General features: G+C 45.3%; 2 protein-coding genes and 1 pseudogene across 4 annotated transcripts in view; 1 reads left to right on the forward strand and 2 right to left on the reverse strand.

The window, feature by feature from the left end:
• The first annotated feature begins 43,633 nt into the window (after positions 1-43,633).
• Pomp (proteasome maturation protein) lies at positions 43,634-58,512 on the forward strand. Its single transcript, XM_028779829.1, has 6 exons — positions 43,634-43,728; positions 45,540-45,637; positions 51,435-51,495; positions 52,144-52,245; positions 55,231-55,324; positions 58,208-58,512. The coding sequence occupies exons 1-6, from the start codon at positions 43,726-43,728 to the stop codon at positions 58,273-58,275; spliced, it is 426 nt and encodes a 141-aa protein (XP_028635662.1). The 5' UTR covers positions 43,634-43,725; the 3' UTR covers positions 58,276-58,512.
• LOC114631392 lies at positions 50,671-51,332 on the reverse strand (annotated as a pseudogene).
• A 5,368-nt stretch (positions 58,513-63,880) lies between the features above and the next one.
• Positions 63,881-71,788, reverse strand: part of Slc46a3 (solute carrier family 46 member 3) — a 20,217-nt gene continuing 12,309 nt past the window's right edge. For all 3 annotated transcript variants that reach the window (XM_028779837.1, XM_028779836.1, XM_028779835.1), the window contains exons 3-6: positions 71,241-71,788; positions 69,543-69,626; positions 65,123-65,279; positions 63,881-64,617 (exon numbers count right to left, since the gene is read on the reverse strand). The exon at positions 71,241-71,788 is cut by the window's right edge and continues 323 nt beyond it. In XM_028779837.1, coding sequence (XP_028635670.1) covers positions 64,536-64,617; positions 65,123-65,279; positions 69,543-69,626; positions 71,241-71,788 — 871 coding nt within the window. In that variant the 3' untranslated portion in view covers positions 63,881-64,535. The remainder of the gene's footprint in view (positions 64,618-65,122; positions 65,280-69,542; positions 69,627-71,240) is intronic.

The following is a 71,788-nucleotide window of genomic DNA, read 5'->3' on the forward strand; positions in this document are numbered from 1 at the left end:
CAGAAGAGAGTCCTGGGACAGTGGGGCATACTCCCTCTTCTTGATTAATACCTATAGGTCTCTCTTGGCATTTATTGAGTGAATTAGTAAGTAATTTAAACTACTTACATGCAAAACATGGTTGGACAAAGCCTGCGTTTAAGCTGTAGCCAAATTCTTCAAACGGAAGATCTGAATTTCTAGTGATATATAGAATTGACAACAGATTTCTAATTTTGCTTTCAAAGGTTTTTTTTTTAATATGAGCATCTCTAATGCTCAATATTTCACTTTATTTGTGGGCCCTGTTTTACATACATAAGTGTTAGTGCTAAAGAATATAAGATTTGGAAGAATTCCACACAACGAAAGTGTTTCCAAGTACCAAACAGATGCCTATCAGGGAAGAGTCAATAGACATGGCCCAGAGACGTCAGGAAGACAATGACACCCGCGTCACAGCATAGACATGATGTCAAGTCCTCAAGGGTTACCAGCCATCCCTCATGGAAGGTGTTCCTTTTTCTATTTAGACACAGGCAACCAAAGATCAGAGAAATGGCTTAGTAAACAAAGGAGAAAGAACTCAAGTGTGGGGCTGGAGAGACGGCTCAGTGCTGTAAGAGCACTTGATGTTCTTCCAGAAGACCCAGGTCCAATTCTCAACACCTCCATGAGGCTCACAACTATCTGTAACTTCAGTTCCAGGGGTTCTGATGCCCTCTTCTGACCTCTGTGGGCACTGCATACATGTGGCGTGTATGCACACAGGCGAAAGACATAAACACATACAATGAAATAAAAAGAATTTCGAATTCAAGTCTTGTCCCATGGTTGAGTCGTGGGGCCTGGAATGTACTTTAATACTTGGTTCTCAGAGGCATCACCAAAAAAGAGTTGAGTTCTTAACCTCGATGTGTCGCCTACAATAAAACATCAGAAATCCCTTCCTGGTTCGGAGATAAAGTTATACATAGATGAACAAATATCTATAAAATAAGAGGAATGCAATATATCTCATTCCTTTCTAAATTGGCTGTGTTTCAAAAATAGTATTTTGAGCATAGTTCTTCAGATAAAAACAGCATTCAAATTGGCTTCATATCTTTTCTTTTCCCCTTAAAGTATGGCTCCCAGAAAATGTAAAATTACACGTGTCTCACACTAAGTCAGCTCCAGACCCTTCCTAGTTACAGTGACAACTCAACTCTGAACCTCTGCCAAGGTTCTGTGCCAAAACCTGTCTCAGAGAAGCAGGTGGAGCTGACGCTCTAGAACGCAGAGCTACCTTCCAAGTTCCACAGGTGCCCGCCCCCACACCCTCTCACACGTTCTAAAAACCCCCATTCAACTTCCTACTGTTTTCCTGCCAACACACACAACCAAGAGACTGCCTGAATCCACTCATGCTGACTATAAAACTTAATGGAAGATTAAATGTTTCACATATCATTTAAAAAAAAATAAGAGGTAGATCATTTTTTTTAAGTTGAAAATTCAAAGGTGGAAAAATCAGGGAGGCAAGAGAATGGTGACACCGGTTCCCTTCTCCTATCCCCCCCCCCCCATCAACTGCTAGATCAGTGGTTCTCAACCTGTGGGGTCACGGCCCCTTCAGGGTTTCCCATATGAGACAACCTGCACATCAGATAGCTACATTACTATTCACGTCAGTAGCAAAATTACAGTTGTGAGGTTGCAACACAATAATTTTATGATTGGGGACCACTACATGGGAACCATATATGAAAGGAGCATAGCTTTAGGAAGGTTGAGAGCCACTGCTGTGGATGGTAGCTGGGAGAGCTGAGAAAGAAAACTCAGCAGGTGATAAGAAATGGCCCCATAGGGGGAAAGCAACACTCTTTCTTCATGAACTGATTGTTTGTGTGGTTGTTAGGACAAGAAGCCTGCAGTCTTTCATTACAACTCCAGGGGGATGCTCTCCTCTGGCCTCCACCAGCACTGCATGCTTTCCACGTATCTGTCTACCTCTGGCTCACCGCTACTCGCTGCAAAAGAATACTACACACAGCAAGCAGTCTGGGGATGCTTAAGAGGGGTTTTGGCTGCCTCTTCCCTTGTGGGAGAGAACTTGGCCTCAGCTTTGTTCTTAAGATCCATGTCTTTTTCTTTATAAACTGTTTATATACTGTTCAGTCACACTGTGGAAAAAAATAAAACTATAGATGCTGGAGAAATAGCTCAGTGGTTAGAGCACTGACTGCTCTTCCAAAGGACCTGGCTCAATTCCCAGCACCCACGTGGTGACTCACAACCATCTAGAACTTCAGTCCTAGGGTGTCTGGCTTCCTCCTTTGGCCTCTACAGGCATTACATGCATTTAGTGCACAGACATACATTCAGGTAAACATAAAATAATTTTAAAATAAAAATGTGTAAACACATTTTATTGAACTTGCTGGTTTTCTCTTATATGAATGAATCAGCAGGGTCAGGAGGGCTTATGTACCAAGCTGTGTAATGCAAGAGACAGAGTCCCACTGTCAGCCCCTTTGGGCTTGTCACACACATTTAGAGACATGGCCGAGGCTATTTATTCTTGATGAGTGTGGAGTGGAGAAGGGGAATTCAGACAGCCATGAATTTGAGTGTTGTCTTCGGGACTCATGATTTAACTTTGGGTGAGTTACTCAACCTTTCTGAGCCTCACGTAAAACAAATGAGGAGACCATTCATCTCCTACAGGCCCGGAGAAGGCATGCTTGAACACAGGGCCTGACAAAGGATCTTAGTCAATGCTGGTCTAGCTCCCTGGGGTGGCCAGGCTGGGTCCTTTCCCTTTCCTTTCATTAACTTAGCCCAGTGGGAGCTGAGGGCGTGGCTTCAGCGCTGATGCTCCCCGTGACCACGGGCCAGAACCCAGAAGAACACAGAGGAGTATTTTCCCTGGCTGCGAAGGGAGATGGAACTCACAGATTCATACTGACAATCAGGGCTGGGCCCGCCAGACTGAGACAAATAACAAATGTGTTAATTAGTAAAACGGAATGATTAGAGGAATGTTGCAAGAGCTTTCAGCGTGGTAGCGTGACGGATGACCTGCGCAGGTCACAGCAGGATGGGTTTGTCAGGTGAGTGAGGTGGGAGCAAGGGGAATCACAATCTCAGCCTGGCTTATGGAATAATTTTGAATATCCTTGGTAGGAAGGGGGTCTTGAGGTGGGAAGAAGGGTGTGTGGTAGAGGCAGAGTGTGGTTTGAGATAGAGTTCAAGATGGAGACATATTATTCCTAGCTGGCTGTGCAGAAGTAAAACCACAGATGAGGTTGGAAGTAGAAGCTTCTGGAAATTTGACAAAAAGAGAGTTTTTTTTTAAATACACATCTATTAATTGGAGTTAGAGTAAGGTGCAAGGGGCTCCCCAAAAGGAACTAGCATTTTCGTCCCCATGAGGAAAAGTCAAAGCCATGAGATTAGAACTGAGGCAGTAGAGGGTTTAGGAGGGACCTGGTGTCTCTCCATCTCCTCCAGAACGGCTTCCAGAGCAATATGGTAGAACATAAGAAGGAGTTTGGATTCCATCAGAAGGGTAGAAATGGGGCCGGAGAGATGCCTCAGTGATTAAGAGCACCATCTGCTCTTCCAGTGGACCCAGGTTCAATTCCCAGCACCCGTACGGCATCTCATAGGATCAAACGCCCTCTTCTGGCCCCCTCAGGTACTCCATGCATGTGCCACACACACATGTGCCACACACACATATGCCACACACAAGTGCAGGAAAAACGCCTGTATACATAAAGTAAAAAAGAAATAAACCTTTTGGAAGGAAAAAGTAGAGTGGAGATAAGAAAAGTTAGTGAGTCGGGAGAACAGTCGGGAGGGCATGAGGTTCAATACCTCCAGGTTCTTGCTGGAGAGGAGAAATGGCCTTTGCCTCCAGCAGTCAAACTCCCAACTGTACCCTGAGTGTGCTCAGTGCCTAAAGATGTCCTCATGCAGTGTCAGGGTGTGAGGAGTCTCTGTTTCAGGGAACCGGCTCTCTTCCCTCCTTCCCTCTGACTCGCAGCGCTGTGTACCTTTGTCTTTAGACCTCTTCCCTCAGGGCCTCACTAGCAGAGTCTACTGGAGGTGGAGAATGGTCTTTCAGAAGGGGATTGGGGGCACAGCTCCTCCTACAGCCGCTAGCAGCCACAGATGTGTAAAGAAGTTCTCTGGTTCTCAGACACTTGTCTCCAGAGGATGTGGCAGACACAGCTGGACACTCTGTGTCCAGCTACACGTAGTCCTCTCCTCTCTGTCTCTTCCCTCTCGACCAGATCCTGACCCTTCAGTGTCTGTGTGAAACATCTCCTCTCCTCCAAGGAATCAGCCCTGTCACTGAGATGGGAGACAAATAAACTGTTGTTGTGCTGAGACATCAGGGATTGGTCTGTCCTAGTACAGGAAGATTGGAATGGCTCAGTCTACATATGTGCTTCTGCATGTATGTTAAGACAGGAAAGGTGGGTCTGAAGAGATGGCTCAGTGGTTAAAAAAACCTGTTGCTCTTGCAGAAGATGCCCAGCCCCCACTGGTGGATCACAACAGTCTGTAACCCCACTCCCAGGAGACTGAAAGCTGCCTTCTGATCTTCAAGGGTACCAGGCATGCACATGGTGCATATACATACACTCAGACAAAAAACTCATACACATAAAATAGTAAAGACAGGAAAGTCTAGTCACACACAGAACTATGGGGCTCAAAATACTAGAGGAAAATATCTAAGGATATCAGAGATAGTATCAGGAGAAAACATAAGATAATAGCTGGAAATCTAGTCCAAGCCAACACAATTCAATACCCAAAGGATATTCTCCCAATCGTTGATGTTGAATATCAACCAGAAATTAACATTCAAAACCATGAAACTGGGCCCCTTGTGTGTATTGCACAGGAAGACTAACTCCTAATAGGTTGCAGATCTAGACGAAAGAGCCCAAACTTCAACACTCTCAGAGAAACAAAATGAAACACAGACATAAGTCTCAGAGGTTGTAGAGACGGCTCAGTGGTTAACGACACTGGCTGCTGTTGCAGAGGACCCAAGTTCAGTCCCAGCACCCATGTGGCAACTCATGACCATTTGTAACTGTGGTTCCAGGGGAATCTGACACCCTCTTCTGGCCTCTGAAAGCACTGCATTCATGTGCATATTTAAAAATCCAGGTAAAACATCCAAACACATCAAATAATAAGATAAAAAAAAATAAAACAGAATAAGTCTTTATGGACTTGGGGTAGGCAAATCTTTCTTAGATAACATGTCATGGACAAAACAGCAAAGAAAAATAAGTTAGATGTAAAATAAAATGTTTTTGTGATCCACAAGATACTCATAAGAAAATGGAGATAAGCCAGGTAATGGGGAAAAGAGCTGGAATTCATATATTTTTCTTGAGATTTGTATAAAAAACTATTTTTAAAAAGTAATAAATGGCAAAAATGACAACAAACAGAATTGATTTAAAAGCAGTAAAATAGATATTTTTCCAAAAAAGATGTAATAAATAGATAGAAATGTGTTCCACCTTATTAGTCAATAGGGCAATGCAAATCAAAACCATAATGAGATTCCATTTGACACCCACTAGGATGACTAAGATTTTTAAAAATTCAGACAGTAACCAGCGTTGGGAAGGTTGTGGAGAGATTTCTTACCCCCACACACTGCTGGTGGGATATAAACACAGTGACCTTTTTGAAAGGCATTTTGCAGCTCTTCTCATCACTAAACACAGAGTTATCCTGATATCCGGGACAGGACATGACACTTGGCACAATTCAGGCAGTCCCTGGGCAGTGACTCCCACTCGCCATGGCCTCCTCAAGGCTGCTCAAAGCACTGGACTTCAGAGTCGTCAGACTCAGGTGTGGGTCACAGAGAGAGTGAAACGGCATCCTACTGATCTCTCTTATTTTGCAGGTGAGGAAACCGAGGCCTGCAAAAACCGGGGATGCTAAAATAACATGGGGTTCATGCCCATCTTCCAAGACTGACTCTGTTTGGCTCCTTGTGCCAGAGGCTAACCAGAAGCTACCTTAGTGCCTCTTGCTGTGTGGTCCCAAGACACCAAACACAACCATGACATTTACTCTCAAGACAAATTTACTTTTTTTCCCCCATATGTGGCATATCTTTTGTTTTGTTCTTTTGAGGCAGGATCTCACTTTATAGTCCTGGCTATCCTTGAACTCACTATGTAGACCAGGCTGGCCTCAAACTCACAGAGATCTGCCTGACTCTGCCTCCTGAGTGCTGGGATTAAAGGCAAACGCCACCATGCCTGGCCTAGATGGCTAGAGTTTCTCATCTGTCTCCACTCTCATTACTGATACAGGCCAGGTGGCAAGAGATTCAGCTTGTTCTCCATGGCCCTCGCCTGCCACACTATCTCTAACCTTGTCTCTTTTTTTCTGTCATTATGAGAAAGCATATGATTTTAAAATTATCAACTATTTCCCTCCTTTCTTTCTCTCCATCCTCTGATCTTTTTCCTTCTTTCTCCATTGAGGATGAAACCCAGGGACCCACAGAAGTCAGCTAAGTTTTTTACATCTGAGCTGCACCCCTGGTTCCCATGGTAACTATTTTCAGCTGTCCATTTCGTGGCTAGAGATCCAGTTCCCCAGGAGAGTATTTGCTTGGCTTATGTGAGGCCCTATGTTTGATCCTAGCACTACACAAAATCCACTCACACCATAGTACTCCCAGCCCACTCACAGAACTCAGGGCCCATTCACGAAACTCATAACCCACCTATGGAACTCACAGCCCACCCACGGAACTCCTTTTATCTTGCAAATGGAAGCTTTTACCTTCTAAATGATGAGTGCTCACTCTAGTCCACCTCTGCCCGGTTGCAATCATGGGTCTGTCTTCTGTTTCTAGAAACCCAATTATTCCAATACTTCACAGAATTAGACGCATAACGAACCTGCATTTCCAAAACTTGCCTGTTTCACTTAGCGTGACATTCTCAAGGTCCATCACAATGTGGCAGTTGTTGGAATGCCCTTCCTGTGAGCGTGAATGACAGTGTGCATAGATCATGGTTCCTTATCTGTTTATCCATCAACGGGGTCTCTGTCACTTCCGGGCTATTCTGAATACTTCTACTGTGAGAGCATGATATACAGACATCTCTCTGAGACCCTACCCCAAAGCACAAACGTCAGATCACGTGCTAAGTCTAGTTTTAATGCGCTGAGGATTCTCCATACAGGTTTCCAGACTGATGACATCATTTCCATTCACAGCTGTAAGGATTTGGATTTCTTCACTCCCTCCTGACATAGTCATTTCTATTAATAAGTAGTAGCCATCCTAATGGGTGAGAAATTACATTTAATTGTCTTCCTGGTTTTTTTTAAAAAAGCTATTTCCTCCTCTGAAAATGCCTACCCTATATGACTATTAAATATCTTCATAACTGAAATTAATCTCATCATTAATAATTTAGTACTTTTTAGAATCAAATATTTTATGTTAGAAATTTTATCTATCGTCATTTCTCTTGTGTTCAGCTTTAAAAAAAAATCTACCCTGCTCCTCAATTTGGATGTGGCTCCCTCAAGACAGATGACTTGATATAGCGCCCCCCAACCTCCCCTCAGATGCCTGCACACTGGAAAATTAAGTCTGGCCAAAGCCAGGCTCCAGGTCCCTCTCTCTAAAGCACCATACTCCTCATGAGGGCCAAAAGAAAGACACTTAAAAAAAAAAAAAAGGAGAGAAAACCAAATCATGGTGTTTGGAAATGAGATGTGGCCTCCGGGTTGCTTTCTTAATATAGTCATACATGTACACACACACACACACACACACACACACACACACACACACTGTGCTTCTTACAGTTGAGAGGATTTCTCTGTCATCAAGCAGGTCCACACAGATACTGTCAGTTTTCCTTCTGGGCTTTGTTCTTTGGGTGCTGTTTGCTCCTGATGTAACCTGGTGGGCTCTGGGGCCCCGGGGTTCCTATACCCTTTCCTGTTAAAGGCATCAGCATCTTCACAGGGAATCCGGAAGGCAGATACACAGGCAGGAAGGATATGTAGTCCCGGTGTGAAAGTTCTGTGTGATACTGTGAAGGCCTGGCCCCCCACCCTGCCCACACCCACCGATCTCCTTCCATGCGGTGGGGTGGGGGTCGTTTATTCATGGCTTGGGCCTTCATGTCAGCTTTTAGCTCCCTGAGATTATGATTCAGGTCCTGACCAAGCACTCAGCGTCCTGCTGACAAGAACGTCAGAAGCTCCCTTACCCTGCTCACATCTTTGAGAAGACACGTTTTCTTATCGCAGTGGGGAAGAGGCCTCCCTTTGGGCACCAAAGTGAGATCACAGGATAAGGACCACTTCCTGTTTCGTTCTCTTTGATTTCATCCTGAGAGGCTCTCCAGAGGGAAGTAGAGAGAGACGTAGAGGCTACTCTGTTCCTTCTGAAGAATTAATTCTCAGGACACTTCTTGCCGGCTGCCTCGGCTGCAGCTAACCACCTTCCCCAGTCTCTTCCGTCCTCTGGACAGGATTTTGATTTAGAAATCCCACAGAGCTAAGCACAAGCTGCCGTTCCGCCATTCCCATTTAACGCATGCAGTTAGACGGACCTGTGTAGACGTTAGGTGGGCCTGAGTGGGGAAGGCTTTGGGTTCTGTACGTGCCCAACTTGGGAATCTGGAACTTTTGATTTTGCAGGCCTACCTCATCCCTTAGGTGGGCATAGCTGTCCTCACTGTGACCCCAAGCTCCTGCCAGTGTTCGTCCTACAGGGAGGACCAAGTTGCTTGTTTTATCTGTGTCTCGAAGAAGCAGATCCTGACAGGCATTTTCCAGGACTGGGTTGCAATTTTCCGTGAAAGGTTCCGGGTGTTCCCTTGTCAGGCACAGCTGCCTTTTGTCCGGGGCTCCCTCCCAGGGGGTGTGTGTTTTTTTCAGCAGTTTCCAAGGTCAGATTCCTGGCTAAATCTTCCCCATTGCTACAGTTGGTTACTGCATTCATTTCTGTAAACGTGACCCCAATCGAGGGGAAAAAACACGGAGCGGGTGTCATCTTGGCTGAAAGCACACTGAGTTGAGCCAAAAACATCATCGTGATGCCCAGTCTTTGCCACTTCATTCACTCACATGTCTACACCGCAGTAACTAAGATTACCCAGGACAGTTGGGGGGGGAGCATTTAAGAGTGGAAGGGGTGAAGGAATTGCAATCAGCTGCTTGGGGCCACTTCGTGTCGCTGCCATCAGTCACGTGACCTTGGACAAGTTCTTCCACCTTCCTAGATACCCCCCTCCCAATCTCCAGAACAACTGTGCAAAGCTGGTTCAGCCAAAACAGAAGTCGCAGTCCATGCCTCTGACCTCACTGCCGTGGCATCCCGGGTTAGAGGGCATTCGGGTCCCTGTGCTCCGACCAGAGCATCTCTGCCGTTTCCTGAGTAGGTCAAGCACATTCTTGTCACCCAGTTACCATTGTTATTTCCACCACCTGAGCCTTCTGCTCCCAGACAACTTCATGCTTTGTTTCCTTGATTCCTTTAAGTTTCCGGCTAAAAAATTATTTTCCAGGATGCTGCCCTTCACCTCCGTACCTTTCTGTCGGCCTTACCTATTTTTTTATAGCTCTTAGTGATATAGGGGTATCTTATAGAACTGAACCCCCATTTGTGAACCTCTCTACACTAAAATGTAAGATCCAGAAGGTAGGGGCGTTCACTATGGGTGATGTGTACCTATCACCGTGCTTAAGCTATCACTGATACCTGTGCTTGGTCTCAGACCCTGGACGAGGGACTGAGGTGCATATTTTACGTATCAAAGCAGACCTGACCAGCAAACCTGGCATAACCCGCCCCCAACTGTGAACTTTCCAACCCAGGGGCTGGGCTACCCTTCCTCCAGAGGCTCCTCCCTAAATAATCCAGACATTTTGCGCTCTCTCTCTCTCCCTCTCTCTCTCTCTCTCTCTCTCTCTCTCTCTCTCTCTCTCTCTCTCCCTCCTCTTCCTCCTCCTCTTCCTCCTCCTCTTCCTCCTCCTCTTCCTCCTCCTTTCTCTGTGCAAACACCCTTTCTCTCTTTCTCTTACCCCATCCCCCACTCTTCTCCCCATGGCAATTCCCCTGGCTTCTATCCTTGGGGACAGTGAACTTGCTAGCTGGAGAGCAATTTCCCAATAACCCTGCCTTTAATGTATTCTAGCCTGGCTTGAATTGGTTCATTTCACCAGCAGAGAAGTAACTTATCAACCTGGAAAGGGATTGTTGAATGAATTTATAACAAAAGAGCTATAGCAAGCCTGAAAATCAGAGATGCGGGCTATTATAGGGGCCTGTGGAAGGTTGTTTAGTGCAGGCGGGAATGGTCAATCGGGCATAGCAAGACAGAAGTGCTTACACCTGGAGAACATGATGTTTTTATCTTATAAGTCTTTAGCATAGTTGGAAGTGGTCACAAAGGGACAGAGGGTAGACCAAGGGTTGGAACGGACTGGCTTTCAACCCCTGGTATCCTCCCTAAAGAATAATATTCTCTTGCTGAATACAGAGCAATTGAGTAGTGGCTGTAAGTGCTGGGGTCAGAACCGAAGGCACGGGCAGGCTAGGAACCGGGTGCAACTGTAAGTTAGTTATCCGGAATTGGATAATCCAAAATACTGCACAAAGCTTTTGAGGACGACCTTACATCACAAGCCTAACGGCTGAAGGTAAACAATTTTTACACACAAAACAACATTTTGTAGAAGCTTTGTGTCCCCCATTTTTCCAGTACTGAGATTTGAACCTGGAGCCTTGTACACGTGTGGCAAGCTCTCTACTACCAAGCTACAGCCTCAGCCCCACAAGAGATTTTTGAGACAGGGTATTACTAGGCAATGGAGGCTGGCCTCAAATCCGTGGCCTCTTGCCTCTACTTCCTGAACGCTGGGATTACAGGTGTGTAGCCTTACAGCAGGCATCATAAAACACTTTTAAATTAATTTTATTATAGTTTTTACTTATACACTTTAAATCATGATCACTGACCCCCCCTTAGTCACCCCCTCCCACATTCCTTCCCCCTCACCCCTCCTCTTCTCCTCTGGGCAGATGGGGACCCCCTAGGTATCCCCTACCCTGACACTTCAAGTCTCTGAGTGGCTGGGGCACTTCCTCTCCCACTGAGGCCAGACAAAGCAGCCCAGCTAGTAGAACATATCCCACATACAGGCAACAGCTTTTGGGATAGCCCCCGTTCCAGTTGTTCAAGATCCGCATGAAGACCAAGCTATACATCTGCTACATATAAGTGAGGAGAATAAAATATTTTTAATTAATTATTATTTAAAGTTATCTTTGGGATCCATGGATTTATAAAAATTCATACATGAACTTCCAGTTTTGACTTGAAAACACTCCACAAACACTTTGTCATAAAAGTTATTATTTCAAGATGCCTCAAATCCAAAATCCATGACACCCCTGCTGCAAGCCTATCAGATAGGAGACATTCGGTTGTTTTCAACAGAATGAACCAGTTCTGTTTATTCACTATTGACTAGCTGTCTGCTATCCTTCTGTTTATCCTTCGCTTTAGCACTCCCCTGTGTCACCCCGGCGTTCACAGGGAGGACACACCCAAGTGTGAAGGAGCTCCTCCCGCTCGACCCTCAGCTCATTGTCCAGTGAGGTAAAAGGAGAGAACAAGAAGCCTGTCGTCGAGTGTGCTGAGATCCGAAGGGAAGGAAGGGATCAGATCGAGGGAGGGTCTGCAGAAAGCAGCATGCATGCTCCAGGAAGCGGGCTTAATTAACTCAGAGACTGGAAGTGTCAGGGTGGGGGATACCTAGGGGGTCTCCACTTTCCCAGAGGAGAAGAGGAGGGGTGAGGAGGAAGGAATGTGGGAGGGGGTGACTAAGAGGGGGGTCAGTGAGCACAATGTAAAGTGTATGAGTAAAAACTATAATAAAATTAATTTAAAAGTGTTTTATGATGCCTGCTGTAAGGCTACACACCTGTAATCCCAGCGTTCAGGAAGTAGAGGCAAGAGGCCACAGATTTGAGGCCAGCCTCCATTGCCTAGTAATACCCTGTCTCAAAACCTCTTGTGGGGCTGAGGCTGTAGCTTGGTAGTAGAGAGCTTGCCACACGTGTACAAGGCTCCAGGTTCAAATTTCAGACGTGGCCAGGAACTCTCCAGAGACAGTAAAAGTGGCGGCCCCACCACACCCATCCTTTACACTCCTCACAGGTGATGGTTTGAATATGCTTGGCCCAGAGAGTGGCACTATTAGAAGTTGTGGTCTTGTTGGGGGAAGTGTGTCACTGTGGACGTGGGCTTTGAGACCCTCATCCTAGCTGCCTGGAAGCCAGTTTTCCACTAGCAACCTTCAGATGAAGATGTAGACCTCTCAGCTCTGCCTGTACCATGCCTGGCTGGATGCTACCATGCTCCTACCTTGATGCTAATGGACTGAACCTCTGACCTGTAAACGAGCCCCAATTAAATGTTGTCCTTATAAGACTTGCCTTGGTCACAGTGTCTGTTCACAACGGTAAAACTCTAAGATACAAAAGTTAACGTAGAAATGCTTGAGAGGACTGGGCCAGGAAATTGGCCCTCGTGGGTCATTTAAATGACTTGCTTTTTAATCTTTCTCCCCCTAAAACTCTTCCTGTCTCATAATTAAATAACCCTTTCTTCTTTCTCAGACCTGGAAACCCTGGGCTGCCTAAGGGGTTCCTGTGTGCTTTATTTTAATTAAAATCTTGAATTATGTTTTATATATGAGCCTTTTTGCCGACTTGTACATCTGTGTACCATGTATATGCCTGGTGCTCACAGAGGCCAGAAGAGGGTGTCAGATCCCCTGGGTATGAGGTTAGCCATCATGTAGGTGCTGGGAATTGAACTCAGGTTTCTGCCAAAGCAGTCAGTTCTCTTATCTCATTGGACAAAGAGCTGCGGGTGGAGTAGGAGGAACTTGTTCACACTTGGGTGTATCAGCCCTGTGAACACGGGACTGGCGTACAGGAGTGCTCTGTAGCAGAGGGCAAGTCAATAATGCGTCTGTCCAGCCACCCCACCCCCACCCCACCCCAGGCTACTCTTCTGTGCCTTATCTCTGGTGTTTTTCCTTTTATTAACATATGACTACAGGTATCAGCAAACTGTCTTTTCACCCATAGACAGATGCTCCACCTCCCAGAGCTGGCGACCATCAGAGGGACTGCCACCAATCATCCTTCAGTGGCCAGTGGATCCACTCCACCATGGAGGAAGGGTGTGGGAATCCTTATCTGGGTTATTATCTGTGAAACACACATGCTGATGTGGTCGTTCTCTGCCTCAGCATTGCTCCAGCTAAGTTACCTCCGAGGCTGGATGAGGTCTGTCCTTTTACCAATGCACCAATACACCAAAGGTCTCGGGACCTTTGTAATCCTGTTTCCTTCCCTGGAATCCCTGTGTAAGAGGGTGGTTTCCCACTGACTCGCCCTGTCTAAGCACGCCCTTCCCACGGTGAGCTCTCTCCGATGCACCTGCAAGTGGCTGGCACCAGGTGTAGCGTTGGCTGTTTGTCCTTGTCCCTCTTCCCCCACTGCATACCTGTGGACTGACGTCAGTTTTCAGAGGTCAAGAACTATTTGTTTATCTGCAGATTATTATAAGGTAAATGCATAAATCAGATAAATGAGAAAACACGTGCAAACAGGGCACCTGTCCCAACGAAGTAATGCAGGAAATTTATCGCTATTAAAGGAGTATTTGGCTTTAAACTAATAATTACTATTATTATTGGAGAAATGGTGTGTGAATACCATAAAGAAGGCTCTCGCTGAATCTTCTCCCTGGCCTCTCAAAGTCCCTCCACAGCCTCCTGCTGTCGCTTGCTGCTTCTGTATTTTCTCAGAAACTTTTGTCCTATCAAATGTCACTATGATGATCAGGTGACTATAATCCATCATGGACATCTGTGGCTACCCTTTCCTTTTTTGATATAGTTACTCTCTAAATTAGAGGCAGCTTTCCCTTGGAGCTGCTGAACCTGACAGAAGTCATTAAAGTAGCAGGAAGGGTGTGGGTGAATAAGAGTGGGTGAATGAGAGGGGTGGATGGGGGGATGGATGGGGGGAGACTAGGGGTGGATTAGGGGTGGATGGAGGGAGATAGGGGCGTGGATGAGAGGGTGGCTGCGGTCGGTGACGAGCGTGGAGGGGGGGCGCTGGGGGAGATGAGGGGGTGGATGAGGTGGGCAGATGGGAGTGGATGGGGTGGGTGCATGATGAGAGATGAATGGGGTGGTGGATGGGATGGGTGGGTGGGGTGGGTGGATGGAGGGTCCTACTCCACTGTCTTAGAGGGACTGTTTTAGGAAGAGTGAGGTCCCTGGCTGCTAAGCACTGAGCTACTGAGCTGGAGGCCGGGGGTTTTTTTTTTGTTGTTGTTGTTGTTTTTGTTTTGTTTTTTTTTTTACAATAAAATGTATGCAGTGATGAAAAGGGGGTAGGAAAACTTTAGCCCGTTAATAGAAAAGAGAAACTGCACATGCTAGCACACCAGCAAAATGTTTATACATAAAACTGTATGTAAATATAGCCATGTATATAAGTGAGTATATACAAGTGTGTGTGTGTGTGTGTGTGTGTGTGTGTGTGTCTTTGGGAGTTTTTCCTCTTGGTTTGTTTTTTTGAAACAGAGTTTTACTTTGTTGATACGGCTTGCCTAGAATTCATTTTGTAGATCAGGCTGACCTCAAACTCATGAAGATCACCTGCCTCTGCCTCTTGAGTGCTGAGATTAAAGGTCTGTGCCATCACATCACACCTGGGCCATATCTGTGTCTTTTAAATGTTTTTTAATTTTTTGAAATTAAAATATGTCATTTTTCCTTCCCTTTTCTCCATTCAAACTCTCCTATATACCATTTTTTTGTTCTCTTTTAAATTCATGACCTCTTTTTCATTCATTGTTGTTACATAAGTGTGTGTGTGTGTGTGTGTGTGTGTGTGTTGCTAATATATACAACCTGCTCAGTCTGTATATGGTTACTTGTGTGTGTCTTTTCAGAGCTGGCCATTTGGGATTGGATGACCAGTTGTGGGCTCTTCCCTGGAGCTGACTATTTCCCCATTCTCAGCATTCTTGAGTGGCCTGAAGTTCTCTGTGGGGCTGAAGTCTTGTGGGCTCCATCTGTACCCCCCCCCGCCCTGTGTCAGAGAGGCTGTTGCTGTTGTCCATGTTCTGATGGGTGTCTTTTTATATAGACAGTAAAAGCACAGGTTAAGGCTGGGCATTGGTGGTGCACACCTTTAATTCCAGCACCTGGGCAGATCTCTATGAGTTCAAGGCTAGTCTGGTCTACACAGTGAGTTCCAGGATAGCAGCCAGGGCTACACAGAGAAACCTCATCTCGAAACAAACAAATAAAAAAAAGTACAGGTTAATGTAGTGGCGCTAAGAATAAATTGCTTTCTTTCTTTAAACATTTTCTCAATATTTTGATAATGAAATGATAAAAATGAACACAAGAACAAAGCCCTCTGAGGATTCAAACATAAAGAGAATTTGGGTTTTTGGGGGGTTTGTTTGTTTGTTTGCTTGTTTGTTTTATAACCAACTACAGTCTGCTTTGTTGAAGCCAAGAGAAAAATATCTTTGCAGTTAAGGAATGGAAAACCCACTAGAATTTAAAAAGCAAATTAACAAGTATAATGAAACCCAGTACCTAGCAAGTGCCTCGAATTTCACACCTATCACCTCTAGTCTTTACAAGATCCTAGAAAGCTAAATAGCATGAGACCACTTTAAAGACGAGACTCGAAGAGATCACGTGACTCGCCCGAAGCCGGGCAGCCGGGGTGGGCGGGGCCAAGCGTCAGGCAAGGCTCTGCTGTGCGCTTTAGCCCTGGCCTTGCTCACAACTAAAAATAAAGATGCCACTGTTGCGCAGAACAATGAGCAGACTGTGAGCTAAGGTTTGTTTAAACAAACATTCCGAGGTGTGCGTGCACTGAGAAAAGTCAGAATGGATGGCCACAGGACTGCTAACCCCGCTCTCAGAGGGTAGAGCTCCTAACTTTAAAGCCTTTCAGGATGTCTGGTGTGGGGACCTTTTTAACATAGAACATGAATTGTGTTTGTAAAAGCCAGTATACAGAGGTCACTGTCACGGTGTGTTGGTATTGGGTAGCTGCAGGCTTCATTTCCCTAACTTTTGACCTCTCCTGTCAACTGGGGCTTATAATAGTTCATGCCTCAGAGGTTTTGTGACAATTGGCCAGCCGCAGACAAGGGCTATAACCAAGTACATGATCACATCACATTTTCCATATAACAATGACGATGTCATACATGGTTCGTTTCTTTAAATTTCTTCCCTACTTACAGTTGGTAGCTGTCCTAATTTGCTTTTTGTTGCTAAGATAAACACCAGGACCAAGAGACTTGGAGAGGAAAGGGTTTATTTGGCTTGCAGGTTACACTCCATCACTGAAGGAAGTCAAGGCAGGAACCAATGCAGGGAGCTGGAGGCGGGAACTGAAGCAGAGGCCTTCCTTGGAGGTATGTGGCTTACCTCTTGCTCAGCCTGCTTTCTTCTAGTACTCAACAGCATCTGCCCAGGAGTGGCACTCCCCACAGTGACCAGGACTCTCCCACGCCAATCATCAATCAAGAAAATGGTCCCACAGACTTGCCCACAGGCCAATATGATGGGGTGTTTTCCTCAGTTGACGCTCCCTCTTCCAGGATGGCGGTGGCTCCTGTCGAGTTGGCAAAACACTAATAACTAATAACTAATAACTAATAACTGTTCACCGCAGCTCTTAAGAATGGGGTTTAAGGTTCAAGTCACACAGTGCCCAAGTGACCCTTGGGCTTAATAGAATACTTAACCCTAAGTCTCTATTCTCACACCAGCCCAGCTCTGAGCTCAGTTCGTGCAATTCCTGAGGGGCTGCTAAACACAACAGGAGGGTTCCAAAACCCTTTGATTCCACTTCCCATGAGATTTGTGATTTCCCACGAAGCCGCATCGGGCAGAGATTAGGTCATGGTAGAGAATCATTTGTTCTTTCTATGATCAAAGACCTTGGAAAAATAGGGATGAGTCAAAGCAAAAACAGGAGTCCCGTGCATACAGATGTCCAGGAGGAAGGCAGGGTACACAGGGGCCACCCTACCCTGTAGGGCAGACCTTCCACAGCTGGTCAGCACACACCCTGAAAAGCCACAGGCGACCAGTCATATCCAGTCTCATTTCTAAACCTCTCTCATCTCTCACATCCACTCCCATTTTCTCCCCATAGAGCAATGGCGACCAACAGACTATCTTGTGATTCTAAATGTCAGGGTAGATGTCTGTCAAAACAGTGACATGGCTTTGTTTTGAGGGTGAGGGAAAAGCAAGCTGGCTGAGCCCGCTTGGCCTCAGCCATATCAATGAAGGAACCACCACAAGCCAAAGAGACAGGAGGGAGACAGCAGGAGCTAGCGGGAAACAAACAAAATTCCACAGGCACGACCCAGGGAAAGCGGACTGCTTTCCAGTATTTCTTTAACGTCCACCCTCGAACTTCTCTTGTAAAAAATTTTTTTTTCCTTTTACTATGACTTCTGACTTATTTCAGGGAACGCCTGCTTCCTGGAGGAAGTCAACCGAAAGTTGTAAGCAGGGAAGGAGAGATGGATCTTCCCTCAGCAGGAAATAGAAAGCTCCTCGCTGTCCTCGCAGCCTCTTCTCTTGAACACGTAGCTGGGGGAAAGCGGAGCTTGGGTCAGAGGTAATTAGCAGCCCTGACTTGGGAAACAGCTCCCTCGCAGGATGCAGAGGTAGAGGGGGCAGCTGCCCAGAGGCACGTAGGGACTGAACTGTCCTGCTGAGCTGCTGGCGGCAAATGGCATGTGAGGCTTGGGGTTTAAAAAAAAAAAAAAGGGTGTGTGTGTGTGTGTGTGTGTGTGTGTGTGTGCTGGCATTTAAGAAAGAAAAACAGACTTGGTCCAGATAACACGAGTGCCTGCCTCCTAGCACACACAGGAGGATAGAATACAAAGCTGGGTCTACCCTATAGGCCAGTTACACCCACATTAGAAAAGGACAAAAGACTAACAATCCAGCCACTTTTTGTCCGTGTTACTTTTTTTTTTTTTTTTTAAATACAGGTCTTGCTATGTAGCCTCAGGCTGGCCTCGAACTCTTTAATTATCGTGTTGACAGATCCCAGTGTTGGGATTATAAGAGTGTGCCATCATCCCGGGCTTACTTCTCTATTTTGAAGTCATTTGTGACAATCACATTAAGGGATCAGTTTATTTTTACCTTTAAATCTTTTTCATTTTACGTGCATGATATTTTGCCTGCTTGTGTCGTCTGTGTATCCTGTGCATGCCCCACGTTTGAGGCCAGAAGAGAGCATTTGGGACCGGAGTTACAAATGGGCAAGACGTGACTTGTAGGTTGCTGGAACCAAACCCGGGTCTTCCCGGAGAGCCCTCAGTGCCTTTAACCTCTGAGCCCCGCTGTTTCCTTTTGAAAGGAGTGGGGGCGGGGCAAGTGGAGGGAGGGTGTGTAGAGGGGAAGATGAACTTGAATCTGTAAAATAGAAGTGGCTGTGTATGGTTGTTTCATCAAGGCCCAAGAGTGGGCCCTAAGGAGTATAAAGGATAAGGCATTAGAGCCAGGGAGAGAAGCGTGGCAGAGGAGAGGTTAGAAGAAACACCTCCCCGTTAATAATTTATTTATTTTTATTTTTATGTGCATTGCTGTTTTGCCTGTGTGAGGGTGTCAGATCCCCTGGAACTGGAGTTACAGACAGTTATGAGCTGCCATGTGGATGCTGGGAATTGAACTCGGGTCTTCTGCAAGAGCAGTCAGTATTAGCTGGAGCCATCTCTCCAGCCCCAACCCCTCACCTTTGAAGGGCATGCCTTGGACGGGAAAACCTTGCCTGGATCTTCTCTGTGGAAATAAGAGTTCTGAGGGGCAGAGGTGGGGGGTCACAGTCATGGGGACTAGAGATGAGATTTCACTTGGTTCTGCCTGATGCCAAAGCCCTTCATTCAGTCCCGACCACTCTGTTGTCACCAAGACAGAGGAGGACCATGGGACACCCTGAGAGAGAACAGCCCTGAGAAAGCTAAGTGCAACATGCAAATGTCAAGTCACCTGAGACTGACCCTGTCTCAGAGGTCTTAGCGGGACTGGCCATGTGTTTACGTGACATGGTGTCTTGAGAGGGAGATTTTAATATTCTGGCATATCGGCTTTCTGGGTGTGGTACACTATTGTTACACATGCAGCACACCCAGACAACATTGTGTGAGGCTCATCGCTCACCTGGAAACTCACGGCACTGGGGTTGAACTGAGCTAGCCAGAAAGGGTCCACCCTGCCCAGGTATCTCACTGTGATAATAATCAGAGTCTGTTCTTAACCCTCAAGAACTTCTCTGGAAGTAACCGGGGAAGTGTGGAGGACCATGCTGTGAAATAAGAACGACCTGCTTACCTCTCGTTAACTGTGAGTTTGTGCAAAACAGTGTGTGTCCTGGAAAGGTATTCTGACAACTCCTGCGTTCTTCTCACTGAAAAATAAGAAAAACTCTTAGCCAAGAGGGCAGTTAAGAAAGAGTCTCTTTTGGGGTCTGGAGAGATGGCACAGTGGTTAAGGGTGTGCACTACTCTTCCAGAGGACCTGAGTTCAATCAACTTGTGCCTCCAACTCCAGGGGATCCGATGCCTCTGGTCTTCTCAGGCACACTCCAACCCCTGTGTATATACACTCATTCAGACACATATATTCATGATCAAAAATAAAACAAATCTTTTTAAAAGGAAAGAAAGCATCCTCTTGTCTGCCTGATCCGTGTTCCTCTCCAGCCTGGGTCTTCATGCTCTGCGTACTCTAAGCATACTACACTGGTTTTGTTGTGTTTATTTACCTGACCTCTGTCACACAACTGTGCATGCTCCAGCTCTGCTTTAAGCACCGAATGTTTACAATCCAACTCCTGCAAACTTTTGTCTCCCCACCCCCCACACACACTCTAGTCCACCTCTCCTTGGTAGACCTCCCCAGATGTGCGTTGCTTTTGTTGTCTCCTGTTTCTGTGTCAATGGGCCTGCATTTCTGAGAATCCAGAGTTCCCACCAGTTGTTGTCAATGTCTTCCTATTTTGTGAGTTTGATAGAAGGCTGGCCTCTCCATTTGTGGTTCCCCTTTGGGTCCTCTCAGCAACAGCAGGAATACTGGGAGTGCTGACATGCACAGCCCTGTTACAGATCCAGAGCAAAGCAGAACTGTGACTGGAAGCCACTTCAGTCTCAGTGCTTGTGAGCTGCCCTAAGACTTGCCCAGAAAAGCCAGGCAAGGCCTAAGTCCTTACAAGGAAGCCACTCAAATAGCAATGACATTGGAACTCAATTTAGTATATTTACCTAAAATATGAGAGATGTGTGCCAGGTGTGATGTCAAAGAGTCTATGTGTCTGTGGACAAGTGATCCAGGCCCATGTCCCAGGCAAAGATACAAACATTTAAAAGTTATCATGATAACCTTTAAAGGTACAGTGTGCATCTTCAACAATCCCAAATGGAAACTCTGTCCCCATTAAACAATAGCTCTTCCTTTCCCTTCTACTTCCTGATCCCTGTGATTCTGACAGTCCTAGGACTTCTCAGAAGGAGCAACAGGTAGCACCTGTCCCCTAAGACTGTTGTATTTCACTCTTATGACGTCACCAGGTTTCCTCCATGTCATGGTGTGTGTCAGAATGCCCTTCCTGTTTAAGGCTGAGTAATATTCCCATTGTGTGGACAGCTGGCATTTTCTATACAGATGAATGATTTTAATCCAAGGGAGTGAAGTATGTACAATTCGGGGTCTTTCATGCAAGGAAACAACACTTCTGTCAGTGTCGTGAAGCTGCACTAGACGTAAAAGCTGAATGAAATGAAATAAAGGGGTATGGGGGCTCTGCCCTCCACATTCCAAGCTCACAGCTGAAAGCTGGAGAACCTACAGACTCCTTCCCCATATTCACATTTCTGATCCCCATTGTTTGGGATCAAATGGCTCTCTGTCTCTTACCCCTCCACTGACCGCACCCACCCCATGACTGCTTCCCACCAGCCTCCTCTCCCTGGCACACCCTTGGCCTTTCCTCTTCTCCAAGTCACGTACAGAGGCCTCGGGGACATCGCCCACTGAGGCTAAGTAGCCTTGAGACCTCACACTCCCCCACCCTTCCCTCCCCAGCCTTCCCTCTTGCCCAACTTCCCTGTCCTGGTGAGCCGGGCCACTGTCCTATCACTTCTGTGCATCTGAGGCACGGGTAATCTGTACCACCCCCTCTCCAGTTTTCATCACCAGGCCTCAGGCTTCCAAGGACAGAACCACCTCCCCTCACACAGCCTGCTTCATGCCTTCCCCTTCCAGATCCACTCCACATCTGGGGTCCTGGCTCTGTTGACTAATGCTATATCCCTCAGACCCTCCTCTAGGCCTGAAGGGATCTGTAGCTGTGTCTCCTGCCTGGCTGCCATGATGCCATCCTGAAAAACTCCCTAAGCCAAGTCAGCTCTGCCCCACTGGGGAATTTCTGTAACTGCCAATCCCCAGCCTCCATTCTCACTACACCCTCCTAGTACAGCTTGAGTAGGGGAAGGGTTATTTTCTGCCTTCATTTTTCCCTGTAGCCCCAAATCCATTTCACCTCACATTCAGCTTTTGGACACTCGTGGAAACTACATGAAACCCTGGACACCCGTCTCCTCTGCTGCCTCACCCCTACTCTCTCCTCCTTCCCTCCTTTAGGTCATCAACCTGCAACCCAGACTGATTCCACCCGTTGTGTCGTTTGCAGTCTTCAGGCTTGTGAATTTCAACACAATTCAGCCATTTCTTTACAAATATTCTTGTATTTTTCTCCATCTTCCTTTCCTGATGTGATGAAGATGGAGAATTACCCAGGCTTGGTTACTACTACACATTGTAGCTACATGTAACATCATGCTATAGCCTACAAATATATACAATTAGAATGTATCAACTAAAAATCATTTTTCTGGGACTGGAGAGATGGCTCAGCACAGGTTGCTCTTACAGAGGACCTGAGTTCAGATCCCAGCACCCATACAGAGCCTCACAACTCCAGTTCCAGGGGCTCCAATGCCTTCTTTTGACCTCTGTGGACGCTGCATACCCATGGTACACAGACACAAATGCAAGCAAAACACTCATACACATAAACTGAGATAAAAATCAACCTAATACAAAACTTTAAAGTGATTTTCTTCCGGAGGGGCTGCGGGTTGAGTCTGAGACTCTCGTGCATGCTGGAGAAGCATTCTACTATTGAGCTATCTCTCAAGCCTCTAAACGAAAAAAAAAATGTTTTTGGTAGGTTCCTTTTAGTGGAACTCAAATGGCTTATACAACAAACTAGCTGTAACGTAAACGAATCAGGTAGGCGGGGTCAAGCTAACACCAAGCCCAGGTGAGTTGAACAGGAAGAGCTTTGAGGAAGAAGGCTGTTGAAGGCCTGTGACTGTCCAGATACTGATCAGGCCCTGGATAGAGTACATTTACCCAATAAAAACATCTTACATACTTTGAAGGAACAAGCTGTGGGGGCTAGGAGACGGCTCAGCAGTTAAGAGCTCCTATGGTCCTGCAGAGGACCTGAGTTTGGTTCCCCCATATCCAGGCAGTTCACAAACACCTGTAACCACAGTCCCATGGGGAGTCTATCACTTCTAGGCTTCACAGGTACCTGAACTAGCACGCATGTGCACACGTATACACACACAAACACACACACACAAACACACACACACAAACACACACACACAAACACACACATACACTCAATTAATCAAGTAATCAATCAAACACAATCCTTGAGAGGAAAATGTAAAGTCTGAGAAAGCTCCAGAAGCTTGCAGGATGCTACATAAGCACATTCAGGTTTGGCACCTAAGCCTGAGGTAGCGTCCCAGCCTTTGCAAACCCAGGTCCATGTGACTCCAAGTGAACACCTGGAGCCACTTCCCTGGACAATAACATTGTCACAAAACTTGTACCAGGCAATGTTTGTGCCCAGAGGATTCAACTTCAATCACCCTTCGAAAGGCAGATATGTTTCTGTGTGTGTTTTATGCAAAGGGAGCTTGCAGCAGGAACAGCCGAATCCACCCACTCTCGGTCCTCCCACACTCTTCCTTAGAGCAAACAAGTTGGACGTCTTCCTCACTTGTCTAAAGATACAGCCCTCCTCAAGCTCCTTAGCTGCATCAAGAATAGATTACAGGTTAGAGGACTAAAAAGTCCCAAGTAGTCATGCCAGGGTGCACCTTCCACCTGGGAATGTCTCAGCCCCCACCCCGCCTCTGGTTACCTCTGTGTGGCACTGTAGCCTCTTATGAACACGTTTATCCAAGGTGAAAAGTGAAAGCACCTCCCCCCACCCCCTACAGGGTTGAGAAAAGTACCCATGACATTTAAGGAGCATTTACCCAATGAAAATGTTACAAATCGTAGCTAATTGTCTCTACATTCTGTCTTGTAGAACAATTAAGGGACTGACTAGGCAAATCGCACCTGCAGTTTGGACCCTATACTCTGATTGCCCTGTTTGTGTATCAAATTGTCCTTCCTGCCCTATGTGGGAGTGTAGTAGAGACTGCAGGATCTTTGGCTGTAGGGTAATAATATACCTGTGCCTGTGTCCACCACAAACAGCTACCAACGAGCCTGTCCTGAACTGTCTTGACACAGGTCAGGCTCCGACAACTGGGATGATGTCTGACCTCAATGTCTGGGGACTGTAAGGTGAGCACTTGCAGTTCTTCAGCTGACATCCCTGTGATGGGACGTCCTCACTGATGAAGACATCCATTACTATTTCTTTGAACTTTGTATTAAAGAATAAGTGGTTTCTCTGAGCCAGATTTGAAGGTAATAATAACAACAACAGTGGGCCTTGATAATATTGGGTTTGCTGTGTGCTTTGGACACTGGTTCATTCCGTGTCTCTCGGTACCAGAAGAGGAAAGATGTTGACCTTTTTATGTATGGAGGATAAAAAAGGAGATGGGACCAGCCCCTAGGTGGTCACATCACATTCATAGTCAATGAAGGAGAGAGACATGCTCACTGGCTGGCCTGGTTGGGCTCAGCTCCATTTCTCCCTTCTTTCACAGTTCAGGACACCCTGCCTAGGGAGTGGTGTTGCCCACAGTAGGCTAGGTCTTCCCACATCAACTAGCATAATCAATACATTCCCTCCATAGATATGTCCACAAGCCAACCCGAAGTAGACAATCCCTCACTGAGACTCTCTTTCCAGATGAGTAGATGGTGTCAACTTGACACTTAAGAGCTGTCAGAGCATGCTGTTTGCTTCTAACACTAACACATGACGCCAAGCTCTGTCTAGTGTTTGATGCATGCTGCCGCATCCATTTCCAGTAAGGTCCTGCGCTGGTAATTTGCCAGGGAATGTGGAGTGTGAACTGTGGCCTCTAATGACCACTGTCATCTGTGTCACCATATTGTGCTACACTGATTCTCTAGGCCTCCGGTGGGGAGGGTCATGTGTGCTTCCTATTCCTCTTCTTATAAATGCACACTTGCACGCACGCACGCACACAAGCACACACGCACGCATACACCCACATGCTTGTCTGAAACAGCTGTCAAGGTAACTTTTCTCACTGGAATTCACATCAAAAAATATTTTGTCTTGTACTCTGTACTGTGCTGGATACTAACTTCCCAGTTCTGTTTCCTTTGACTTCAGCGCCCAACACCACTGAGTTCATCGGAATCTTCAATTCAGGTTTTTGTCCGGAGCATGGTTCTCCTTCATCCATCTTTTATGTATCCATATTTTTATATTTACTTATATATTTTGGGGTTTTGTTTTTGTCTTGTTTTGTTTTCCTCTGCTTGTGTGCCTATGCACCACGTGCATACAGTATCTAAGGAAACCAGAAGAGGACATCATATCCTCTGCATCTGGAGTTACAAATGGTAGAGTCACCATGTGGGTGCTGGGAATTGAACCCAGGTCCTCTCCAATAGCTGTCTCTCCAGCTGCCCCTACTTACCCATATTTCGAGTAATAAAATGATCTCAAGAACTAGGGCACTAACAGTAACCCCAATCACTAAGGTGCCCCTTCCCTGGCTCTGCCTACATGGAACCATTTTGCAGAATTTTATATTTTCTTGTTTCTTGCATTTTACACCTCAAATGACTACTCTTTATTTTGAATTTCATTCATTCATTCATTCATTCATTCATTCATCCACTCAGCCTCCTATTCCGTAGGTTGACTCACTGTGTCTCGAATAGCTACAATTCAGCCCTTCTTCTCTGCTGTGTAGTTTTCTCACACAGTTGCTGGTGGGCGTTTTGGCTGCTTTCCATCTTCAGACATCAGGAAGGCTGTGTTCTCTTGGCCATTGTCTTAGGCTGCTTCCCCCTTTTCAGAGCGTGAAAAATCAGGTACAAGGAAGTGAAGAAACTTACCCAAGACCTCCCAGCCAGTCCTGGCAGCCCATTCAGGATTTGAGCCTAAACCAGAAGCTCCCTCCCCAAGGTGTCACCCAGCTCTTGGCAATCTTGCTGTGAAGGAAAGAGCAGGGAGAAAGAGAAAGGACCTTCCTTCCTCTATTTCACTGCTAGAAAGTTACTCCACCCACTCTGTGCCTCTTAGAGAGGAAAAGCTTGTAGGTTGAGTTGATTAGCCTTTCAAATAGAACCTCTTATCCTCTTTGATACAGTAACTATCCACTCCCATCTCAAAAAGTAATGTAGAGGTCAGCCCTAAACAGGTGCACAGACAAGCAACAGTAAATAGACTCAGTGTGTGTGTGTGTTCGCATGTGAGTATATGCATATAGACACATACACATATGTATGCATGTGTGTAACAATAATTATAGAAGAAGTGAGTATGGGTTTGAGAGGGGGTGGGGGAAGGGTCATGTGAGGAGTTAGACAGAGAGAAATTCTCAAAAACTACTACTTTTTTTTCTGTGAGGCCATATGCTCTCCCAGCCTGGTTTCACATCTAGAAGCTGTTCAGATGTATGTTTAAATTCCCTCTGCAGGGAGATTAACTATGCCTTTATACAGTTTCTTTTTAGGCCATAGTTCAAAAGAAGAGGTCATAGACTAATAAAATGTGAGTTGCTAAGCCTGCTAGAATGTTCCTGGAAACAAGATAACTAAACTTGCCTCTTCCAATTAAAAATAGGGTTGAGAGAAAATTCACCAGTGAGCCCAAGAGTCTCTCAGCATAGAAACTGTAAACCAGAATTTTGAAAGCCAAAATGATCTTGTCCATGTGTGACTGAATTGGGGGGTGGATTGATGGGAAATGGGAAGGAATGTAGTCTGTGCTGTGTTTAACAATTCTTCTCAAAAACATCTTTTTATTTTACTTCAGGGCACTAAAAACTGCAGATTTTGGATTTCCATAGATTTTGCATGTGCTCTGGTTTGTTATCAGGGCTCCAAGAAAGGTCACGCCCCATAGTCACCCAAGAACTTAGAGGTTCTAACTCTTTCCTCCTCTCTCTGTGTCAGTGATCATTCTAGGGTCTTCTTATCTCTCCAAAAGCTACATCTAAGATTTTTATTTGTTAATAGTGTATATGTAGTGTGTGTTTGTGTGTGTATGTGTGTGTGTTTCTGTGTGTGTGTGTGTATTTGTGTGTGTGTGACGCTGTGCTTGCAGATTTTTGCGTGGATGTCAGAGAACAACTTTCTAGAATTGGTTCATTCTTTCCATCCTATTGAGACAGGTTCTCTGTATTTTCACTGTCTACAGAACCCAGGATAACTGGACCTCATGTTCATTCTGTCTCTACCTCCTATCTTTCAATAGAATCCTAGAATGGTAGACACATCTGGCTTTTAGGGCCTCAGGATTATATAGCGTCTTAACCCTCTGAGCCATCTTGCTACCCCTCCAAAGCTCTATTTCTCGCTTTCGTTTGTAGCTTTCTGCGCATGTGGATTTGGGAGTGTGGATGTTTGTGTTATCACTTAAAAATATCAAAACAAACACTGTAAAATGATGAAACAACTTTTCAGGCAGTTTAGGGCACCCAGTGCCATAACCATCCTCCCACACTTCCTGCCTTGCTGTGAGTGCTTCTGAATCTCTGCACAAACATGTTATCTATATGGTGGCAAGCTGGAATAATCTATATCCCTGAGTCAGTGTCTCCTTGTGTTTTCCCAGAAGCAGATGTGACACGATGCCTTTCGGGAAGCATAGATACTCTTAGAATTCCAGGCTAGCGATGCAGGGAAGAGGAGGTTGTCATCCGAGTGAATTTATTGAGTGATTTTCCCCAAAGGAATTCTGGACACACAGTGCAAAACTCACATCTCAGAATTATCCTACTTTGGGTCAACAGAGCTGGGGTACTCATATATCAATTCCCACAGGCATCACATGAGGGCTGAAGAAGGAAGGGAAGAGAGTGTGGGTGGCCAAACTTAGGGTGATTGGCTAGAACTCGTTTGGGGCACATCTAGAGCCCTAAGTGGCATGGGCGGACACAGAGTGTATGCTGTCCTTCTGTGTTCAAGTAACACTAATTATAACCCAGACACTTCCTGGTTACCACAGAGTCTTTACACATCAGGGATTAATTTCTGCATAATATTTCATAATTGAATCAGAACCTACCTAGTCCTTTCATATCGGATGGATGGTTAGGTTGCTACAAAATGGAGAAGCACCCTGCCAACAAGCCCCTCGATTAGTCAAATCCAAAGTTTTTTTTTTTTAAAAAAAAAGCATAGAGTATCCTGATATCCGGGAATGGAGTACTGTGTTCTTAAAGAATCAGGAAAGTTCCTTTTTTGTTGTTTTGTTTTGTGGAACAAGCCCAGCAGAAACTTGCGTGAGAATCAGGAACCCCGAGACTGTGCAACACACTCTATTATTTAGGGTGACGGCTTAATTACTGGTATGGGATCATGCAACAGCCGTGCCTTGTTCTGTGGGATTTATTAGGTCTCTAAGTTCTGCCTACCAAAATTTCACATGAGGGCCGTGATACAGCCATATGGACAGCTGTGGATGGAAAATAAAAATGATCCAAGTACCCGGGAACACCCTTTGGAGTTGAAAGTGTTAGAGATTTGCCTCCTCTCTGAAGGGGCTCCCTGAGTCTCCTTCATAAAGAGTTAATTAATGAATTTGATCTTTGCACAGTGAGGTCAGACTCCCAAGTCCAAGTAGGAGCTGATGCAAAGCGAAGAGAAACCATGCTTCTGGAATGAGCACCCAAACCCATCTCACCCCACAACAGATTCTGCTCATTAACTCAGTTTGAGCTGGTACTCTGGACCTCCATTCTTTAAACAGAACTATTCCTTAAGCAGAGAGGAAAACAACCTCCTTGTTGGACAGGCATCTCCCTCCGATAAGTCCCTGCCCTCCACTCTGTGTTCTGCCCAGAAGCTCCCCTTCTAGGGAGCAATAGTTGGACACAGGCTGACTCCAATGAGCCACGTAGATCTCCCTAGGCCCTTTGAGTGTGTGTGTGTGGGGGTATCTCTGTGTGTATACGTGTGTATGTGTGTGCGTGTATCTCTGTGTGTATACATGTGTATGCTGATGTGCACGTATACGTGTGCCCATGGGTGTTCATATATGAGGAGGCCATAGACTAACATGAAGTATCTTCCTTGGTCACTTTCTATCTTAGATTTTTGGTTTGGTTTGGTTTTGGTTTTTTGAGACAGGGTTTCTTTGTGTAGTCCTGGCTGTCCTGGAACTTGCTCTATAGACCAGGCTGGCCTTGAACTCACACAGATCCGACTCTGTCTCTTCCTCCCGAGTGCTGAGATTAAAGCCATGTGCCACCACTGCCCGGCTTCCATCTTAGTTTTTGAGACAAGGTCTCTCACTGAACGTGGAGCTGACTGATTCTGCTAGGCTGGCTGGCCTCACCCACAGATCTCCATCTCTGCTTCCCCTATGCTGGGATTACAGATGTGCAGTGTTATGTGTGGATGTCTTATTTACATAGGTTCTGCGAGACCATCAGAGTCCTCGTGTCTGTATGATAAGCACATTACTAACTGAGCCATCTTCCGGACTTCCTGGAAGTCCATTAGTATGAGCTCATTCTCCTATGCTTTCTTACTAACGGAGACAAATGTGCCACCTTGATGTAAGATGCTCAAAACAGGGACCTAGGTGTGGCAGCATGCACCTGTAGTTTCAACACTTGAAAGTGGAACAGGGGAGATTGTGAGTTTGAGGCCAGCCTAGGCTACAAAGTGAAAAAATTTTATTTTGATTATGCTTTATACCCAAAACGGTTCAAAAATTGGGAGAGGGAGTGTTCACACTAAAAAATCATTATCCAAATGAAAAGACAAACATTTACAGATCTTGCGTTGAATTCCTGGAACTCCACACATATGTCTGTACACCCCAGGGTCTCTGATGGTGTAAGGAATGATGGAGCTTTTCTGGAAAGATGTGTGTGTCTCTGTTCCGAATGTCCCGGAATCTTGCCTCCATAGATATTCCGGGGACTTTCAGCCCTGCCTCCAGACATGTTCTGGGGACTTTTGCTTTTGGAAAGCAGTCAGGACACATGATCTCTAACTCCAAGATTACATAATTCCAGTTTATACGAAGGCTCAGTCTTGAATTAACTTCCCTCTTCTGCTTTCCACAGACACCGTACACTGGCCCAAAGCCAGAACAACAATGTGCCCAGACTTGTAACGCTCTAAATTTTTTTTTTTTTTTTGCTTTTCATATTCCCATAACAGAACTTCATTTAGCTGACCAATTGTCAATTTGGGGTCCTGGGAAAGAATAAGTAATGAACTCCCTTTGCTGCATCCAGCAAACCCAAACTCCATTCCTCTCTGACGACCAATCATGTCACCCTGAGCTAAGCTCCACCGTAGGAACTCTGCTTTGTATCTTGGGGGTAATCCACTGGACTAACTGTTCCATTAGAGCAAAAGCTTAGAAACTTTATCTCTGTATTCCCTTTGGGCAATATTTCCTTCCAGGAATTTGAGACTAGGACTGAATCTGTAAGTGAACTCTTGGAAGTTCTAAATGGTTTATACGCTATTGAATTCTTCACATGTATACAACTTTGCTTTGTTTCAGCAAACAGCACTGGCCATTCGCGTTGTGACATCACTGGCTTTGAGTTGCTAAAGATCCTTTGCAACGGTTCCATTCACTTCTTTTCAATACAGTAGAATTCTCAGATTGAAAGAAGAGTTGTTTTTCATTTGAAAGTAGAAATCTGGGTCCGAGGAACATGTGTAGGGACATAGAGAAGAAACAGACGTCTTGAGTTGGATTTCCAGTCTGTCCCACCCTCCTATCTTTTCATTTTGTGAGCACTTGATTGAGGACAGTCAGAAAAGCCCAAAGCCGCGGCTTTTCATCGCCACCTACCGTCGTTTTTGAGAACTGCATGAACATTCCCTCTAATCCCAAACACCCTAGAGAAAGGGACTCCAATCCACCCTAGGAAAACGCAATGTACTGGGATAGGAAGAAAGAAGAAAATGGAAACGATTCTGGGTAGTAAGCCTGGAAATGGGAAGCCCGTCTATCTCTAATTTTATTTTTTAGATTTTTAAATTTTATGAGTATGAGTGTTTGTCCACAGGCATAGATGTGCACTGTATGTAAGTCCGATGCCCATTGAGGCCACAAGAGGGCGTTGTGCGCCCCTGGAACTGGAGTTACAAATCGTTATCATCTTGCCCTGTGAATGAGTGTTGGAAACCTAACCCCGGTCCTCTGGAACAGCAGCAAGTGCTCTTAACCTCTGAGGATCTCTTCAGCTCCCAGTCTCTTATTTTATTTTTTCAAAATGGAAGTCTTAGTTGGAAAAGATTTCAACAAAAGCTCAGCAGCCTGAAACGGCGTTTTCGAAAGTGATCTTCTAGATTGTTCTCAAACTGAATTTAAAACCAGTTATTTGACAGCAGGTCTGTGTAGAGGTGGATTTGTTTCTATCACAGATCTCCCAGAATGCTCTCTGTTTGAAAGTCATTACAAGGTTAGCTTCAGTATATCATGGAAAATATTGGCAGTCGAAAACCAGACAAAACATGCCTCCCTGAGATTCTCCGCTTTGGTGATAATTTTTCCTTCATACTTTGCTAGTTTCCAAATACGGTGGGTTAGAGTTGGAGGGCTTCCGGAAGCTTCTCAGAACAAGAATGCCGAGGCTGTTGTCCAGAGGGGCCTCCTGAGAATCTTGTTTGGGAACAGGCCGACCCCATGAGGTATATTATCTTTGCCACATTTTGCTGCTTTGTGGGAAATTTATTTTTAATCTTTAACAAAGCCAGCCATGTTTATCTGAAGCGCTGAAAAACTTTAATAGTTTAAAACAAAACTTTTAAAAAATAATTAAACCTACAATGAATACTGAAACATGAAAGTCAGACTGACTGTTACCTTAACAAGAAAGGGCTTCCCAGAGATCAAACGAACGCTGTTTGTTTTATTTGCTAATGGCAAATAACAAGTACTTTCACTTTAAGGGATCCAGAGGGTTGTTGAAGGAGTCTAGAAGTTTCTATTGACCTACTCCCACCAAGACAAAGGTTTCCCACACCTTGGGTTCACAGAGCTGGGAAACGTGCTGTCCTGAACGCTTAGAAGGTAGCATATGATTGGTGCCTTTAGCGTGAGCACACCTTATCCAAAATGATGGGGGAGGGGACTCCCTGAGATTTTCTTTTTCCTGTATAGTGCTTATTCAGCTCAGCTCTGAAGTCATCAGCTACGTGGTTGCTGTGTCTTTCAATGACTGAAATGCTTCCCTCAGTGCATCCACTCACCATGAACTGGCTTTTAAGCGATCTTTAATGAGCCCTGTTGAGAGTTCCTAGCGCTTGGATGGCAGAGGCAGGCAGATCTCGGAGAATTCAAGCCCAGCCTGCTCTACATAGCAAGTTCCAGGCCAGCCAGGGTGATATAGTGAGACCCTGTCTCAAAACAGTGTCAGAGAGTAGGAGATCACCGCTTTACAACGGGGAGATTCAGGAAAAACAAAAACAAACAAACAAACAAACCCAGGAACAAATCCTTTGAGTGGATGAATTGTAACAGATCAACTACTAGAGTCCCCCCCCACCCCCAGACAAGCTTGGCTTTGCATTAGCAAAGAGAATATTTTCAAGTTGTTTTTGTTTTTAAACTGTATCCCATGTGTCATACCTAGGCTTTAATTTGCTTTCCAGACACTTCAGTTAATCCTCGGCACAATTAGCATTCATATCTAGCCTGAGTCTATGACTTTCCATTCAGTGTTGATTTCATCCTTTCTTTGGAACGCTGGCCCAAGGCCTGGCGGATTCTAAATGAGAGGAGACTGGCTCACGAGACACTTGGTGATATCTCTGTGGGAAGGTTCTTTGTGACCGGTCACATCCTGATCTGTTAAATTATGAGTGAGGAGACAGTTGCAGCTCTAACCCCACAACTGCAGCCCAGAAATAGAACTTCAGGTTCTTTTAATATGCATGTTATCTAGATAAAGCTATATCTGGGACACCCCTGACAGGTTCTTTGACCATCCGCTTTGTTTCTACAAACTAAATATAGAACCGTGAATGAGTCTTTTTTTTTCTCGTGTGCATCTAAGCGTACAAGGAAATCAGGCTGCTTCTAAAAAAAAAAAAAAATAAGCCATGTTTCTTCTTGAGAACCCCTTTGAGGTCAGCAGTTCCGAAGTACAGGGATCAGAGCAGAAAAGACTTATTTTCTGATTTTTTTTCACCCTGCCCTGGGAGTGATGTTCTTCCATGGTTGGGGCCAGGGAGGAAAACATTTGTTGTACTAGGACTGAATAAGCCTCCCATGTAAAATAACCTTTAGGTCCATGTTGATCCCCACTGTAACTCCAGAGACCATGGAAGGAGGAAAAAGTGCAGCCACCCTCCTCATGGAGACATGATGACTGCTGGGTGCTTGCTGAGAGGTCTGTCTTGCATGATGTGATCACAATCATTATTTAAATGCAGGTGACATTCTGATGGCTGGGCTACATCAGCCGAGTACTGGGAGGAGTCCAGAAGAAGATAGCTTTGTGTTTTGAGGAATCTATTCAACTGTGGGGCTTCCAAGGGCACGATTTCTAAGCTACCACACCTTCGTTATAGGACCTGGCTAGCCCACACAGACTACTCCTTCAGGATCTTGTCTTTCCATGAAGAATTTGATTTAGGATTTCTTATAGTGACCAAGAGGGAAATCTAGTAGAGATAAATGGGACTACTACATCTTTCAAGATTATCTGGGGGTGTGGGGAGAGGATCCAAAGCCAGGAAGCGTTTTATCACTGAGCAACGACAGCCCAAGCTCCTTAGAATTTTATCTCCTTCTTCTTCTTCCTTGTCTGATTTTTTTTAAATCAGAGTGTGTGTCTGTGTGTGTGTGTTCACTCAAGTGCATGTATGGCATGTGCATATGTCATGTGCATTTAGTGAAATGACTTATGTGTTTGTGTGAATGTATGGTGTGTTTTCTGTATATGTCTGTGGTTCTGCAGTGTGTGTTCGTGTGTGTTTGTATGGTATATGCATGAGAGAGTATGATGTGTGCATGTGGTGTATGTGTTTGTGTGTGTCATGTGTGTTCATGTGTATATGTCTGTGTGTGTATGGTATGTGCATATGCCTATGCATGTACGTTGTATCTGTATGGTGCAGGGGGGAGTATGTGTGACTGCATGTTCATGTGAACACAGACACAAGCACATACAGAGGTCAGAGGACAAACTCAGGCGTTCATTCTCAACTTCCACCTTGTGTGAGAAGAAGTCTCTTGTTTGGCTCTGTGTACATCAAGCTAACTGGCCCATGAGCTTCCAGAAATCCTGTCTTGCCTCCCATTTCACACAGGAGTGTTGGGATTATACATCTATGCATCTGTGACTGGCTTTGTGTGGGTCTGGTGCACTGAACTCTGATTCTTGTGTTTGCATGGCAGATACTCTCTCTACCCACTGGGCCACCTAAGCCCTTTAAGGTGTTTTTTTGTTTTAATGCGTGAATGTAGTTTGTGTGTGTGTGTGGGGGTGTACATGCATGTGTGTGCACATGGAGGCTACAGATTGACATCTGGTATCTTCAACTGTGTTCCATCTGATCTTTTGGGAAACAGTCTCTTACAGAACCTGGCACTCACCAATTGGCCAGCCAGCTTCAGGGATTGCCCTGTTTCTCCAACACTCCTGCCCATCTGTCCCCACCACCCCTGAATTACTGATGCTCTTGGCCACTTATCGTTCTTAGGTGAATGCTAGGATCTGAATTCTTCTGTCTTCCTGCAGTCTGTCAGGCATTTTACTCATTGAGCGACCTCCCACCCCTGCTTGCCTGTTTTGATATAGCATCTCATCCTGTAGCCCAGGATGGCCTTGAACTCATGGCAGTTGTCTTGCTTCAGCACCCCTCCCCCGTCAAGTGCTTGGATTTTGGGAGTGAACCACTAGAATCTAGATCACTCCACAGGTACCTTGATCTGTGTGTCAGCAGGGGACACAATTGTGCTCAGACACAGTAAACCAGGCATTTTACAAGGGGTCTATCTTTTGAGGGACAGCAGAGAGGTTCGAAGGTCACCAGTGGTGACTCTGCCTCTGGGCTTACCTGCACACATCTCTTTTTCAAAAGTTATGCTGGAGGCGGAAAAAGACAGCTGAGTTGGCTGGGAGATAGAGGGAGAATAGTGAGAAATGTCTCTCCCTCCCTCACTGTTTCCTCTCTGTGGTCTGCCCCCCCCAATCCTTCTTTCAGTCCTTCCCTTTCTCTCCTCTTCTGCCCTCTCCCACCCTCTAGCCAAATTATCAAATTCTTCATGCATGATAGTGGGTCTTATTGAATGCAAAGAAAACTTGTTGGATTCCCCAGCTACTCCTTGGATCAGTCAGACTGCATCAGTAGCTTATAAAACTCCAACCAGGTCTGACAAGGCCATGCGGATGTACCAGAAGGAGCACTCCCTGGTGTTCCCAGAGGCATTTGATGAATGATGTTTACCATTCTTGCTTGACATACATCATTGGTGTGTTGAACACTGTCTTATTTTTGTTTGTAACCAGGAACTAAGACCCAGAATAAACCCTTCCCCCCTGAATTGCTTTTGTTAGAGTATTTTAACCATAGCAACAAGAAAAAAAACAAAGACACTTGGTTACTTGATGGTTGTGTTGTGTCTCCCCCCCAGCAAAGCTGGAACTCCACGAGGACAAGAACTACATCTACACCCTGCACCCCTGGAAGCTAACACACTACACACTTTAATCAATAAATATCAGTACATCCAAAGAATAGAGTAACTGTTCAGTTACAAAGGGATGGGGGCTATTGATTAATGCCATGAAAAAATAAGTTTATTTGCATAAATATAAACTTGTAGTGAATATTAATCTTCCTCTAGAGTAGTGGTTCCTCACCGATGGGTCGAGACTCATTTGAGGGTTGAAAGACCCTTTCACAGGGGTTGTTGCCTAAGACCACTGGAAAACATAGATATTTACATTATGATTAATAACAGTATAAAACCTACAGTTATAAAGTAGCTAGCAAGGAAAATAATTTTATGGCTGGGGTCAGCACAGCACGAGGAACTGTGTTTAAGGGTGGCAGCATTAGTGAGGTTGGGAACCATTGCCCTAGAGTGATTGGTTGTGATGTCGCTTTTGCAAATGCCAGGTGCAGATGATTTGAACGCAGTGGGCAGATGAAATGCTTGTGTGCACAGACTCACAGCGGTTCTGACAGCACACGCTCAACCTGCGCAAGCTCAAAGATGAAGTCCCAGCACGGAAATGGGAGGTGGCCAAAAAGTCATATTTCTGTGTGAGGAAACATGACAATTGAAGGCTGCTGGGAGTAAGAGATTGTTAATCATACTAAATAATAATAATAAATGTTAACCAAAAGAAACTTTATACATGTATGTAAATCTATATATTTATATACATGTATTTGCACATGTACTACAGAACACACACAGACAAATAAATGGATGAATGAATAAATAAACAGATAAATGTAATTTTAACAATTATGGTGGTGCAAGTTTTTATTCCCAGCACTTGAGGGGCAGAGGCAGGTGGGTCTCTGTGAGTTCAAGGCCAGCCTGGTCCCGGTCTACACAACGAGTTCCCAGACTGCCAGTGCTATGGAGAGAGAACCTGTTTCAAAAGGCTACTATTACTAATAGTGATACTAAAAGTAAAATACTGACAAATTTTAGCGCGCTGGTGAAGGGAAGCACGCCCACATACCTGTCAGAACCAAAATGGGATAAACACAGGAGCAGTCACCTGGATGAAAACCGCGTGGGCTACTTACTAATAAAGTTCAGATTTGAGGAAAACAGATTCCTGGAAACACACAACGTCAGAAATTTAAACTCTGAGCTTGAAAATCCCTCTCAAGTGCTGGGATTAGACTTGCACCACCACAAGTGTTAACATTACATTTATTTATTTATTCATTCATTCATTCATTCATTCAGCTCTGATATGGCACTGGGCCAAAGCTTCCTGGCCATGCAGCCTGTGTAGGGGCTGTCGTCTTAAGAAGAACCACTTTCCACGTGTGTTGGGTAGTTTATCACCCTGGTTACCAATACAACATTATCAGTGGCTAAGAGAGGTCCCACAGAGAAGACACTGGTGGGGGCAGTTTTACAGGCAAGTTTCCCAAGAGTCCAGGAACAGAACATTTCAGTTCTACAGTCGTTCAGAGTGTGTGAACGGAGACACACCTGCTACTGACCAGTTTCATGAGAGCTGGGGACCTTTCCTGTGTCACCCAGATAAGAGAGCAACTCAACTCCAATCTTAATTATAGATGCAAAGTCTTAAAATATTAGCAGTTCTCTCTCTCTCTCTCTCTCTCTCTCTCTCTCTCTCTCTCTCTCTCTCTCTCTCTCTCTCTGTGTGTGTGTGTGTGTGTGTGTGTGTGTGTGTGTGCGTGCATGTGCAAAATAATGATCAACAAGGCTTACTTCGGGAGTGAAAGATTACTGTAGTATTAGAGAAATGTACATGAATAGATTAAAAGAGGGAAAACATGGTCATTTCAAAACATGGCTTTGTTTTCAATCCAGGAACCCCCCACAAGCTGTTTATAATAAAACAAACTAAAGTACCTTAGTGAAAAAAAGATGGGGGGAGTTCTTAGCATACATGATAAACTGTATCTTTAAAAACATCCCTCCTGCACATAATGCTTCAGAAACAAGCTAAAAGCATTTCCTTTACAAACGAGGAATAAGGTGAGGCCGGCAATTTCCACCACTCACAACAATCGTTGTACAGGCATCATTGAAGAACCCTGACTGCAACAGCAGAGTGTGAAGGATCGTTAAGATTTGGAAAGGAAAAGTGAAACAAAACAAAGCAAAGCAAGCTAGCATTATTTATTTTCATTTATATTTATTTTATGTTTATTGTATTTATATGTCTATTTATATATATATTATTTTTATTATGTTTATTTTATATTTAGCACTAGAATATTAAAGGTTGTCACTATAGAAAACTTCCACAAACGATAAGAAAATCTGGCTAGGGCTGGGATGTGACTCAGCCAGTAAAACGTTGCTGTCAAACATTGTGAGGGGAGTTGAGATGCCCAGGACCTGTGTGAATGCTGAGTATGTGTGGTAAGACACATCTGTAGTCCCAGCACTCAGGAGGTGAAGGTGAGGAATCCCCGGAGCAAGCTGGCTAGCTAAACTGGCTGAATCCAAGAGCTCTGGGTTCAAATGAGAGACGGTCTCAGTGAAGACAGTGGAGAGAAACTGAGAAGACTCTTCAGCCTCCATGGGCATCGATATCCACATGCATCCATGAGCACACCCACTTGTGTGCAAATACATACTATACACACACACATACACACACACACACACACACACACACATACATGAGAGGGAGGGAGGGAGGGAGGGAGGGAGAGAGAGAGAGAGAGAGAGAGAGAGAGAGAAACTTAGCTACATAGATGTGATCTGAGATTAACTGCATTTTTGTATATCAGCCAAAAGAGATGCAAAATTTTATTTTAAAAGGGCACCATTTAGGGCACCACACAATATAAAGGGCCTGGGAATAAATATATCATGAATATTTTGAGAAAATCATATAGAACTCTATAGAATTTACTGAAATGCACATGAAGTCACAATGGCAGATGGAGAAGCATGTCACATGGACAGACAAGTTCCATTTTAAAGATGTCTGTTTTCCCCAAGTGCCATAGAGTGAACTCAAATCCAAATGACCTTAGTAACTTACTCTTAACATTTATGTGAAAAACTCAAATCCCAGAAATAGTTCATCAGACATCTGAGAAAGTTGAAAGTCTCTCTCCAGCAGGGATGGGGAAGTATTATAAAATTGTATTTATTAAGACAGCATAGAATTTCATCCAGAGATGGACAAATTGACCAACTGAATGGAAAAGCAATTCCCAGAATAAATGTTTGTCAAAGCTGGTACTGCGGATGAGTGAAGAGATTTTCCAATAGAAAGAGCACTGAAATAACTCATGTGATAGTCAGGAGAACTGGACCTGAATCTCACCCTGTGCATGCATCCATACATGCATAAATACTGTCAAAGTGTTGCGACACAAACAGGAATGGCGAACCTTTGAAAGCTTCTGAGGGAAAGTACCAATAGATTTGAATGTGTCTAACTTCATAACATTTCCTCACCAAACGCCTGTCCCTGACAGGGGCTGGGGACGCAGGTCAGTTGTCCAGGGCCTGTTCAGTGTCATTGAGAGCATGAGTTCAATCTCCAGAACAAAAGCAAAAGCCAAACGAAAAACTATCACTGATTTAAAGGCAACAAAACCAAGCCAATAGCCAGATGAACAGAGGTCATGAGCAGAGAAGACATAAGAAGGAAATAGGACCAGCTTACAGTGGAAACCTGTACTTTAGGACAGTAGTAATTCTGGAGAATAAAAAATGAAATCGCAATGATATAATCCTACATTGGACAGATGAACGAAATCCTAAGAATTAACCTAGACCATCGTAACCTAGACCATCAGCACATCGTAAAACTGGACAAGACTGGTTAGCAAAGATGTGGAGCCTCAAGAACGAGTCAGCTGAGGTATAACGTTGCTTCAGTAGTTTAATTAGCATCTGTATATTTTTAAAAGAACTATAGATCTGGACAGAGGCTTCTTGAAAGACGTAAAATGACTGATAAACACTTTTAAAGGTTTTCAGCATCAGCAGCCCCCAGGGAAACGCAAATTTAAGCAACTTGAGAGTCCATCTTACTTCACTTTGAACAGCTGAGCTCCAGACAAAGGATAGGCCCAGCGTAGGGGGTGCAGGTCTTTAATGGCAGCACCCAGGAGATAGAGGCAGGCTGATCTCTGTGAATCTAAGGTCAGCTGGGTTTCCATCGTGAGTTCCATCCAGGGCTACACAGTGAGACCCTGTCCAACCAACCAACCAACCAACCAACCAAATGACAACAAATGGTGACAGGATGTTGAGACTGTGGCCACTGTGGAAATCAGTGTGGGGATTCCTCAAAAATCTAGCAATAAGACCTGGGGAGATGGTTTGGTGGTTAAGAGCACTTGCTCTTGTAGAGGTCCCAGGTTCAAATCCCAGCACACAGGTGGCAGCTCACAACCATCTGTAACTCCAGTTCCAAGGAATCCAGTGCCCTCTTCTGGATTCTGTAGGTGTTAGGCATGCACATGATATGCATATACACATGCAAGCAGAACACTTAATAAATATCAAAAAATAATGATAAAATAAAAACTCTTTCATCTGGAATTAGAACTACCATAGCATCCAGCCATACTATTACTGATAATCACCCAATGGACTGTATCTTCCAGAGATACTTGCTCATCTGGGCTTCTTGCTGCTCTACTTGTAATAGCTAGGAAATGCAACTGGCCTGCATGTCCACCAGGGGATGAAAGGGTAGTGCAAATGTGGTGCATATACACAGCGGATTTTTAATCTAGCGGTGAAGAAAAAAATGAAATTATGAAATATGCATCTTAGGTTCGTGGAGCTAAAAACTATTATATTGACTGAGGTAAACCAGGCACAGAAGACAGACACAACAGTCCCACTTCAGTGGGTCCTAGTTTTGAATTTTCAGACTTGTGTGTTTAACTTAGAGCACTTATAGAGTCCTGGAAGCTACAAAGGGGCCACTGGAGCAGGGATGCCTAAAAGATGTGGGAATAGTGAACACAAGTAACATGAAAGCACAGGACAGATACTGGGGTTGCAGCATTTTGATAAGAATGAGGGAGAGGGTGGAGGAGGCAAAAGATGGGGAGGGGCCAACCAAATCAAAGGCTGTATAAAAAAGTCATAGGGAAGCCAAATATCATAGAAGTCAATGAAGTATAAAAGAGTTGGCAGATATCCTGCACAGCTGGATGAGGCTGCTCTTTTAGAAGCCATGGGTCATTAAAAAAAAAAAATCCCAGTGCTAGATGTGGGGTATCTTTTAATGCATTGTTCAAAAGGAGGTTCCAGATACCCCCAAACAGTTCATGTTCTCGTCATTCCTTTTGGTCGTCCACCAGAACTAGACAATAAGAGCTTATTGCTGAAGACACCACACACTTCAATCTCAAGATCTAAGAGAAATCAAAGTGGAGGCTTCCTCCCTGTGGGCCAGTTTTTATAGTACTAGAGTACTATAAAACTATATAACTGTTTGAGATAGATGCTAGCATTGCCTCATTTTAGAGTTGAGAAAACAAAGACATGTTAGGTAAATATCCCCAAGGACCCAGCCTGAGTTCAGAGTAGTGTTCCAAAATACTATATTGCTTCTCAAATACACTGGGTTGAAATGGTCCTGTTGGCCACCAAGACTTAAGCTATCATTACTTAAGGCAAGGACTTAAAGAATCATTGGGCCAATAGTCAAAGGGTAAGAGCAGGCTCGTTTGTTAGTAAGGCTTGTAAAGGAAAATTATTAGATTTGCTGGTGCAAATGATGAATTGAGGGAAAAAAAGGTATGTGGCGCTCAAGTCAGTAGTAAGGTATGAGGATACGCTAGTGTGAGCAGCTAGACGAAGAGTTTATGCAGGTTCTTGTGGGCTAGATTGAAGATGACACCTTTCTTTTAAAGGCCATGGAGGCCTGGGGGCTGGGGGAGGGAACAAAACAAGAAAGAAGTGTAAGTATACTATGAAACTCAGTACTTTAGGTGCTAACTAAAAATTAATAAAAAAGAAAGGGGCATTGGAGAATTTCTTATCCACAGTCACTGCCATGGGTATTCATTTTCCGAAGTTATGGACTAATTCGGGTGGCAAGTATTCTGTATTGGTGTCCTTATGTATTCTGGTGGCCTCTTCCCAATACTCAGATTTACCTTGAGATATGAAAGTATGCACTTTAGGGTTTCATTAGTACCTTTTCCCTCCCAGTAAGTTCAGTCAAGTAAGAAACTTTTAAAACTTCAACTCTTAAATAATTAAAATATTTTAAAAAATTGCATCTGGGTGTTTTGCCTGCAGTTATGTCTGTACTAGGTTTGCAGTACCATAGAGGCTAACAGATGCTCTACATCCCCTGGGACATGGGATGGCTGTGAGCCACCAGGTCAGTGCTGGGAACCGAACCTAGATCTTTGCTCATTTCTCTAGCCCTTATATTGCAGCTTAAAACAAAATCATCTTAAAGCATCATGACCCATGCCTGTAATCGTAGATTCAGAAGACAGAGACAGGAGGATTAAAAGTGTACACTCATGCGGAGACACACAGTTGAGTTTGTGGGCAGTGTAAGCCACTGAAATCCTATCTCTTTTTTTTTTTTTAAAGATTTATTTATTTTTATTTATGAGTACTCTGTAGCTGTCTTCAGACACACCAGAAGAGGGCATCCAATCTCATTACGGATGGTTGTGAGCCACCATGTGGTTGCTGGGATTTGAACTCAGGACCTCTGGAAGAGCAGTCAGTGCTCTTAACCGCTGAGCCATCTCTCCAGCCCCTGAAATCCTATCTCAAAAACATAAATAATCATTTAATGCTTGTTGACTACACACGCTGACCGAGTGATACAGATTCAGTCCTGAATATCTGCCGAGCATTTCTTTTAGTAATGGGCAATGAAACTACAAAGAAAAGGAATTTATTTATGTATGAGATGCTAGAATTTTCCTGGAGGAGCAGACATGGAAATAGCTATCTTAAATGCATGAAACAAAGAAAGGGTTCGTGGGATCAGATCAAAACGACGCTGGTATTGTGAAGGTCTTTTAAAACTAGTTTTCTATGTTTCTGTACATGAGTACAGTTCAAGGCCAGAAGAGGGCATTGGACTGTCTGAAGGTGGGGAGTTACCTGGAGTGAACAGCCACCTCATGTGATTCATGGGAAATGAATCCGGGTCCTCTGAGACAAGACATGGTTTGGACAGATCTCTGAAGCCATATCCACAGTTTTAACTAAAAATGATATACCCTGAATGTGGGAGGCATCATCCCATTGGCTGGGATCCCAGACTGACTACCAGGGCAAAAGCAAGAGGAACATTCATTTCACTTTGCTTCCGACTGCAGAACCCAAGCGACCAGCTGCCTCATCCTCCAGCACCACAATTAGACCTGGTTTAGCTAACCAGCTGCCTTGCCTTCTCCTCCATGCTGTGCTGTACTCTCAAAACGTGAGCAAAGGGGCTGGAGGGATGGCTCCGTGGTTAAGAGCACCCGTTGCTTGTGTTCCTTTCCCAGCACCCACAGGGTGGCTCCCAACCATCTACCTGTAACTCCAGTTCTATGAGATCCTGAGACTCTCTTGTGTTGGTAAACACCACTAAGCATTGCAAAAGAGTGAGGGCAACACACACACACACACGATGCACACGCACACAAACAAAACGTTTTTTAGAGGAATCCTTAAAAATTAATTTTAAAAAGCGTAATGAAAAGATTTAGGGAGAGGACTCATGTACAGCATGTAGAACCATCTTGATATGTAATTCTAAGAGACTGACATACGTTAGCTATGATGACACTGACTTAAAATTGTCACACTTCCATGTTACCGAGAAGGATTTGGTCCCAGGGAGCCTCCCAAGTCTTTGTCGCCTTCCCAATCTGGCCACAATGACCAAATCGCCTTCTTCTGCCCCTCGCTTTTAACTTGCTTATTAAGATCCGGTGGCCAGACCTGACTTGGGACACAGGTTGTGATCCCCCAAATTCGGAAACATCCACACCCCACAACCCCTGGAGCCCACCTCTGTTTGTAGCTCAGTGACTGAGCCCGCTTGGTCCTTTTCTGGGGGTTCTACACATACCCAGCCTTGAACCTTCGACTTATAAAAGTGTAAAAGCCTGTTGTCCCGAGTTTTGACTGAGCAGAACTTTATGCAAATCACCACCTAGGCCTCCTCAGATGACCCGTGGGAAGTCTGTGTATCTGCACACGCCTATCTAAAACCGTCACGCGAGGCCGGGTCCAGCGCACACCCTAGCTGTGCCCTTGGCCCTCGCTCCCCGGGGATAGCAGGCGTGGGAGCCCCGGCCCAACGCGACTCCCTGCTCCTCCCACGTCCTCTTTCCTTCCTGGCCGGACGGACGCACTTCCGGCGGATGGGGGGGCTGTATGGGCCCCGGAAACGGAAGTGAGCGCCTTGGCCGGCCGACTCTAGCAGGTTCAGAGGCTTTCACAGAGCTGTTTCCAAGATGGTGAGTGAGCGCGAACGACCGCAGTCGTGGCGGGTATTTGTGGTGCGGGCGCGATCACGGCGGCGCGGTCCCGGCGGGTGTCTGACGTGGGCGTGACCCGGGCTGCGCGCTCTCGGGTGGTGCTGGTTCCCGTCGGACCGTGCGCGTCGGTTCCCCGGGCCTCCCAGGCCTGAGCGCCCCTTCCCAGCAGTTGAGGCGGATGCGTGAACAGGGCACCTCTGAAAGCCAAGCCTTGTGTGGGTGCTGGGACACGCCACGTGCCTCCTTCAGGGTGACTGGACCCTACACCCCCCAAGGCCCATGACCGCTCGTTGCATTTATACAACTCAGCCGCGATTTACAAACAGCTCTCCCAGTGCCATGTGTTGGTCTTGGTTTGTTCGTGTAGTTCGTGTTAGTGCTTGAACTCCCTCTCATCTCCCTCTGGCCTCTCCTCCTTCCCCACTTTCTGTTTCTCTTTGAGCAGACTCCTGAGTCACTATGGTACAGACTTGATACAAGCAGTCCTCCCCAGGCTGTGTGCCCACGTCCAGAAAGCTTGTATTGACAGAACCCGCTAACCATTGTAAAGGGGTGTGAGAAACGCTGAAATATGAATGGTTTTAGGTCTTAATAGACTTACTTTTACCTGACTCTGAACTAGATAAGGAGTCCTCCTATTTTACAAAAGGACACCGTAAAGACAGTAACAACAATACTAGAGTTCAGAATTTCTCCTTTGTGCGTAGCATAACTTTTCCTTTGGTGCTTTTTAGAAAGTCGGTCTGCAGAAGGACACTGTTGGGTAGTGGTGTCAGTCAGCACTGGGACAGCTATAATCAGACAGGGCTAGTCCTGGAAGTGGACCTGGCTGCCAGTCACAGAGTAGGTGACTGTCCACGATAGATTGCATGCTGTCTTCCTGATCCCCCTGGCTTCCTGTGTGAAGAATGGGAACAGGGCCAGGACTTTGAATTGTAGAGGGAGGCCTGAACTCTATTTCTTAGATGTTAATGTTAGCAGTTTTGGTGGTGAGGTGGTGTGTTTTGGGGAAACCTTGCTGTGCAGAATTGGGAAATTGGTGAGGCTCAAGCAAGACCCAGTTGGGGCTGGTGACATCCCCCCATGTGAGCTGTCAGGTCACATACACAGATGAAGTTAAGTCTATCAAATAGCTGCTTTCTCGGAATCGTTTGGTCTAGACTGGTAGTAGAGACCAGGTCGACTGTACCTGAGCAGTTTGTGCTGTCAGATACAGGGCGACAGTGACAGTTCCAAGGGAGCTGTTCTTAATCGTTTGAGGTATTTCGATTAGCTGCATTTATTTTTAATTATAGAAGACAGCTCAGTCCCCTTTCTGTAGGTCCCTGTGACCTCATCTCTAGCTGTCATGTTATAATTCCATCTCTGTTATTGCCTTTGATCTGCCTGTTTCTGGGGTTCTGTCCTCAGCTTTTCACTGGGTTAAAACACTACAACCAAAGGGGAGGCTTTTCCAGTGAAGCAAATCTGGCTGATCATACCAAGATTAGGGTAAGACTCATGGTTTTTGGTACATACACTGTCCGTCTTTGAATTTTACCACTTCTTTAATATCAGTCATCTCAAACTGCTCGTAGTTTGTATATTCATTTCTTTTTTTTTTTTCCCTTCATAAAATGCTTTCCCTGCTGGCACATTCAGAAGTCAGACCAGGAGTCTTTTCTACCCCCAGATGTAGTACTCACTGTATACCCTGTGTAATGGTTATCATAGTATTTAAGGCTGTCTCCTGTGTTCCTTAGGGGCACGCTTCTTTGCCTTTTAACTAGCATGTTGACTTTGTGTTGTAGAACGCCAGAGGCCTTGGGTCGCAGCTGAAGGACAGTATTCCAGTTACAGAGCTCTCAGCCAGTGGGCCTTTCGAGAGTCATGATCTTCTCCGGAAAGGGTATGTCGGGGACTTGTGGCTGTGTCTCCTAATGAAATGCTTCTTGTGGTTTCTCTTCAAGGGGCTGTCTTTGGAAGGCTATAAATGTGTATTTGATTTTGTCTGTAGTGTGTTGTATACTCAGGGTGTGGAGAGGAAGAGGGCTACATGTTCCTTGTAGTGGGGGAACTCTTGTAACAGGATATAGCACGCAGACTTGAAGGAAAGGGGTCCTCCCAGTGCCTGGAACCATAGGTAGGATTCTGTGGGTTCATGTGATGAGGGGTTTAGTGCTGGAGACTGAACCTAGGATGTTGTATAATGGGAAGCAATTGCTCTACCACTGAGATCTATAGCCCTAGCACTTGGTTTAGAGGATTCTTACTGCTCATAACACAGCCATTGACCTCTCTATGCTACTGACTGCTGGAATAATTAACTCTTCTCTGGGAGACACTAGTGTAAAACAGTTATATAGCAGTGATTAACACTGAACTGGGCAAACATGACTTGAGTTTGGATCCCCAACACCCATTTAAAGACAGGTCAGCCTATCCCATTGATGGTCACTGTGTCAAAGGATGATGTGTATATACCAAGGAAACAAGGCCTTCCGTACACAGCAGTACTGACGCAAACATGAACTCGAAAAGCTTATCTCAGTAGCAGGCACAGAACCCGAACAGGTCTAAGGGGGGTGCCAGTGCTTAGGCAGGAAGTGGACAAAAGCCCCCATCTGTAACCTAGGAGCTATCTCCAAGTGATAACCTCTTGCAAATGAAAATTTACTTTTCTTCAATGGAACACATACATGGACACACAAACTACATGTGAGGGCAGGCCAAAAGCAGCTCAGTGGTAACTTTATGTTTTTAACTTAGAGATCTTTTGTTTATATGTTGTGGTTTCTAGTGCTGTGTTTCTGTGGGATTTCTGTGTGTGCAAATGTTTGAGAAAACTATTTTCAATAAAAATCAGGAGGAGAGAGAAAGGGAGACAGAAACAGGGAGAAAGGGTATGTGCTGCCTGGCTTTGGGTCCCAGTGCTGTTGTCCCCTGGACAATGTCTTGTGACAGGTAAGTGCTCTGTTTTCATCTGTAACTAGGGCTAACAGTACATGTGTTACACAGTAGGAGAAAGGGAGTCAACACCTGACAACACCCAAGTGGTACCTGGCTCTCTCGAGCACTAAGTGGTGGCTGCTTTTGTTTTGGTGTCCAGCGTCCTGCCCTACCTGCTTCTGTAATTTCCTTTTTTAGACACCTGTTTCCAGTCGTTTGTCCTTGGCACATCACTTTTCTGCTCAGTCACACAAGGTCAACGTAGTGTCCCTTGTATTTGCATCCTAATCGAAGATGCTGACTTTTTCTGGTGCTGAGGGCTGGGCACATAAGTAGTCCCTTCTGGATTAGTAGTAAAAGACTCAGGATATGGCCTCTTGGAGGCATAATTTGATTTGTAGTAAAATTAGTAGGCTGAGGGTTGGAAAGATAGTTTAGCAGTTAAGAGTATTTGTTCTTACAGAGGATCCTGGTTCAGTTCCCAACAGCCCCATGGAGGCTCATAACCACCTGTAACTCCATTTTCAGGGGATCAGATGCCCTCTTCTAGCCTCTGTGGGAACCAGGGCAGACACTCACAGACAATTTTTAAAGAAAATTAATAGGCTAGCCACCATCTAAGTCCTGGTGAGCCTGCCAACTCCTCAGCCCTCCCAGGAAATGTCACTTCTCTTTTTTTTTTTTTTCCCAGTTGAACAGAAAGACTGCACAGGAAGGTAGTTTTCATGGTCTACCTCTCTGATGTCGATCTGTCCACAGTGCTCAGTGGATGGCTGTGGTGGGGCTTCTAGAGTTTTTCAGCCCTCAGACCCTGCTTTAGACAGTACTTAGCATGACAGTGACCATGGATTGGTCCTAACTGTGGTTCCCTTAAGCATGTGGTTTGACAATTATAAAGGTACAGTATTGAAGAAAATTTTAACTAGTCTGTCTTAGGAGCAGCAGCCCATCAAAGTGGCAGAGATAATAAACACATGCTTAGTGAGTTCCTTTACAATAACTTAAACATTTTTCCCCCCTTTGGTTTTTTCGAGACAGGGTTTCTCTGTATAGCTCTGGCTGTCCTGGAACTCACTCTGTGGACCAGGCTGGCCTCGAACTCAGAAATCCGCCTGCCTCTGCCTCCCAAGTGCTGGGATTAAAGGTGTGCGCCACCACCGCCCGGCTAACTTAAACATTGTTATTAGAAGATTTAGGAGACAGAGGGAATGACTCAGTGGTTAAGAGCACTAGCTGTTCTTCTTGAGGACTGGGATTTGATTCCTAGTACCCACATAGCAGCTAACAGCTGTCTGGTTAATCTGGTTGTTGGGAATCTGGTGCCCTCTCCTGGCCTCCAAGGGCACCAGACACACAGGTGGTACAAAGACAGACATAATAGACAAAACATCCGAGCACATAATTTTTTCTTTTTAATTTAGTTTACATGAGAACCCATGAAAGACATCAAAATTATAATGAAACTCAGTGGAAACAGTTAAATGGTAAAAATATGCCACAGCTTTTCAGTGGCATTACTATCACTGTGTTTTATTATAGATAGAAGACATAAGCTAGCATCCACATTTGGAAAGCCTCTGTCTTAGGGTTTTACTGCTGTGAACAGACACCATGACCAAGGCAAAGGCAACTCTTATAAGGACAACATTTAATTGGGGCTGGCTTACTGGTTCAGAGGTTCAGTTCAGTATCACCAGGGCGGGAGCATGGTAGCTTCCAGGCAGGCATAGTGCAGGAGGAGCTGAGAGTTCTACATCTTCATCTGAAGGCTGCTAGCAGAATACTGGCTTCTGGGCAGCTAGGAGTAGGGTCTTAAAGCCCATGCCTGCAAGGCCACACCTCCACGGGTCCCCAAGCATATACAAACAATCACTTTCCATTCCCTGGACCCCATTGGCTTGTTCAAACACATGAATCTATAGGGGCCATAACTAAACATAGCATAATGCAAAATACATTTAGTCCAACTTCCAGAGTCTCTATAGCAGTTTCAATAATGTTAAAAGTTCAGAGTCTCTTCTGAGATTCATCCAATCACTTAACTGTAATTCCCAAAGCAAGATAGGAAACCAGCTGTGCAAACTCCAGACTCTGCATCTCCATGTCTGATTTCAAGGCGGTCTTCAGATCTCTTAACTCCTTTTTCACCTTTGTTGAATGCAACAAATTTCTTTCTCCTGGGCTGGTGTCACTCTGTTAGCAGCTTCCCTCCGCAGATAACCCATGGCTCTGACATCTCGAACATCTTGGAGTCTCCAAGACAGCCTCAGTGTTACAGCTTCTTGTTTTCACTGTCTGGGATCCACACGTGATCTTCTGGGCTCCTCCAAAGGGCTGGTGTCAGTTCTACAGTTCTGCCCAATGTAGCACTCTAAGCTCAGGTTTATCCACTCCACTGCCTCGGTTGTTCTTGGTGATCATCCCATGGTACTGGTATCTCCAATATGCTGGGGTCTTCCGCTGCAACTGGGCTTCACCAATAGCTTCTCATAGGCTCTCTTCATGGTGCCAAGCCTCAACTCTTTTTGCATGACCTCTTCAGTCCTGGGCTGTCAACTGTAACTGAGGCTGCACCTTCACCAATGGCCTCCCATGGCCTCTCACAGTGCCAAGCCTCAGGGGCTCTGCAACCCCTTCATGCCTTCAAAACCAGTACCACCTGGGCGACTCTTACACATTACCAGGTACTGCTGCTGTAGGAGGCACAACCTTTGCTATCTCTAGAACACAGCTTCTTTGTGCTCTCAGAAAACACTTCCCGGAAGGTTTCACCTCAGTGATGTTGGTCTCTTCTTAATCACCACTAATCTCTTAACTCCAGCTCGCCAGCATCCGTTGTCCCAATAGTCCCTTCTATTTTTCAGTCTAAAGCCAGAGCCACATGGCTGGAGCTGATGTGTTCTGCAGCTTTCTGGGGCTGGAACATGGCCCCACTTATTCTATTACCAGCTTTCTGTTTTCTGACTCCCTCTCTGCCTAAGCTTAGCTGTCCTGGAACTTGCTCCGTAGGTTGACCTGAGATCTGCATGCCTGTCTTCTAAATGCTGGGATTAAAGGTGTGGTCTATTAAGCCTAGATTTTAGTTTTTCTTCACCTAGAATTTGCTATGTTCTAGGCTTGCCTTGAATCCCGAGATCTGCTTGTCTTTGCCTCCTGGGATTAAAGGTTTGTACTACCATGCCTGGACCTAAACTTAGCTGGGTGGGAAGTTACCCCAAGGTCACTATCCCCTTAATTCAGTTAAATATCCTTAAACACAGAATTCAGCTCCATTTCACTTCCTGGTGCCCCTTTAAATACTCGAACCATATATCTTATATTTTTCCTTTCTCAGCTTGCTACGTTTATTTAAAGTGCTCTTCATGAGACTTCACCAGAGAACAGTCTATAATGGTGTTTCTGAGACTTCCTTTGTCAGTGCAATTAATCCGAGTCTCCTCACCTCAGCCTCAGGCGGACTCTTCAGACAAGGCCAAAGAGGAGCCACAGTCTTCACCAAAATACCTGAAAAACAGTTTGTAGGCCACATTTGGAAATTCTCCCCTGAAACCTCTTGGATGGCTCCCTGGGCCAAGCATGTCATCACAGCCTCCATGGTAGTAGTACAGCAGCAGGGTCTGTAACAGACGCTTGCGGAGCCTGGCTGCCTTTCATGCACAGTTCTATGTATTTTTACCAACGTTTCTGGTCTTATGCTGATGAGCACCATGGAGATGATACCAGTGTTCTCACCTCCAGAAAACCTACTGCATACTACTGTTGTAGAATAACAGTGGCTTGCATTTCGGGATTCTGGGGGGTGTCGGGGAAGGTTGTTGTTTTTTCAAGTCAAGATTTCTCTGTGTAGCCCTGGCTGTTGTGGAACTCGCTCTGTAGACCAGGCTGGCTTTGAACTCAGAGATCCACCAGCCTCTGCCTCTTGGGTGCTGGGATTAAGCCCCCCCAACTATATTTGCAGTCTTGGGGGTGTCAGTGGAGATGATGTCCCAGGCCTCATGCTTGCTGAACACAGTTCACCCACTGAGCCCCACCCCACGCCCTTGTTACTCCACAGTTATGGGTGCAGTCTTTTATTGAGGTATTTTCTTGTTGCTTTTTAACTAGCTGGCATTCCACTGCGCCACTGTTGATGTTATCTCTGCTGTCATGAGGGTGGCAGCCATCCATGCTGCAGCCCACGGACTGTGCAGTACTCAGGATCTCCTTAATAGTTCAGAGAGCTCTCTGGCCAAAGACCGGTGTTGTGTATGGCAGGCAGTGTTGGCAATCTCATCAAAAGTGATATTTCTGCTGGTTTTAATGTTCTTCAGCTTCTTTCTGTCTCGTGGTGGCTCCTTAAGGCTTTTGATGGTCAGGGCAGAGGGTAGAGGGCACCACCTCAGTCTGTTCTGCATGGTCAGTTTCACTGTAACCCTCAGACCTTTCCAGTCACCAGTAGCCTTGGCAATGTCATCACCAACTTTTTTTTGGAGACAGACCCAGACACCCATCTGGTGGCCAAGGTGGATGTGGTGCCGACCTCACCTCTGGTGCCTCAAGTACATGACTTTGATCTTGTTGGGGTAGAACTTGGGCAGCATGGTAGAGGCACCTGGTGTCAGATGAACCCAGATTTGGGGTGACCAAAGAAAGTTGCTCCATAGTCTCCTCTGAGCAGAAAGTCAAAAAGATGGATTTCCCATGTGCAGCTTATAGCTGTGATAGAGAATTATGGGTAGTACTCTGTTAAATATTTGTGTTTTTTTTTTTCCTTCTAGGTTTTCTTGTGTGAAAAATGAACTTTTGCCCAGTCACCCTCTTGAATTATCAGAAAAAAATGTGAGTTTTAAAACAAACTACTTTTTAAAAATTAATTTAATTATTTTATGTATATTAGTATTTTGTTTGCTTCTACTTCTGCACACTAGAAGAGGCCATCATGCAGTTGTGAGCTGTCTTGTGGGTACTGGGACTTGAACTTGGGACCTTCAGAGCTCTTAATCACTGAACTATCTGTCTAGCCCTATGTCTTTTTATCCTCTGCTAGAAAAATAGAAGTAGACATGGGTACTTAGAGATCAGACAGCCACATTTGAAGACATTTGGGGTACCATTACTGGATACAGGAGGGGAAACAGTCAGATCCCTGGTGCTTACTGACTGGCCTAGCTGAGTCTCTGAGTTCCAGGTTCAGTGAGAGACCATGTCTCACAAAATAAGATGGTGGACTGTTGAGGAAAAACCTGGTGTTGATTCTGCCCAGTGTCTGCAGGTATACATGTACATGAACACATGTAAACCACACGTACACATGTCACACACACAGATGTAGAGACATAAATGTTGTAAAATCTATCAAGAAGAAATTTAACCCTTTAATCAGTTGTGCTGTTAACTCTTGGCCTTGGGGTTGTCAGTGTTGCACTATCAGAACAGCTTGCTCCCGATGTAACAACTCTTAGGTTAGAGTTACTCTGTCTTCTCCAGTTCCAGCTCAACCAGGACAAGATGAACTTTTCCACCCTGAGGAACATCCAGGGTCTGTTTGCTCCCCTGAAGTTACAGATGGAGTTCAAGGCAGTGCAGCAGGTGAGTCTTCTCTGTCCTGCTTGTGCCGACATTCTGATGCTAGCTGTTAGCCCTTAGCGTCCGTGCGCCCTGACCTGCTCCTGTGTAGCATATGACCCTTGTTACTGCTTCAGAGAGGGAGAGTTGTTCTATGGAGAGTGACTTCATGTCATAGACACAGTGTCTGAGAACAGTGTAGTCTGTGGAGAATGGCTTCATGTCATAGACACGGTGTCTGAGAACAGCGTAGCTGTCTGACTGTGCTTCTCTGCCCTCTACGGGCAGCCGTGCATTCACAGCTAGGTGTGTCTGTTGCTAAGGAGTAGCTGTGTGCAGATGTCCTTCTGCCTGGGAGAACTGTTCCCTGCCTGGGTTCTGGGCCCCATTGCTTCACCCTACTTCAGGGAACAGTTTCCTGCCAGCAGCCCTGTCTGTTGCAGACACCTTTTCCTTCTCTTCTTGCTTTGGCTCATCAGAAGCAGTTACGTACATTCAATTCCTGTCTTAAACAGGATTGTATCAATTCTTAACTAATTGATAATTACTTTTGAGATAGGCTCTCTCTCCACGTAACTCTAACTGGCCTAGAACTTGCTTTGTAGAACATGCTGGTCTTGAACTCCCAGGGATCTGCCTGCCCATGCCTACTATGTGCAGGGGTTCACGGTGTGTGACATCATGACTCCCCCACATCTTTCCTCACTTGTCTGCTTGTACAGGTTCAAGGTTCAGCTGCTGGAAGCCATTGTTTCCTTGTCTGTTCCTTTGCTTTCTCCTCCTGAGCCAGTGTCTTCTGGCTCCTGGCGTGTGTGGGATTTGCTCCTGAGCAGGGCAGACATTTTCTTACCCCAGTTTACTTGAACGCTGTAGTATTTGACACTCAAAGCTCCTTCCTTTTCTCTGTATTTTTGTAGACTTCAAACTGGTGTCCCCTTCCTCTCTGAAACCCATTTGCAGCTCTGTGGTTCCTTCTGTCTGTCACCTGAGATGCTAGTGGTGTTAGGGTCAGCTTTGTTCTCCCTCCTGTTTCCTGCCTGTCCCTCAGTTACTCAGTGCTGTTGACTTTCTCTAACTCTCCTGACCTGCTTTTCTGGTTGGAAGGCCTACAGGCATCTTGGATTTCACACGGGCTGTGCAGAACAACTCACTATTCACCTTGTGGGTGATGTGGGTGAATAGGCTTCCACTTCAGGCTAGCATTGGAATGTTAGCCCTGGTTGCCTCTCGATGCCTTGTTGCCCCGACCCCAGAGGTCTGGTCCTTACCAGATCTCCCTGCTTCCCAGCCCACCTCCCCCAAGTAACTGTAAAACACCTCACTGTGTCATGCACCTCACTTTTTTCTCCAGATAGAACCCAGCTGCCTATGGACTGGGATCTGGCCTTCTGCTTTGTACTTTCGCGCATCTGTTTCCTGCTACTGAGGGTCCTTTCTCTGGACCCTCAGTCTTACAGCCCGTGCTAGGAGTGCCATTGATTTTATAGGCTTGTGGTTCCAGAAGCTACTTTAAATACTTCTTTGCAAGAATACAGCTCTAAAATGGCTTTAAATGAGAATGGCTGAGTCTGAGTGTCTTAGACTAATCTAAAAAGTCAAGATTAGCAATCTGAAGCATATTTGTTATTGCTTAAGGTTTAAGGTGCTGGGAATCTAGCCTGATTTCCCTGGAAGAGCACCCAGTGCTCATTTCCATCCCTCAGTTCCTTGCCAGTGTGAAATGGAAGAACAGTCAGAATAGCACAGGTTATTCTGAAGGTTTCCATGAAGTAACACTCGACACAGAACTGTTAGCCCCCTCATCTCCCGGCTTTGCCTTGGTTTGAGCTGCATATTGCTAATGAAATTGATAGTCTGAGTTTTTAAATACCATTTTGTCAAAAATTTTGCTAATGCATATTTGTGTCCCCATCCTTGTGTTTTGCAAGCCCCGCCTTTGATGCTCTTTCATGACTGTCTGATTTTTCTTCCTCCCAGACCCTTTGTTCTCTCCTCCACTTAGAGGTTTCTGTTTCTATTTCTTCCTCTTTCTTCTCTCTTCTCCGTGCTTCCTTGTTTTGGTTTTGAATGACAGCTGGAGAAATGTTTTTCACATTGCAAAGACTAAGTAACCTTGTAGGCTGTTGGCAACTGAGACTAGTCCTCTCACTGAGTAGTGGGGGAGGTCTCCCCCCCCCCCCCTTGCAGACATGGGCCACAGGATTAGCTTTGATCATGGCGTCTCACCTAGTACTCTTGGTAAAGTATAAAGTGATCCGCAGCAAGACTGAAAGCCGACGAGTGTGAGCACGTTCAAGTGGCGGTGGCCGCCCTGTCTGTGCGCAGTCTTTCAGTCGGGTAATTTGCACAGAGCTCTGTGACTGGGTCGGTGATCATCCGACTAAATCCAGACGTTGTCTGCACAGCCTGTGCTCCTCCCCCAGGCTTCCTTTGGTTTCCAGTCCACACCTGCTTGTTGCACGTCAGAGGTCACATTGGCTGGGGTGACAATGTGACTTTAAAGGCTTCCTGAGTGAGTTTGATCTGCATTTCCGGTTAGCACTGTGTTTGGAAAGGTTACCTTTTACCTTTGCGCTAAGCAGTGCAGAGCAGTGCACAGAGTACCCTTGGCTGTGGAGAGTGACTCTTACTCTCCTGGATCCTTCTGGAACCTGATCTCTGAGCTGGCGTGAGGTGGGCGTGCCTTTAGGCTGCGGGGTGGGGTGTGCTTTTCACCACAATATGTGCTATAGTTTTCCCGAACGGAAGCAACCCCCAAGACACAGGTGGGCATGGTGGGTCAGGCAGTGGAAGTAAGCACTGGCAGATGTGGTGGGTAAAGTTTTGGTGCCAGTGTCAGCACACTTTAAAACTCCGTCTGACCCTAAGATGTGAGTTTTTCTTTCCCACTGGCTGAATTACAGTTTTTCTTAGTTTGGTACATTCTTCAAATAAAGAGTGAAGAACATGGAACTGTGGCCTGTAGCTGCCTCCCCTGATCTTTCTGAAGCTCTCTTTTCACTTCTCCAGGTTCAGCGTCTTCCGTTTCTTCCGAGCTCAAACCTCTCACTGGATATTTTGAGGGCCAACGATGAGACCATTGGTTTTGAGGATATTCTTAACGGTGAGTGGCACTCAGCGCTGCGGAACCCTACACTGTTCAAGGTGACAGCAGCCAGCAGAGTCTGTCCCAGGGAGATCACAGGAGTCACTTGTAGTCACTCACAGCCCTAAGATAAGATTTAATGGTAATTACTTTATAAGTCAAGCTGATTCGTTGTTCTGAGATCCGGCATTTCAGGCAGTGTAACAGTCACTCATTCTGTGTTGTGCTTACTGAGACTGACGTCTGCTCTGTACATCTGGAGTTCCACGGTCGTGTGTGCTTCAAGGTCCACAGCGTTTGTGGGACTGGTTTTCAGGAGTTAGATAAAGTCTTCCTTTAAAATTTAAACATCCCCCCCACCCCACCCCTGTCCAATGATGTGTAAGCCAAAGTAGGCAGTGAGGAGGAAGGACAAGCCTGCTGTTTGTCACCAAGAGCCACACACACAGCATCCTATGCTTCTTCCAGGCCCAGGGAAGATAGGCAGGTCTAGCCCCACCCCGTGCACAGCCTCCAGCAGGTCCCCCCACCCCCAGCCATGCAGGGAAACTGGGGAAAACCCAGCACAACTCCACTGTGTCTCTGTAGCTGGTGCTTGGGGGTAGACACAGCAGAAGTGCCATGAGCCACAGTCCCCTGAGGGGACTTCATGAACGCTGGGAAACCTGGAGTTCCTGAGCTCACTCAAAGACTGTTATACAGTTGACTCATATCAAAATCTTCTGTACTTATGTGTTTAAAAAGGGAAAAGGAGATTTTGAGTTTCAGTTTGGACTCATATCAAGGCATTGGGCAAGGCCGTGAATACAAACAGTGAACCTTGGATCTGCCCTCAGAGGAGGTGGACTTTAAACGGGCAAAGATGGACTGTGGTAAATTCTAGGAATGAAAGTCCTGTTGGGTTGGGAGGGTCACATGCCTGAGGGATATGATGCATAAGCTGATTCCTCAGTTCAGATTGAGGGAAGACTGACTGGCGGCTAAGGCTCGAGAGGGGTTGCCCTATGAGAAGCTGAAAAGTTAGCCTGCTGCAGGTTTGTGGATGGTGGAAGAGATAGGAGTCTCCTGATGGCAGATGTACAGATGCCTGCATTCTATGGTCCCTGGTCCCTGAACTGCACTTCCTGTGGAGTATAGAGGTCAGGTGACACTCGTGTATATGTCCTCAGGGCTCCTCAGGCCTTAAAGGTGCTTATTGTGGACATCTCTGCCTTCAGGGACTGCTGCAGGCCTTCGAGAGGCTGAGCTGGCTTGTCTCAGCACACAGGGCCACACTTGAAGCTCTGGGTGTAACCATTTTGGTCAGGCACAGCAGACTCTCATTCCGTGTGTTGAGCACAGTGGCCGTTGTCCATCTACACGGTTGGTGTAGACTCAGGCGTGCAGTAGCGTGGCTCGGTGGTGCTTGTTTGAAGACTCACAGTGTGTGGGGGACTGGCTCTTAGAGTGGTGGGGACCAGTAAGATTCAGCATGGAGTAGGGTGAGGTTGAGCCAGACAGGCCAGACAGAGCAGTACTACAGACCACAGACAGATGCCGGACGCTCACTCGGAATGCACCATTGAGTTGGCTTAGGCAGAGCGCATCTGACGTAGTTTCCTGTCTCAGACGATCACGAAATGAGCTCATGTGTGGCTCTGTTGTACTCACTCTCGGCATCTCTCCAGTGTAGATGTTAGCTGCTGAGTCCCCTGTGGAGGGAGCTGATGTCCACCGCTGTGAGACTGCTAGAGTGCACATGGGTAGCACCCCTCAGTTGGGAGCTTTGTGTGTATTGATGGGGTAGCTGAGGACTACCATGGCTGCCCAAAGTGGGCCTCTCACCCTGTGCTGCACTAATTCACTGCATAGCCCTTCCTTGTTGTCTTCCTTGTTCCTCACTGAGTGACCTGCACACTCACTGCTCCTCTGTATGTTGACCAGATTACAGCCTGGTCTCAGGCAGCATTGGCTAACTCAGCTCTCTCTGCACATTTTATGAGAGCACCAGCTAGGTTACATTGCACTTTTCAGGGCGCTCTCACCTCCCTACTTACAGTAATTGAGTAAGTGCACCAGAAGAGTTACACTGGACATTTTAGAGTGCTCCTACCTCTGTACTTACGGTAAGCCAGTGAGCACGCTGAGGAAGGGCTTGTCCTGTATCCTGGGAGTTCACTGCACATCTCCTAACTGGCCACCTTGCGTGCTTCCTGTTTTGCTAAGAGTGGTGGTGCACTCTTAGAGAGTCGGAATGCTTAAGAGATGGAGTGGAAAGAAGGTTAACGAGTGAGTGTGCTCTGTGGTCACAGTTAGCACGCCACCCACGCTGGTTCTTTGTTTCCCCAAGCTTGCCTTGCTCCCCTGTTTCCTTGGTCTTTCATTTGTGCACACTGTACTGGTTTGGCACGTTATGCTCAGTCAGTGTTGCGAGGGTGAAACTTGTTCCGGAAACTTCCATTGCTAGGACTTGGCAGCAGCTTTTGGTGTCTTACCACAGTCGAGTACAGCTTTTCCAATCTAAACTCGAGGTGGGTCTTAACATGCTCTTGCTTTGGAATTCTGATTTCTCTCTGTGTGTGATGGAACAGAAAATGGGGAGGAGAAAATGTTTTTACAACTGAGCGTGTTCTCAGGCAGGGGAGGAGCCATGTGTTCTCAGGCAGGGGAGCAGCCATGGAAGGAAGCATCAGAACCTTGTGCATGGGTGTTTTGCCTTCAAGCAAGATGCAAAGTTGTTTTACCGCCTACCCCAACTTCCCTTGGCCCGTTTGCCGTCAGTTCCCCTCTCCAGCCCTTAGACAACATGCTTGTTGTCACACTGGGTTGGTTTAGACAATCACAGATCCTGGTATGATGACTCCTGAATTTCCTTCTGTGTCTGAACAGCCATAGACAATGCCTGTTTCTGTTTCTTTCCAGATCCATCACAAAGTGAGCTGATGGGCGAGCCGCACTTGATGGTGGAACATAAGCTGGGCTTGCTGTAGAACAGGGCGCTGTACAGGAGCGGCCTCACTGCACTCTGATGCTCACAGCATTACTGAGAGGATCGCTGGGTCATGTGAAAGTGTTTGGGGCTTGGTTTGGGGTTGTGAGTCAGTTGAAAGCCTAGAGGTGATTTCTAAGCTCTGAGGTTACAGCAAAGCCCAACTTCTGAAAATGTGTTTCTTATAAATGTTACAAATGCAATAAAGTTACAAGGAGCCTCCTTGTAAGGAGAATCACGTCTGTGGTTGGGTTTGGTGGCAGCACCCAGTGCAGAGCCTTGGCTTGGGTCTGTAGGATGCTACTTGCACCTTAAGGGTTATAGCCAAGTATTCTTACAAGTCGAAAAGTTCAAGTTTTCTGTGAGAAGTTAGATTCAGCAATGGGGCACATAGCTTGAACTGCTGTGCTTCCTAGATTGACCTCGCACTGTGGCTTGTCAGGCAGTGTTCTGTGGAAGGGAAGTACAGGTCACTTGTTTTTAAATTACGTTTCACAGTACAGAAATGTTTTTAAGTTATGAGAATATTCCTGTTACACACCCATGAATAGTTCCATACTACTTTATTTAAATACATTTTCAACATAATGATTATAAAATATTGTATATTGAACTGGTCTATAAAAACTGAAGTTTTTCCTGGGTGTGGTAGTGCACACTTGAATTGCAGCACTGGAGAGGCAGAGGCAGGCAGATATTTGTGACTTTGAGGCCAGCTTGGTCTACATAGTGAGTTCCAGACCAGCCAGAAGTATACAGTGAAACACTGTCCGAAACAAAAACAAAAACCTTAAGGTTTTCAGAATACTAGTAAATGGATCGAGGTTTTTTTTGTTTTTGTTTTTGTTTTGTTGTTGTTGTTGTTTATTTTTTAACTAGATCTGAAGTATTTTGATTAACAACTTTTTCGGAACATCTTTATTAACTGAGTTACCGACCTGAAGCACTTGACCATGTCTGCAGATATTTTGGGTGGCACCTTTTGGTCTGGGCTGCTACTGGCATTCAGTGGGTGGAACACAGAATGCAGCTGAAATTCTACAGTGCATAGGACATTACTGTGGTCAGATGACACAAAAGAATCTTGTTTTTTATTTTTAAAAAACGTTTGAGTTTATGTGTATGAGTGTTTGCCTGCATGTATGTCTGTACACCATGTGCGTGCCTGATATCTGCAGAAGTCAGAAGGAGGCATCAGATGTCCTAGATCTGGAGTTACAGATGGTTGTGAGCCACCACGTGGGTGCTGGGAATCAAACCTGTGTCCTCAAAGAGCAGCCAGTGCTCTGAACTGCTGAGCCGTCACTCCAACCCAAGAGTTGTTTTTCATTTTTGAATGTCCTTGAACTCATAGTCCTCCTGCCTCAACCTCCAAAGTGCCAGAGTTCCAGCCGTATGTCATGTCTCTTCATCATTTATATTAAAATAGTAGCCTTCCTGTTTCAGGAAAGCTACTAATGAACAGTCTGAAGCTGAGAAGCGAACTGGCGTTCCTAACCTGGAGTCCATGGTCTTTTCTTGGAGTCTGGAAACGATTTGGATTCCTTGAAATCTGCAGATGCCCTGATTCTCCCTCTTAGGTACTCTGCTGTGTTAGAGCATGGGTTCCTGGTTCCTGCTCCTGTTCTCCTTTCGAGGTCTCAGTCTCAGTGTTAAGGCCTTTACAGGAAGGTTCCAGATCTGATGGCAAAGGGCTCCATGTCCTCCCTCAGTACTCCCAACACCAAATGATTCTCCAGCAGACACCGACAGGTTGTCCCTTAATTCCACTCTGTTCATCTACAAGGACTTAAGGCCAGGCAAGGGCTCTGTCCTACAACACTGTCCCGGATTCAGACGGCAGTCATGAGTTGTACAATTACAGACTGGTTACAAATGCTTTCATATGCCTGTCTCAGGTTCAGTGATTTGCAAGCACAGCTCAGAACCAGGGGAGACACCTGTCTTAGGGTTTCTATTCCTGCACAAACATCATGACCAAGAAGCAAGCTGGGGAGGAAAGGGTTTACACTTCCACATTGCTGTTCATCACCACAGGAAGTCGGAACTGGAACTCAAGCAGGTCAGGAAGCAGGAGCTGATGCAGAGGCCATGGAGGGATGTTACTTACTGGCTTGCTTCCCTGGCTTGCTCAGCTTGCTCTCTTATAGAACCCAAGACTACCAGCCCAGGGATGGCACCACCCACAATGGGCCCTCCCACCCTTGATCACTAATTGAGAGAATGCCCTACAGCTGGATCTCATGGAAACATTTCCTCAAGGGAGGCTCCTTTCTCTGTGATAACTCCAGCTTGTGTCACGTTGACACACAAAACCAGCCAGTATCACACCCATTTGCTTAAAAGGATTCTCCTAAATGACAGATGAGCAGCCAGGAGTTACAGGCTGGAGTACCCATCCCTCTTGAGGGATTTCCGTGGTAGCTCATTATTAACTCACAACCACTCCTCTCCCTTAGAGGGGCTGGGGAAGGGCAACTCCAAATTTGATCACAATATTAGTATTTGACTAAAATTCATAACACTAAGGATGCGGGAGAAGCATGGAAAACGGGGGAGCCGCAGGAACTTGGTTCTCACAGTGGGAATGTGGCACATAGCATTTCCCTTTGGCCACATTCATATGTTCACTGCCTCTAGAAACAAACAGGCTTGTGGCCTTCTCGTTAGTCCCTGTGTGGTGGGGTGTGTCTCCCCTTTTTGTGTTTATTTACTAGGGTTCATGCCGACTATCTCTGGAAACTTCAAGGAAATGGTGTTTTTAGACACAAGAAGGCAGTTGCACATAGGTACCCTGCAGCATGCACAGGCCTGCGTGAACTCAAGCCAGATCCTGGTGTGGAGGTGGGTAGGGTGTGGGGCGAAATCTTAGCTCTGGAGCTGCTGAGAGAGCCATTCTGTTTTCTTTAAAGGTATGATGCCTGCTAGGACCACTACACCCAACTCCCAAGACCCTAAGCGTTTAAAAACAAAAGCCTAATATAAGTTGGGTAGGGAGGTTACGTTGGCGACTGGTCTAGGGAGGAATTTGGGGTGTTGAATTTGATTAAAATATGCTGTATGAAATTCTGGAAATTTTTTGAAAAATTTAGTGTGTGTGTGTGTGTGTGTGTGTGTGTGTGTGTGTGTGTACCATAGCACCTATGTTGAGGTCAGAGGACAGCTTGTAGGAGTCAGTTCTCTCCTACCATTTGGGTCCCAGGGATTAACTCAGGTTGTTGGTCTTGGTGGCAAGCACCTTTATCTGAGGAACCATCTTGCCAGCCCTGGGTTAGTTTCTAAAGACTGCAAGATCCCATTGTGGTTCTACTAAATTCAGATACCCAGAGCATAAAACCGGGGGAATTCTCCCTCCTGTCCTTCCCCTGCCTCGACATGCTGGCATTGCTGGATTCTAATATACAGGCATCTCTTTAGAACGCTGACCACAAGGCAACCCGCCCTGTTATTAGCTCTTTGGTCCATGAAAATCTATCTGTTCCAGATCCTCTAGTGAATGTCTGAAACTGGGTATTATCTAATATCTAACTCTTACATACTGGTTCTTTTTATTTTTCCTCAAGACAGAATGCCTGTGATAATTTACAAATTAGGCAAGGTCAAAGGTAACAGCAATAGCGGATAATAAACTGAAGCAATTGCTGTAATATCCTGTAATAAAACCCTCCTTGATTTCAAGACAAGACAGTAACGTTTGTGGCCTTTGACCACAGGTAACAAAGCCATTGAGGTAAAGTGGTATAGACAGGTGGATGTAAAGGGCAAGAAGAAAACATGGTGGTTGTGCGTTTTGACTTGGGTGTTGTGTGGTCATCCTGGAAACATGTTTCTCTCCCATGACAAAAACTTCTTGAGGACATGAGACAGCCACACTTACTGGGCCAGCAGTTGAGTCTCTCAAAATAGTACACTCAAGTAGGTTTCTGCTCAACCAAGAAACCGTCTACTGATCCTCCTGTGTATAAGATCAGCCTGTGTAGTCTCAGTGGCAGTCACCAGGCCTTTCAGGTGAGGACAGGTGGTGTGGATACATGCTTGCCCATTGATTTGCAATGTTGGGATCGAATACAGGGCCTTGCACCTGGTAGGCAAGTGCTCTGCCACTGAGCATAGTGTCCAGTCCATCTGCATAGACGGATACTCTAGAAAGGCCCATGTCCCTGAGACCTGCCTTCCTCTCCTGTTAACATGGAACCTGGAGACCCACTTTACAGGGTTACTAACAATATGATACATTTATAGGGAACGGACTGTAAACTCTTAAGTGGTTTTCTCAGATTATAGAAAAGTCATGGCATCTGCATCACTACATATGAAAACATAGAAATCTGGTAAGGGGGCTGGAGAGCAACTAGGTAAAGTGCTTGTCTTGCAAACAAGAAGCCCTGAGTCCAGTCCCTCAGACACCATGTAGAAAGCCAGCTGTGTCGGTTGGTGTGAGTTGGAATCCCAGTTCTGAGGAGTAAAGACAGGAAGATCCCTTGACTCACTGGCCAGCCAGCCCAGGTTCCTTGAGGGCCCCAGAACAGAGAAAGACCCATTCTTTAAAAACCCATGTGGTGGTGACTGAGGAGCAACTGCAGCTGTCTTATGGCTTCACAGGCACAAACACATACGCACCTGCACAGGGAAAAAGTGTCATGGAAACAAGACAATCAACTTGAAAGGTGCAAGGGCCAACACTTTCAGTCTGTTTGCAAGTTTAGCTTAGGAACCAATGGGAAGTGGTTACTTCACAAACCATTAGAGTTCTGAACACAGTTCTTGCAAATAAAGTAAAAACATTGTAGCTGTCAGATTTAGTTTTGCAAACATCTACTGAGCATGCCATGAGCAAAGACTGTCCCTGTCCTCAAGGAGACCTACCAGGAGGGAAACAAATACAGCCTTGGGCTGGAGAGATGCCTCAGTGGTTAGATCTCTGGCTGCTCTTGCCCAGTTCCCATCCCCCACGTGGTGGCTCACAACCATCTTTAACTCCTGTTCCAGGAAGTGTAGCACCCTCTTCTGGCCTCTGTGGGCACTGCATGGGTATGGCGCAGGAATAATGTAGAGCTGCCTCAGAGCTCACTTGCTTTAGGAGACAGGGCAGTCACACACTTAAAAATCTCCTTAAAATACATTGGAAAACGCTAGGTGGAATTCTTGTTTATACAAAGGGCTATGGAAGTCCTGCAGAGACTTGACGTGATACATGTCAAGAACCGTGGCCACACAGGGAAAGCAGGGTTTTTTGGCTAAGACAGTTTTAATCAAACATGACAGGAGGGATGCGTTGAACAGTGTAAAAAGGAGAGGAGGTGGGTTTGGGGGACGAGGGTAGATCTAAGAATGGGTGTAGGGTGTTGTGACTCAGGGTGGGGCAGGATCAGGCTGAGGTCACATGCTTGTCTCATTATTCCCCTACTGAGCAACAGTTGCTGGAAAAGATAAGACCTGTGTCTTAGAAACATCCTTCTCAGCACAGTGAGGAGCCTGAGAGGGAGGAAGGCAAGAAAGGTCAGAGGTGAGAAACCCTGCCGGGGGTGTAGACCATGACAGAGCCCATGCTGTGGGAGTGAGAACAGGCTGTAAGGTGTGACTTTATACCACACTGAGCTGTCAACTCAGTTTTAAAATTTAAGACAATTTTATTTATAATCTGATCTTCTACCCACTCCCTTCATTACATATAAAAACACCATCAGGCTTGTCACTGAATAAAATACTAGGAAAAGTGAAAAACATAATTTTAAAAGGTGCTTCTTGTTCAAGGATTTTTCATTCCATTAGTACAACCTTGACAGGATCCTAAAACATCAGTCAAGTACAGGAAGAACTACAAGTGCCTGAAACATTATTTCCATACCAGTGATTATTCCAAATAAAAATTCCTCTTTATGTCTTCAAAATCCCTGAGAGGCCAGCAAGCCCATTGTGCAGACGGAGAGGCTGAGGTCAGAACTCCTCGGTCTCCACATGGCAGACTGGAGCATGTCAGTGAAGTTATTGCTTTAAGTTTTAGCAAGGTTTCGAGAGCCTTCCTCTGCTCTCCACTGTGTTTCTCTGGTCCATGGAGAAGTGACAGTACTGAGACCTGTTCTTTGAAGAACACAGTGTGCTGCTGGGTGGCTCAAGAAGCAGCAGAGCTGGGTGCATCCTCCCAACTCACTTGGCTTAGGAGACAGGGTTTTGTCACATGGATTGCTAGTGAAATTCTGATTGTGGAGTTTATATTCTCCAGGAGTCCTGCACAGGGACGTGCATTGCCGCTGACTGTCACTAGTCTGCTGTGTGCTCACTGGGTTCTTCGTGGATGAGCAGTGTGTAGCTTCCCTCTTCCCAGCCAATGCACTTGATGCCACTACAAAAACAAACAAGAATTTGGAATGGGTTAAGAGATACATAAGTTACCAAGATTTTGTCTTTCCCACCCATACATAGCTTTTAATAAATTATACAAGTTCTGTGTAGCAGGTATATCTTGGCATCTTGAACCTCACTGATTTGTTATGTATAGTGTTCTAAAATTAATAAAATAAACTCCTTGAGATTTTTCTCTCTCCCACATCCCCAAGATACTCAGTTGTTATTTATACTGTGGAATCTTAGAGTCCCATAAAATGACTCCTCTATGTCTGTGACCTAAGGCCACCACCACCCCAAAACACACACACAGTTCTCAACAGCCAATGGCACTGTCTCATTTTAAGTTCTCAAGTTACTGACAGGTATATTTGTGACCGATAATTCTTGAGAAAAGCATCCTCTGAAGCAAAATGTCAAGAGCCTGTATCATTTTGCTGGTAGAGGTAGACGGTTCATTTAACTCAGTCACCCTTTGATGGAATGACGAGAGAGTTACCTACCATAGGCTGACGGCTGGGAGGACCAGGAGGCCAGCAGACAGCAGAAAGATGAAGCCTGGATACCAGGCAACAGTGGCTGAGTAAATCCCATTATACGCAGAGGTCGAAATTACTCCACCAAGTGTTTCTAAGAAAGCTATGCAAGCAAACAACGCACCTGTTTGGGGCAGAGGGGTGGAGAGAGAAAGAAAAAGAAAACACTGAATTACAAAATAAGTTGATAGTGAACCAAGAGAACTTGTTCACTGAAGACAGCAATGGGGTCTGACTTGGTGAACGAAATCCATCCCCTCAATATCCTTGAGAAGGCGCTGGGGATGTGACTCAGGTGGCAGATTGCTTGTCTAGCATGAAAGAAGCCAGCATAGCACAAGCCAGGTGTGGTGGCACACACTCCTAATCCCGGTGCTCAAGAGGATCAGAAATTCAAGGTCATTCTTGAGAGCCTGTCTCAACAACTTCATACCCCCCAACCCCCACCGAAGTCACGGATATATTTTGGAGGTGAACAATCCGAGCCAAGGTGCTCACTGTGGACCTGTTGGGAGAAATGCTGACACCCCCAAATAGCTGAGCTCTGATGTCTCCATGGGAAAGCTGACAAAGGTACCAACAGCTGACTCAGTTGGAGACTGCAGTGTCTCCTCCCAGTCTCAAGCTACCTCTTCCACAGATGGAAACTCCTGTGTGGACATTTACGTATCTCCTATCTGAGCTCTAGCTCTGTCAATTTCATGTGCATGTCTGTTCTGCTTCTGTGAGGTACTCAGGGCCCAGCTGTCCTGGTGCATGGTAGCCACTTAATAAACACATGTTAAATAAATGAATAAAGGTTTAACTCAGGACTCTGCTCATCAGTCACCCAGTAGCATGTGGTGTACTGTCCTCATGACTTATGGAGATGCACAGAGTTGGTTTAACTGGCTTTCCTACTTGCTTAGTTACACTATTTTGTTCGTGTTTCTTGCTATTCCCTAGAATAGTGCTACAGTACAAAAACCTGACTGTACAGTGCTGGTTCTGATCCATTCTCTAAGGTCAGGCCGGGTGCCATCTGTCTGCTACAGTATGCTATTACATAATAGCATTAGCTTATTGCTTGACTTCTCTGGGCAAGCCAACGTGTTGAATAGTTGCAGACATAAGCTGGATCAAATACATCCAGAGTGAGCATCGACTTAAAAAAAATCAAGTGGACTGGTGAGATGGCTCAGTGGTTAAAAGCACTGGCTGCTCTTTCAGGGGTCCTGAGTTCAATTCCCAGCACCCACATGGTGGCTCACAACCATCTACAACTGTAGTTTCATGGGATCAGATGACTTCTTTTTGTGTACAGATAAGATGTACATACAGATAAAACATCCCATGGATATAAAATAAATCTTTAAAAAGAATTATTAAAAAAAAATCAACTACAGAGTGAGTTCTAGGACAGCCAGGGCTATACAGAGAAACCTTGTCTCGAAAAAATAAAATAAAAATAAAATAATAAAATAAAAAATCAAGCAACTCAGAAATCAGAACCATCTTATTACGGTGTCCTGATTTATACTCACTATGAGTTTGTGAGTGTCCCCAAAGCAAGACAGCAAGTCTAGGTCAGAAGCATTTTAAAAACACAGGGATTTTCAGAAACACTACCAAAATGCTATTTTCTCTCTCTTCCGATTTCTCAAGCATGTGCTCTCCCACTGAGTTGTGCCCCAGCCTCTGAACACTCAGATTTCAGCTAGCAGAGAGTGATTACACCTGGTGGCCTCTGTGATCTGTCCCCTCTCCCTTGATCACTTAAAGTTCATCATATATTCCCAAAGTAATCTTTAAAAAAAAATAAAGGATTGGGAATATATTAAGATAATTGAAATTTGGCCACTATCTAAAATACTTCTTAGTTCAGGGATTGGAACACGATAATTATTATAATTATCATTTTTAGATTTATTTGTTTTATGTATATTAATGTTTGGCCTGCGCCTTTATGAACCACATGCATGCCTGGTGCCCATGGGAACCAGAAGAATGTATTAGGTCCCCTGGAACTGGAGTTACTATAGATGGTTCTGTGTCACCATTTGAGTGCTGAGAACAGAATCCAGCTCTGACAAGAGCAGCCAGTGCTCTCAACCACTGAGCCATCTCTCAGCCTCTTAACTAGATTATTTTTCTTTGGTTGTTATTCCTTAGGTGTCCCATCAGAGAAACACAGATCTGTTTGTCCATGGCGCTTTTACTGTTCCTAAGTACTCTCTAGATAACTGGTGGTTTGACTATACTTGGCCCATGGGAAGTGGCACCATTTGGTGTGGTCTCCTTGTAATAGGTGTGGCCTTGTGGGAGGAAGTGTTTCACTGTGTAGGGTCTGAGGTGGTTTAGTGCTCGGGCTCTGCTCAACGTGGAGTGAGAGTCTCCACCAGGCTGCCTTCTGATCAAGATATAAAACTCTCAGCTCCTCCTCCAGCACCGTGTTTGCCTGGACACTGCTATGCTCACACCATGATGATAATGGACTAAAGCTCTGAAATTGTAAACCAGCCCCAATGAAATGGTTTATGTATAAGAGTTGCCTTGGTCATGGTGTCTCTTCACAACAGTAAAACCCTCAGACAAGAACCATCACAACACAGTCTATGAAGGCCTTTGAGGAAGACAAAGCTTCAGTTTATGAGCGCCAAGAACCAATTGTCATATTTTAAACCTGAGCAAAGTGTGCAGTTTTCCCCAGCATTGACTAAATAGACACAAACACAAGTGTGCTATTAGGAGTGATTCACAAATACTGTGTAAGAACATTTGTTCAAGACTCAAATATAAGCTGGGCGGTGGTGGCACACGCCTTTAATCCCAGCACTTGGGAGGCAGAGGCAGGTGGATTTGAGTTCGAGGCCAGCCTGGTCTACCGACTGAGTTCCAGGACAGCCAAGACTACACAGAGTAACCCTGTCTCGAAAAAAACAAACAAACAAAAAGACTCAAATATAAGACAAGAAAAGCACCTAAGTCTGACAATATTCATAGGATACTGAGGGAGGACAGCACCATAGACGCCAGCACCCTCTTACAGCTCTTCTTATCTACCCCGAGTGGTAATTTTCTACCTGGACCTCCAAAGCTCTAGTCTTCTGTGTCCCCATCTGCCACCGGAGACTTCCCTGCTGGCCACCTTGCACTCGGTCAAGGGAAAGAAGCAGGTTATGGTGCTTCTTCTCTGGGCCTCTCTCTGGGCCAGCTCTCTGGCTGCCTTCACACGGCCCACCCTTCTGTATTACATTCCATGGAATTCCCTCGGCTTGAACCAGCTTTGTGTTTCCAGCTTGGCCTCAGATTCAAGCCCAGAAGAAAGCATTTCTGGAGCCCAAGGCAAGAATGTAACTGAAGGTTATTATCACCTCCTAAGCATGGATGGCCCCTGTATCCTAAGCATGGATGGCCCCCTGTATCCACGGGCTTCAGCATCCGAAGGTTCGGCCAACTGTCCATCAAATCTATAGTTAGGCACTAAACATGTGCACAAACATTTTTTTTCTTGTCGTTATTCCCTAAACTACAGCAAACAGTAAAATGACTACTTAAATATTTGTATCATCTTAGGTATTAATGGGTCATCTGGAGATGGTGAAAGCCTAAGGTTATGTATAAATTATATGCAAATACTATCCAACTTAAAGTTGGTTTAATTTCATGATTTCTTTGGTCAATGTGCAAAATAAGTTTGACTGAAATTTTCATATGTATGCCACTGGTTTCTTAGCTAAAAAAAACAAAAAACAAAAAAACCCCACTAAGGATAAAGTATGTTGTGCCTATACTGTGGAAGGCCAGATACAACAGATGGAAACACAGAATTCCCAGGCTTCTCAAGAGTTCCATTTAGAAACTAGACAGCAATGAGTGAGCTGTCCAAAGCCTGTGTCTACCGCATTTGACTTCCCCTCAATGTCCAGCTCAGAAGGGATCATTCGCATCCAGGTGCCAACACCTTTGTACAACTCCAGGGTCAGGACAGACCTGCCTATGAGGAGTCACCACAGGTCCCCCCTTTGGTGGAGAGGGAGTACACGGGGGCTGGACACATTCCATGGAAGAGGATCAACCCGGCACTCAGCAGACATGAACCAGAGTGGCCCCAGTAGCCAGACTGCAGCTAGAAAGGGGAGGGGAGCTGAAGTTCACGTTGGAGAAAAACCTCCTGACTCCAAAATCTTTTTTCTTCTGCTTGAGACAAAGCCAGAGAAGCCTTCTAAAGCAGAGTCCTTAAGCAGGGCCTCTCTGCCTGAGTATAAGCCAGCTTCTAACAAAGCTAGGCGCTTCCTTCAAAAGGAGGCCCTGGCAGGAAGAGGGTTGTAGGCTACCCAGACACTTCAAGCATCGATTGTGATGACTGAAGTTGGTACATCTGTTACAGGCTTTAACGTAAACTCACCTTGCTCAGTGGAGTGGACCACCTTTGACAGCATGGACCTCAGGACGGAAAGTGGCATGATGGTGAAAGAGAACGGTATCCTGACTGAGAGAGACAAATGATACAGTCAAATCAGGCTGAGTCGGGATGCTCTCCTGCCTAGACAGTTCCTCCTATGATCACCCTGATTCACTGCAGCTGAAGATCCAGCTAACTGCAGTTTTACCTAATAGATTAACAGGCCAGTCATCGGAGGCTTGCTTTATTCTAAAATTCTGGTTTTGGTCCTACAAGTAGTATTCATGGATGTTTTGGTACAGGTGTATTAAGTCTGTCTATTTGGTCCAGATGAGACCCATCTGCCTATTTTTCTAATGATGTAATAACTTATCTAGCAAGTTTTGACTGCTAATTAGCTTCTAGCCATTTTAAAAATATTATTTTCATTTGTGTATGTATATGTGAACGTGAGTATGTATGTATGTGTATGTCCCATGTATATGTATATGCCTATGGGGGCAGAAGAGGGTGTTAGATCCCCTGGACCAGGTGGTCATGAGCCTGGGAACTGAACTCAGGTCCTCTGTAAGGACAATACCTGCTCTTAACTGATGAACCATCCCTGAAGCTCCTTTTATATGTTTTTTATTTTTATTTTATGTTTTTATTTTGACATTCATGGGGATTTTATCCCCTTACTCTAAAAATTCCTTTATAGGTAAGCTGGCTCTTTATTGTCTTGTTGGTTCATTTTTTGGTGGGAAATTATAAACACAACTTCCTCTGCTCTTAAATTTTATATATATTAAAATGTGTGTGCGTGTGTTGTCTGTCTGTCTGTTTTGACAGAGGGTTTTACTATACAGCCCTGGCTAATCTGGAACTTACTAGGTAGACCAGACTGCCCTCAAACTCACATGGACTCCCCAGACCCTACTTCTGTCTCCCAAATTCTGGGATTAAAGGTGTGCTCCGTCACAGGCATCTTTAAACTACGCTTCTTAATAGAATCATTTTTAGTCACATTGCCAAATAATGGCATTAGCTTTTGTATATAAAAATAACATATTTACATTTTCCAGAGTATTTGCATGCATATGTTGATTTAATATGGTCTTGGCACACTTCGTGAAACAGGGGCATAGCTCCCACTGTCTAAAGGACACTGTGCTAAGTGCTTTCTAGTTCTCCAAGGCTAAAGGAGGGTTTTATAAAACCCTCCGAATGGAGCATTCCTGTGCCTACCTGAGGAAGGGCTCAGAGGGACAAACACGCCAAGGTCACCCAGCAATATAGGAGGAAGTCAAATCTAATTCTGATCCTCCAAACTGTTTCTCTGGCAAGCGGCAAGGATGTAATACCTTCGTGGTAGAAACGAGTGACTTGAACCAAGATTCTGTATTACAGTTCCACAACCCTTTCCAGTGCAGCATTCAAAGGAACACTCATTTCAGTGGAAGCTACACTCAAGAACTGAAACACACACACACAAAATGTCCCTCAACATATTTTTGGCAAATAATGCAAATTTGGAAAATCATGTTGATTCTGAGTATTTGTCATATCTTGGTAAATCTGGCATTCTGATTGTTGACTTCTGCGACGCTAGCTGTTTACTTGAAATAGATGGGTTCATAGAGAGCTTTGTGTTGAGTGTAAACCCCTCCTCCTAACAGATTGAACTCACTTTCCATAAAATCAGACACATTTGTAACTTACCTAAAAACATCATCAGAGTGGTCTTGGCGAAAGCAGCCAGCAACATCCCCACCATGGTGGTAAAAATGCCAATATACGCAATGTAAATATCCTTCAAACAATAAGAAAATAGCCATATGCCTAGGAAACTACTCAAAAAGGAGACACTGCCCAGTGCTGATCCATAGCCTATATAGACCTCATTCCAGCAGAGCGGAGGGCCCAGCTCATAAAGTGTAAAAATCGGGGAGATGCCAATTATCACAAAGAAATAGATGACAAGGGTAAAAATCAGCAGACAGAGCAAAGACCGCCGCTTACTGGAACCATTTTTAAAAAGCATGTAAGTCCGGTAAAATAGGTCCTTGAGGCTTTCGCTACAGGACATAGTGATAATCTGAGATGATGACTCCTTTATGGGATCGCTTAGGAAAAATAAAATGTAGGTCAGGTTGACTGCAGTAACTACGGCAATAATGAAATAGGACCACACAAAACCCAGTTCTCGGATAAAATAGCCAGAGGACAGGCCTGTTATCCCAGTAACGACTCCGAGCATAAGATCCAGG

The sequence above is a fragment of the Grammomys surdaster genome, unplaced genomic scaffold (genome assembly GCF_004785775.1).
Source record: "Grammomys surdaster isolate TR1022 unplaced genomic scaffold, NIH_TR_1.0 362, whole genome shotgun sequence".
Classification (NCBI taxonomy): domain Eukaryota; kingdom Metazoa; phylum Chordata; class Mammalia; order Rodentia; family Muridae; genus Grammomys; species Grammomys surdaster.

Excerpts from the sequence above, each read along its gene's own strand:
- Pomp (XM_028779829.1), top strand. Across the intron at positions 45,638-51,434 it reads CATGATCTTCTCCGGAAAGG|GTTTTCTTGTGTGAAAAATG; the intron begins GTATGTCGGGGA and ends TTTTCCTTCTAG. Across the intron at positions 52,246-55,230 it reads AGTTCAAGGCAGTGCAGCAG|GTTCAGCGTCTTCCGTTTCT; the intron begins GTGAGTCTTCTC and ends TCACTTCTCCAG.